Here is a 62349-nt window from a genome sequence, read left to right on the forward strand (position 1 = left end):
GGGTCATAAGTAGAAACAAAGAAAATTTTGGGGACTTCTAGCAACTTGTGTAATCAATTATTATGCACCCAACAAATTGGTGGAAGAAGACGTTTCCTCATTTTTCATATCTCTGGCCTACTTCCTTTTTAATTTTTCTTTTCTTCTTTATATAATTCGTTCGGTATCTGTTTGAAACATCGATAGATTTGAATTTATATTTTATAAAATTTATTAAAAGAGAAAATATTTTCAATCGATTTCTTTTTATTTACATGGTTCAAACTTAAGATCCTTTAGTTAAGGACAGAGAAATTCGATTCATATCACTCTGAATAGTTGTCATTTATTTAGTTTTAACATCCCTATACACACAAAAGATATTTTGAAAAATATCTAAATATGTTTAGACTCAATACATGGACTGTGTGGTAGCATCAAAAAATTTTATAATAGTGAAAGATTGTGTATTTTATTTTTTTTCCATCACACGTATGTACCTAACACCAAATTAGAATTATTAAACAAATAAATATCTTGAGAAGAAGAGAAGGAAGACTTCATCAAAACAAAAGAGAAAGTACAAAATTACCTTTTCAATCATCTATCCTTCACAAAAAATATTATTTTTTCTTTTGCACTATCAAGTTATTATTTACGTCATAAGTAAATTATCTTATTTTAAAATTTACAAATCTCACTTTTATAGAGGATTAATATATGTTAATATATTATTCAGATAACGTTATAATGTAAATATTTATTCATATCGTCGGTCTAAGTAAATTAGACTCACTACTTATAAGTTTCAAAATATTTACATTATTAGGTTATTTTTAATTACTTGTTATATCAGGTAAATTGTTTTATTTTTAAAATTCCAAATAAGTTAAACTTATTGCTAAAAAAAACATCCTTTTTTTTAAAAAAAAACTTGTGTATAGGGTGGGGTGGGGTGGGGTGGGGGAAGGGATAAGAGGGATATGTTGGGAGACTTGCTTTAATAAACATCTCTTTGTTCATATTTCCCTTTTTGTGTTGTGGAGTTTGCAGAAAATATCTCTCTCTCTCTATATTTCTTTCTCCCTTTATAATATAAGAACTTTCTTTCTTGTTTTTATTAAATTCTTTTTTAATTTTCAGTTTAGTCTATGGTTGAAGATATTTGATATATAGCCTTCATATATGTCACTCATTTAAGCTCAATTTTTCTCCATCTTTTCTCTCTTCTCTCTTAGTTGACACATCATAATCAAAATCAAGATTTCATATTTGATCTGTTAATTAATTAATTATATATAACTCTGCAAATGCTATTTTCTTTGGTAAAAATGCTTGCAATCTTTAGGGTATTGCATGAATTTATTATAAGTATTTTTCACCTTACTTTCTAATTTCATGTTTCATCATCAGCCAAGTGTTAGAAGTGACTTCCAAATATGGATGTCCTAAGTTTTCCTTAACAAAATTTTCTTGAAAAAATAAAATAAATTTGCTTGGTGGTGAAGAAGGGAATTGTTTTTTATTTGGTGAAAAATATGGCTATGTACTATCAAGGAGGCTCAGAAATCCAAGCTGATGGACTGCAGACACTTTATTTGATGAACCCTAACTATATAGGCTATGCTGACACACATCATCATCAACAACAACAATCAGCTAATATGTTTTTCTTGAATTCCATGCCGGGAGGGAATTTGCCCCACGCGGCCCTCTCTGCGCAACCCCATGCACAGAGGCACTTAGTGGGGGTCCCCCTCCAGGCCGGTTTTCAGGATCCAGACCGCCCTTCCATTGAGGAAATTTCAGCCTCTCATCATGGCCTTCTTTCGCGTTTTTGGAGCTCTGCTGACCAAAATAGCTCTGGTGGTGGTGGTGAAGGAGGAGGAGGAAATGGAAGCCAATCACGTATACTGTCTTCCACCGTGGTTTCTCCCAACTCAGGTACTGGCGGAGATACCACCACGGACTTTGCTTCCCAATTAGGGTTTCAAAGATCGGGGTTGGTGTCACCAACACACGCGCACCATGAAGGTCTTTCTCTAAGCCTTTCTCCACAACAACAACAGCAACAACAACAACAGATGAATTTCAGGTCTTTTCCACTAGACCACCACGAAATTTCAACAACAAATCATCAAGTCGGAGTACTATCATCATCACCATCACCAAGAACAAATTCTAATAATATCGATCAGACTCAAGGATCGGGGGCATCATCATCATTTTCACTCTCTAAAGGCACAATTTTGGGTTCTAAGTACCTAAAAGTTGCACAAGATCTTCTTGATGAAGTTGTTAATGTCGGAAAAAACATCAAATTATCAGATGGCTTAGAGGATGTTGCTAAGGAGAAACACAAATTGGACAATGAATTAATTTCTTTGGCTAGTGATTATGTTGAGAGTAGCAGACAAAAGAATAGTGTTGTTGAGCTTACTACAGCTCAAAGACAAGAACTACAAATGAAGAAAGCCAAGCTTGTTAGCATGCTTGATGAGGTATACTTCTAATTCATAATTTAATAGACTATTAATTAACTATCATATTCTATAATTTTCTTCTTTTCTTCCTCATCTCCTATCAATTATCAAATATTTCTTGATTTGAAGTTTCATTTAGACAAATTTCACTACTAAAAAATGAGAAATTCTCACGGATGTTTTATCAAAAGCACGTCAGAAATTTTAAATTTTCGACAGAGCGTATATCAAAACTACGTTTTTTTAGTAGTGAAATCAATTAAGTGATCCAAAAGATGTTCAATCTGATTTACGACAAAATATTCACTAGAATTTCGCGATTTTTAAATAGTGAAATCAACTAAATGTTCCAAAAATTTTACAAATTTGTGTAAGGGTGGCCTTTTCCCTCTTGTTAATTTCATTGATTTGTCCCTTTTTTTCTCTTTGGGAGAAGGAGGAGTCAAGTTACTATTGATTCAATCACTAGCAATAATTATTGGTGTATTTCAAAGGTACTATTTTGTTCATGTTGAATCTATAAGCTAGACAATATGTGTGGTTCTAAATTTTCTTCTATCATGGGTCCAATTAAAGTTAAAGATAATACACCTAATATGTCTTGTTGAGTTGACAAAAAAATATCAATGGCACGTGGTCTTATTCAATTACTTAGAACCTTTCAACTTTGGAAATATTCTTACTTTTCATTTTGAGAATCATCTAAATTTTTTCCCCTCTAGGCTAGGTTTTTTTCCCCTCATATAGTGTTTGGTTTCTATTTTGGGGTTCGATTCAATTTCACGGTAAAAAATTTCACTTTAGAGGTAAAGTGCTCCCTTTTTATCGAAGGTGACTCATATTCAGGACTTGAACTCAAAACTTAATTCTAATTAAAAATGGAGAAAAATTCATCGCTCAATAAGAATCTTTGATGATCTCTACAATAATATTACTTGATGATCATTTGGACACATAACTTCATCATTTGGGAGATAGTGATGAGTATGGCCAATTTATACATAACTTCATCATTTGGAAGATAGTGATGAGTATGTGCTATGGCCAATTTATCATATGTTGATTGTCTTGTAAATATATATTGTCGTCCTCCATATATGAATAGGGAATAAATAAATTAATTAAATTTTAAGATGCTTTTTGAAGTGTTTTTTTTGGAGTTTCGAATAAAAATTTTCCCATCAATTTTTTTTCAACTTGGACTTGAAATAGGGAATCTGAAACTAAAAAGCCGATTTGAGAGGTATTTCGAGTTAAAATAATAACTCTCACTCACATAACTTCAAACCGTTTTCAACTTCAACTTCAGATACGGATTATTTTGACTTCAACCTCATACTTTTCAGGTGAAAATGCTAGTCGACTTAATGTTTAATTTGTTTGAATTTTATCAGGTGGATCAAAGGTACAGACAATACCATCAGCAAATGAAAATGATTGCAACATCATTTGAACAAGCAGCAGGAATTGGGTCATCAAAATCATACACACAACTTGCTTTGCATACAATTTCAAAGCAATTTAGATGTTTAAAAGATGCAATTTCAGGGCAAATAAAGGACACAAGCAAAACTTTGGGGGAAGAAGAGAACATTGGAGGCAAAATTGAAGGATCAAAGTTGAAATTTGTGGATCATCAATTACGCCAACAACGTGCATTACAACAATTAGGGATGATGCAAACAAATGCATGGAGGCCACAGAGAGGTTTGCCAGAAAGAGCTGTTTCGGTTCTTCGCGCTTGGCTTTTCGAGCATTTTCTTCACCCGTAAGTATCTGTTGTTGAAGACGTAATTAAGTAATAAATTTACGCATTTTATATGATATATTTTTTTAAAAAAATATTTGCATTTGAAGTGGCAAACATAAGACTAATTAAGTATAAAATATTAACTTTTACATGTAGCATTTGAATGGGTTCATGTTTAAGAGAAAAATAAAGATCAGGTCGAGTTGGTTTGAAATTGAATTTGATGGATTAATTATTTGGGCTAAAAAAATTAAAACGAAAAAGGAACAAATATATTTTCAAATTAATCCCTGTTATACTTTGGATACCCATATGCCCCTGCCGTTAGTGTGAGCGACATATACGTACCATTTCATTAACGGTAGTAACATATATGTACCCAAAATATGACGGAGGATACATACATATGATAATTGAGGAATATATTTATCACTATTATCTTTTTATTTAACAGTTTAACTTTTAAAATGAGATTGACTGTTCACTTTATTAATTGAAAAGATCTCAAATTTTTAAAAAAGAATTTTCTACACCATTTAGAAACCTTTATAAGTAAATAACTAATAACATCCTTTTAAATTTTTCTAATTAATAAAAAATCTTTTTTTCTTGTATTGCAGGTACCCCAAAGATTCAGATAAAATGACGCTTGCTAAGCAAACAGGGTTAACGAGGAGCCAGGTTCTTGAAAATTTCATCATCTTCGATCTGTTACTCAATTTATGTGACACATTTTTTTTTTTAGTTTGTCTCAGATGTCACCTTTCTATATTTAGAAATAATATAACCTTAAAATCTTTATTTAATCCTATGTACAGTCACACCACTCTATATAACAATCAACATTTATAACACTTCACTATAACAATCACGTTTTCTTTGAAATCGTTTTCATATTATGTTATATAGTACTTTATGTCCTCTGTAACAACATTTCGTTGTAGCTAGTCAGAAAATATTCAGACAAACGATGTTGTTATAGAGAGGTTTGACTGTAGTCATACATACGTCTCAAGACTTTTTTAGACCACACATTTTAAAATCTTTATTACTCCTATGTACAGGCATACCTCTCAATAAGAATCAATATCTATAATACTTCACTATAACAATCATGTTTTCTTTGGAATCGATATTCATGTTATGTTAAACAGTACTCTATGTTCTCTATAACAGCATTTCGCTGTAGCTAACGGTCAAAAAATATTCAGACAAACGATGTTGTTACAGAGAGGTTTGACTGTAGTCACACAAATGTCTCAAAACTTTTTTGGACCACACATTTTAACAGTCTTATTTTCTTTTAAGCTTCGTTCCCAATCAAACAGTATCGCATAAATTGAGAAAGAACGATATGGTAATTAAATTCTTGAAATACAGGTATCCAACTGGTTCATAAATGCTCGAGTTCGACTATGGAAGCCAATGGTAGAAGAGATGTACATGGAAGAAGTGAAGAAGAACAATCAAGAACAAAATGGTTTAGATCAAGAAAATATTATGAACAAGGATATTGAACCTAACAATGAAGTTGTTGGCTCAAAATCAAATGCTCCACAAGAGAAATTAACAATTAGTAGCAATATTCATGATGCTTCTCCCACAGAAATTTCTACTTCCACCATTTCAACATCTCCCAAGGGTGGCGATGGCTTGCTTCTGGCTCAGACGGCTCCAGGTTCGTTGGAATATAGGCTTGTTTTTTCATGAAGTATTACAACATACACGATAAAGTTAATCTCCATGTGACCAACAGGTCAGGGATCCTCCGAGGGTGGAATCACTTTTTTTGTTTGTAACAAGGGAGAGATAGAATGGAATAAGAAATAAAAAAAGACGTTCTCTATGACCTCCTTGATTAGCCATTGGAATCTGTGTCAGGGAAGACTGTCTATAGTACAGCCTCTTGGGTTGTGCTCCTTTTCCAGACCCTTTGGCATTCTTGGAGGGGAGTGACGAAGTAACGTTAAAGTTAACTTCGTATAACCTATATGTTATATGTATATTCGAGCTGTGAAATCTGTTACTGATGTTTGCGTGTATACATCTCTTGAAGTATGTACGACCTTTCCTCAAACCCTACGTGTATACAAATTGCTTCATGTAGTGAATCATCCTTCTTTACTCTTAGGAAACAACACAATAGACTCAAAAGATAAATGAATCTAGCTAGACATTTATTTATTATAGCACTTAGGTGTCTCTCTCTCTATATATAGACACATTAATTGTCTAATTAATAACGTGTTTGTCTTAACAGGTTTCTCCTTCATTGGCACATTAAACATGGAGAACATTTCTGATCAAAGGAACAACAAAAAGGCAAGAAATGACATGCAAAATTCTTCAACTAGTACTCTTCTTTCAGTGGACACTGAAATCAACAAAGCTGGTGAAGACACCACGATCAAAAGTGAAAAGCTCAACGGTAACAACAACAGTACTCATCAGACAAGAGAGTGTTACCCTCTAATGACTCCCTACACAATGCATGATCAGTTTGGAACAAGGTTCAATCCAAATCATCAACAATTGACAACAACAACAAGTACTTTTCATCAAGGAAATGGTCATGTTTCTCTTACTTTAGGGCTTCCACCAAATTCTGAAAACCAACACAATTTTTTGTCTAATAACCAAAACATTGGATTGGGAAGTCATTACAATAGAATGAACAATCCTCAAGCTTCACATCATCCAAATATTAGCTATGAAACCATTGATTTCCAGAGTGGGAAGCGATACGCGGCTCAACTATTACAAGATTATGTTTCTTGATGATACATATAATTTGCAGGTATTGAGATATAGTCATATATGTATATGTATAGGTAGGAATTTAGTTTATAGGTTATACTTCTAGTTCTAAAAGAAGATGCAACTATTATTTTGTTTTTGTATTATTGAAATATAGCTTAGCCTGGATTATATAAGGTTGTTACATGCAACAAAAGAAGAAGAGAAAATAATCTATGCAAACTATAGTATGTTGTAAATTTTTGTGCTTGTTTGATCTTTGTCTCAGTTTGCATATATTTAGACAAATTTTGCAGGTGTAAAGATATTGCTACTGGATTTTAACACCATGAATCAACTCTTTTGAAGCTGAAATATGGCTCCTAGTCATTTCAAGGTGTGATGTCTATGTGCCTTGATAATGGTTCATAGGTCTCATATATGTAATAAATCATGAATATACATGAAATGACATGAGCCCTAAGAAATTATAGGTAGATTAATATGTTCAGCGTAATTTCGTAAGTAAAATTTGTGTAAGGATAAAATATGCATAAATATATGTGGATAAAAGTTGCAGGAAGAAAAGGAATGACAACAAAATATATGTGGATACATTTGTGTAAGGATAAAATATGCATAAATGGTAAGTTATTCGGAGAAAGGTTGCAGGAAGAAAAGGAATGACAACAAAATATATGTGGATACAAAGTGAAAATGAAGCAACCAATAGTAGAATAAGAAAGTATATGATTACTATATACTATTACTAATAATTAGGAGAAGATATGGGGCTGGGTAGCCCCTGCCTCTCCCACCTAATTCGACCTTCATACCTTTTTATCTAGGTCATGTCTTCAGCATGATGCAGAAGTTGTGTGACATGTCCAACCACCTCTCTAACTCCTTTTAGGATCAATCTGTCACTCCTCCTAACTAATGAACCTCTAAACATGCATATAAATGGACTATTTGGGTCACTTATATTTCATACTTATATTTAAAGAGAAGTGAAGTTAACCACAAAAACTAAAGTACAAGAACAAGTTGGTTTTGCCATGCTGAAATTGATGATTTTTTTTAAATTTATGAAATAAAACATTTGACATGATAGTTATGGAGAACTTATCATTTTTTTCTTGTTGATTATAATCATATTTTCAATAATGTAATTCATTAAGATTCTGATACCATGAGAGATTATGAATCACAATATTGAATTTTCACGAATTCTTGTACTTGTCCGAATTTGTAAAGTGAACATCTCTACTTAGTTTTTTGTCATCTGAAGCTCTCAACTTATTAAAATGTAAGATTTTAAATTCCTCTGACTGTTGACCAAGCTTATAGGGCCTTTATGCCAAAAATACTCTTTATCCAAACTATTTTGTCAAATATCCACAAGTTTTAAATCCTTTGCCAAATATCCACTTAATTCCACCTCACCACCAACTTTTTCAACTTAACAATTTCAGCCCCAACCTTTATAATAATTCACTTAACCCAATACTTCCAACTTAATAAATTCACCCACAAGTTTCTAATAATACACTTCAACCCACTTCATCATCCACCACTATATATATAAAAATAATATCTAGGTTTCCAAAAATATTTAAAAAAATAATTTCAAAAGCTAAAAATAGAAAATGATTATTTTTCCCATCAAAAATCTCCGATTCCGGCCACTTTTCCGGCATTATTTTTCGGCGATCAGCTGTAAATTAGTCCACAAACATCATAAGCTTGTCCATTGCATCCATTGTTACCCCATTTGTTTCCTATCTTCTCAAACACACTTTTCACCATTGTTAAAAAGCTTTAAATCACTCACATTACTCAAAACCACTTTAGAAAGTGCATTACAGCAGCTCAGGCGACTCCAAGTTCATTTCTTTATTCCATAAACCCAAGAATCATTGATTACAAGCAATATTTGCAATTTCAAGTATTTGTACAGAAATCTGCGCAGTTATTGACCCATCCTCGCCAGTCATCGACCGTGCATACAACACGACATAGACCATAAGCATATTCTACCATCGATCGAAACTTAATTCTAGGATGTCTATTGCAGAATTTGTTCTGGTTTCTGGTGATTTCATGGGAGAATGGGTGGAGACTTCGAAATGTTGAAAATTGAGATTATTTACCAAGGTGACAATTCCCATTCCTGTTCGCTGCAACAGTTCATACGACAAATTTGTTGCAAGCGTAATGCAGAGCGGGGATCTAGATTGTGCTCCAAGCGACATGGTGATTAGTTATGTAATGCATTCGAGGGAAAAGGTGAATCCTACGATCATAAATACCGATGTATGTGTGCTGACGTACATAATGGATGCTGATATAGATGGATTTAGGCCAATTTTGAGGATAAATATGGTTGAGAGGTTCTTTGAAGGACCGCTGAATTCATCAGCACCCCCACCGCTGCGCTCGGCAGTCGATGATGATTTGATCGACGGCGATTTGAATTATTACGAGAACGATACCGATGATAAAATTAATATGAAAGATTATTCTATTCATATGGAAGACTTTTCATCGGACTCGCAAGATGATGAAGAAGACCGTGAAACGGAATCACAAGCAGGACACTCCTTCACCGACGGAACCAATTTCTGTTGTGGTCAAACATTGGCCGATAAAAAAGAGCTAAAAATGCAACTAGACGCAGCAGTGATGAGGCAGTTTTTTGATTATTATATGGAGAAGAGCTACACGAAATTGATGAAGACGCAATGTTTATCTCGTGGTTGTTGCTGGCTGTTGCGGGAAAAAAGTACAATACCTCGGACAGATTTCGCATATACAAGTATGTCGGGATGCACACATGCGGCGTAGAAAATGCCACTTGCAGGAAAAAAAAAGTCTCATCCGAATTGATTCTTGAGTATGCGTAAATCATTTTCCGGATGGTAAGGATCCAAGCATAAGAGAAATTCAAAGAATTGTATTTAAGGAGTTGCGTAGCAACGTAAGCTATTGGATGTGTTGGAAAGGAAGTGTAATTGAGAAGAACATCATTCGCGGGACATCGGAGCACGAATATGTTTGCTTGCCGACTTTTTCTCACATGGTAGAGTTATTGAATCCCGGGTCTTCTTACTCTATCATGGTAAACTAGATGGATGGATCATTCGTTTTTACTTCTTAGCATTCGGAGCTTGCATACGAGGATATGCCCACATGAGAAATGTAATTACCGTCGATGGCACACATTTGTATGGCAAGTACGGGGGCATTCTGTTGAGCGCCGTTGCACAGGACACTGAAAATTATATATTTCTGATTGCCTTTTGTGTCGTCGATAAAGAGAGCGATGCTTCTTGGACCTTCTTCTTCCAGAAGCTGAAGTCTATCATAGAAGATGAACCAGATCTATGCGTCATCTCCGACAGGCACATTAGCATCGCCAATGACTTCTTCCGTGTATACAGTCGTGCACATCACGGACTTTGCATGAGACGTCTCACTAAAAATCTTTGCGTAAATCAACACTGTGGAGAACATCTTTATCTATTCTACGTCGTGTCAAAGGCTTCTTCCTTTGATGAGTTTAGTGATAATTTTGTGAAATTGAATAGTAAATGCCCCGAGGCAGCTCATGTCCTTGAAAATGTGCGTAGTTTTAAAAAATGGAGTAGAGCACACTTTTCGGGAAATAGGTACGACGTGATGACCACAAACATCGCCGAGTCGCTCAACTCGATTTTGATAGATGAACGGGAGTACCCCGTGTTGTACATATTCAATTCAATTGCTAAAAAATTTGGTGAAAAGTTTAGGAAGCGGTATGTATTTGTCGGTGGTAAAGAGAACATATTTGTGCCTTCTACGGAAAGGATCCTAAGGGATAATAAGAGTGCGAGATTCCTTGTATGCGGGTAATCCAAACGGGGTTCTCGACGAGTATACGGTGTTCAGCAATGACGTTACTGCCAAGGTCAATCTTTTGGAGAGGAGCTGTTCTTGTCGAAAATTTGACTTAGTGAAAATGCCGTGCGAACACGCGATAGCAACTTTGCAAGAAAAGTACGGCGATGGTGAAGATTATGGTAACTCCATCTACGACTACTCTTCGCCAATTTATAAAGATGAAAGTTACCTCCTCGCATACTCAGAAGTAATTAATGTGGTCCCTCTGGAGGCTGAATGGACTGTGCCACAGGAATTGGTAGACACCAAAATTTCTCCACCCCCGTATGATCCCAAACTCGGAAGGAAGAAAGTCAAATGCACTAAGGGCATCGGTGAGACATTCAAGTCCAAAAGGAGGAATAGGTATTCAATATGCAAGAAATCTGGACACAAAAGAACCACGTGTAGAATGGGCATCAAATCATAAATAGGCTTTTTTTAGCTTCAGTTGTAAAGCTACTATTTTGGGGGATGAATGTGCATTTCTGTAGATTTTAACGTTCAGTTGTTATCGACCTAAAGCTTTGTCTACGATAGACAATCTATAGTCTACGGTATATATATAATCTATGGTCTATAAAATATTATGTATTGATTATATTATTGCTGATCTAACACGTTATGTTGGTCATTTTCCCGGCTTATCTTTCCAATCGATGCAATGAATCATTATTTTCCTTGTTTCCCGTTCCCATTTATTAAAAAGCTGCACAAAATGTCTCTTCACGAGGAAAAACAGCTGGTATATGCATACAAAACGTTTTCTCTTGTCAGACACGTCGACCTACCATTGGGTGGATATATGAACGAATGCAATCTATAGTTCTATAAGTACAAACCCTCTTTCTACACAACCCTTCAGTTTTCTCTAAACCGAAAATATCATAAATCGTCTCTTCTTCTTCTTCTTCTTCTTCTTCTTCTTCTTCTTCTTCTTCTTCTTCACCCAAATCAAAAAAATGCCTCCAAGAAGGATACCCCTGTTCCCCATCATACATGTTCCTCCGAGGAACTACGATCTCCTCCTCCTAAGAAATGATTTTGACCCACTTTTCTATGGGTTGGGTCAAGACCGCATCTACTTGGAGCGGGAGCTCCATCGAATTGCTCGTTTCTTGAGGGCAATTCCGGAAAGGCTCAGAATGGAAGACCCTGACTACATCAACCCCCCGCCCCCATCCCCATAATTTAGTTTAAATGTTTTATTTTAGTATATATTTTTAATTTTTTTCATTTTTTTATTGCTGAAGAAGCTTTCTTTGTAGGATCGTGTTAGAAGAAAGCTTCTTCCATTTTCTCTTTTTTGATGTAAATTTTATTATGTAATGCAATGAACAATTTTAATACAACTATGTTTCAGTTTCTTTTCACATTATGTGTTTGCCATCTTTGTTCTGATCCCTTGTTTGAAAACTCGAATAAAATATGTCTGCCTTTTCAAGTTACAGTATTGTGGCTTGACTAATTTCCTGAAGATTAAAATCTAATGTTTAGATTTTATACAAAGTATTTCATCGACTGTACATATTAGTCAATCGTAGACTACATAAATCGATGAATCATCGGGTAAATTAAAATAAATAATAACAAATTTTCAAAAAATAATTTAATTTTAAAAGATTTAAACAGATTATCACATGTTATGTGGCTGGTGGAAGAAAATAATTAAATTAAAAATGATTTAAATAGATAATCACACGTTTTGGGAATTACGAAAGACAATTATTAAATTAAAAAAAATTAAATAAATAATAGTAACATGTATTTTGGGCTGGTGGAAGAAAATAATTAAATATAATATCATTTAAATGGATAATCACATGTTTTGTGGCTAGTGGAAGAAAATAATTTAATTATAAAGGATTTAAATAGATGATGTTGGACTGGTGGTGACACTTAATAGACCGTCGTATATTATGCACTATGTCCTCCATCGATTAGTCTGGCATATCGTAGACTTTCACGTTTATTATCGCATCGACTGATATCATTATTATGCGTAGACCATGGTGATCTATGTACACAGTTATAGACCATCACTTGGATGTAGTTAAAAAATAATTAAATAAATTATAAATAAATGTGATGTGGATTTCTACACATGTTAAGGAGTGTAAATAAATCACATAATCATATTAGAGCTTAGACAAATTAGGGAGGGTGAATTAAGAAGTGTGTGGATGGGTAATGGTTGAATGCTCAATATCGTAAGAGTAATGTTTCTCAAAGCATAAGTATGTATTGAGGATGATAAATATTTTGCCACTATCAATTGCACACACTCTTTTGATTTAGGGGTGGTGATGAAAGAAATATGTGGAATGTGTAGGCATCAAATACAATACATATCCTATATACATACTTATGCTTTGTTTAAACATTACTCTTACAATATTGAGCATTCAACCACTACCCATTCACATAGTTCTTAATTCACCCTTCCTAATTTGTCTAAGCTCTAATATGATTATGTGACTTGTTTACAGTCCTTCACATGTGTAGAAATTCATAACACATTTATTTATAATTTATTTAATCATTTTTTAACAACATCCAAGTGATGGTCTATAACCTTGTACATAGATCATCGTTGTCTACGCCTAATCATGATATCAGTCGATGCGATAATAAACGTGTAAGTCTACGATAGACTTTACTGATCGATGGATGACATAGTTCATGATCTACGGCGGTCTATTAAGTGTCATCACCAGTCCAAGATCATCTATTTAAATCATTTTTAATGTAATTGTTTTCTTCCACCGGCCCCAAAACATGTGATTATCCATTTAAATCATATTATATTTAATTAGTTTCTTCCACCAGCCCCAAAACATGTTACTATTATCTATATATTTTTTTTAATTTAATTATTCTTTTTTTAGCTACCTCCACGTGATGGTCTATAGATGTGTACATAGATTACGGTAGTCTACGCATAATCAGGATATCAGTTGATGCACTAATAAATGTGTAAGTCTATGGTAAACCATACAAATCGATGGCTGACATAGGCCATAATCTACGACAATCTATTTAGTGTCACCACCAGTTCAAAAGAGAAAAATTACTTTTCCAACGGTAAAAAACGGCTACTTTTGTAAGCCATCAGTGTGAACACTTTTTTTTTACTTCATAAATAAGGTGTACATCCCTCCTTATTTTATTTCATCAACTTTATTTTGTTTTTAAAAATTCCACAATGTCGCAAGCATCTCAATCATCCAATTCTAAAAATACTCTAATTTTTCATTGTGGGAATGTGGCTGTCTTGAGGACGTCACGCACGGATTCAAATCCAGATCGCAAATTTTATAATTGTGCAATTGCAAAGGTGAGGTGTGCGTGTTTTTTTTAAAAAAAGTTAAGTTAATGGTTATGTAATTATTTTTTTTCCTAGGATAATGAAGCATGCTCGTTTTTCAAATGGATTGATGAGCTATAACCTCCATCCAGTCCATCAACATTTATTCCAGGACTCAAGACATCAAATTTTCAAGGCTTGGGAAAATTTAATCTACTACAAAGGCTCCAAAAATGCGAAGAAAATAAAGATTTTCTCATGACTTTGTTCAAAGAAGCCGAAGAACAGAGGGATCACTTTAAACTATTGCTACATGACACCCAAATAGAGAGGGATCGAGAGAATGTCTTAAAAATGATGTTATGTGCTATAATGCTAGTATTCGTTCTTTGGAAAAGTGTAACATGGATGTAGTGATATTGAATTAATAATAATAGTTCTACTTTTGTATAATGTTAAATACTATTTTTGATAGAACCATAGTCGATTAAACAACACGTCAACTTAAATTCGATCAGCAGGGTAATGATAGACTATGCATACGGTATATGGAATATTAAGTATGCATTCTATGATATCAAGCATACAATATACCAACTATGATCATACCCTGCATATTCAAATTCCATGCCACAAATCAGTTTGATAGAAACAGATTCAGCTCAGAATCATAACAAGTTTCATAAAATAAACGAATAATTGTCATATCCTACCACCAGATCCTTCAAACTTCATATTTTTGAAACAAAAAAAATTGTCATATCCTAACAACTCATCATTTAACAACAAATTAAATATCTTAGCATTTAAATGTCTCTTTCCCTAAGTTCCTCATCAACACAAGTGTTACTGTTGATTTCATCAACAATGTCCATGCCCGTATCTGTTTGGACAACTTCAACTTCTTTTTTCTCAACAATTGCAGCTGCTTCTTCATTCTCACCTTCTTCTCCTTCTTTTTCAGCATGTGCATCAACTGCTGCTTCTTCAGTTTCCTTTTCTTCCACACCTTCTTTTCTTACTTCACCCGCAACAACTGTTTCTTCCTCAGCTTCAGCAGTTGTTTCTTTCTCATCTTATTCTTTTCATTCACCTGTTGCTTCTTGCTCAACTTCTTCTTTGTCAGCTTTGTCAGCTTTTTCTTCAACCGTTTTTCTTTTTTCTGCGCCTCCTTGTTCATCTGCTACCGCTTCTTCTTCTTCTTCTTCTGCTGCTGCTGCTACTGCTACTTTTTCACCTTCTTCTTGGCTCTTATCTTCTTTACCATCCTTCTTTTATTCTTTTTTTTCCTCTTTTGCCACAACAACGACCAACTCATCCATTTTGCTTTTTTTTTTCTTCTTTTTCATTCCTCTCCGATTCATGCACATGCACTATTTCATAATATTACAAAGTGTTATTGATATTTAAAGCTGAATATTCATTAACAACATCAATTAATGAATGAAGTTACCTCGCTCATGTTGTCGCTCATCATTTTCCTTTTTCTTCATTCTTTTCTCTTTGATATAGGCAGCAATATCCAACTTCACTTCCTCGAGCGTAGCCACACTCTTATGAATATCCCCAGGGATGAGGTTCCCGCTGCATCTTTAGAGGTGCTCGAAGAATCGGTATCACCAACGCGTACTCCAATGGGGTTACCTCCCAAATCTCTATCATCATCATTGTCCTTATTTGAAGTGAGAACAATCACCCCTTCTAACTCTTTCTTCAAGCCATCGAGGACGTTATTCTTTACCTCGTCCATATATGGCTCAAACATAATCATGTAATCCATCTTCATCTCGCGAACAGTAGGGATGATGTACGGGTGCACGTTCTACCAAAGCAAGCACTGTCCAGATACCAATGTCTTTTGCTTCCTCTCACCCTCTCCTCAGAAGCATCATCTTCTTCCTCTAGGTCTGAATCTACAATAGCCATTAGTGTTATTTCATCAACATCATCATCATCTAAATTAGATCCCCATGCTGTTATCATTGCATGTTCTTCCTTCTGTTTCTTTTTGTTTTTTCCTTTTAGTTCTCTTTCAGCCTTTTCCTTTCTCCATTCTATTTCCCAGACAGGACAATCCCTGATCTGATGATCAGTCTTACCACATTTGTAACATCCATTTGGATTGTCATTGGAATATTTCTTGCTACCTATTCCCTTTTTCTTTTTAAAGAATTTGCTGAAGTTCTTAGTTACGAAGGAAACTTGTTCCTTGTTAAGTTCAATTTCTTTATCACTATCTGAAGCTTTCCAAGCCAAGATTTTATCAGGTGCTCCTTATTCTTTAGTTCCATCAATTTCCATTTCATAAGTCCTCAGGTTCCCTACCAGTTCATCCAGTGTCATACCTGTGAGATCCTTTGCCTCCCTAATTGCAGTTGCCTTAACATTCTATTTTGATTTTGGTAGTACCTTCAGCACTTTTTCAACTTGTTCTTCCTCAGTGATGACTTTTCCCAAGGAAGTCAGCTCTTTTGTTAAGGCAGTAAGCCTTGTCATCATCTCATGCAAGGATTCATTTTCCTTCATCTTAAATGCCTCTTACTCAGTAAAAAGAAGATAGATCCTGAATTTTCTTACCTGGGAAGTACCCTCATGTGCATTTACCAGTGCATCCCAAATTTGCTTAGCAGTGGTGCAGGTTGACACTCTGTTGTATTCATCTGGTCCTAGTCCACAGACTAAGATGTTCTTAGCCTTAGCATATTTTTTTAATGCCACTAAGTCATTAGCAGTAAATTCACTCCTTACTTTTTTGACTTGTTCACCATCAACCAACTTCATTGGAATAGTAGGACCATCAGCAATCCTATCCCATAATTCGTAATCTTCACCTTGGATGAACATTTTCATCCTGGATTTCCACCAGATAAAGTGAGAGCCATCAAAGAGTGGAGGTCTAGTAGTTGACTGACCTTCACTATGACCAGTAGAAGGTGTGGAATTTATCATAGTGATATTTTCTTAGATGCTAGCCCTATTTAAGAAAACCTCTCTCTGATACCACTTGTTAGAGTATATATCCTACTGATTTTAGTATTTTACTCTAATAGTTGCCTATCAGCGGAATAAGTCAACTAACATGGTTCACGTAAGTAAAAATGAAGACAATTATTTTTACATGGAAAACACCCAACTCAAGAAAGGTGTAAAAAACCACGACCTGTACCTCTATAGGATTTAATCCCAACTTCACTAAATACTCTTGAGCCTCAACAATCAACAAATTACAAGACTTTTTGTAAACTAGGAATTAAAACTTCTAACTCCTATTTCTACAATAACACAAACCTTCCCAAGATAAGTGTAACCAAGTCTTTGAGTTCCCTAACTTGAAGACACAACTCCTAACTCAGTTTATATTCCACTGAGACTAGAAATAAAACACATTACAACTAAAAGAACCAACCTACTACAAAGTCTACAACTTGCTAAGTAAAGGACCAGGTTCTTCTTCAAGTTTGGTGATCTGATTTGCTGAATGATGCTTTTCTTTATCAGTTCTTGAGTGAGTCACTTTGAACGTTGTTTTCTTGTATTTAAGACAACTCCTGATCGAGTCCTTTAGATGATGTGCTCTTCTTTCTTGAATAGGACTCTCAGGTAGTTTCACTCCTTATTGTCGTCTCTCTCTCTCCTTGGCTGAATAAAACTCTTCCACTTTATCTCCTAGTCTGGCAGGACTCCTTGATCATCTCAATCACTAAGTGTTGCATTTATCTTCTCCTCAATCTTTTTGCTGTATGTGATAAGCATTGGTAGCATGTTTGAGTTTCCTTGCATATCCACTTCTGTGTTAATGCCTTGTCAGCCTTAGCTTGCATCAACTTCATATGCAATACATGTGAGGACCAGTTACTTCTCTTTCTTCACTTGTATGGACCAGCTTGCACAACATGTTTCATCCATATGTCCATCATCAAAACTTCAAATTCCCTAACAGTGTCTATAGTGGAGATTGTCGGTAGTGATTGATGATCGTTGTGGTAATACATGGTTGGTGGTGATGATTGTAAATAATGGTTAGCGATCGTGATTGTGAGTAATGGAAGGTGGTAGTTGATAATGTTAGTAGCGATAACGATTAGCAGTGAAAGTATCTTTCTGAGTTTTTACTCATGTGTATTTTAGTTAGTCCTCTCACATTGTTTTCTATGCTGTAACAGTTGATCTGGCGAAATGGAGAGACCGGCAATTTTATGTAGTCTCTTTGTCATTGTGTTGGTCGTACTTCTACCGGATACATCAGTGGCTGAACCAAGAGCTCATATAACCCTGTTCACATGTGGAAACGAATCGACGAGGATTACCATCCCAAATTATGTTGGCACATTGGAAATCTTAAGTGAACAAATGAGAACTAGTGGATATAGGATAGGAGTTACTGGGACTGAACCAAATGCTACCTATGGACTTGGACAATGCTATGGTGATCTTTCTTTACTGGACTGTGTCTTATGCTACATTGCCGCACGTGACGTCTTTGCCAACTGCTACCCTATTAACGGGGCGCGACTTTATCTTGATGGTTGCTTTATGAGAGCAGATAATTACAAGATCTATGACGAGTATTTAGGTCCAGAGGACAGGCATATATGCGGAAACAGGACCACAAAGGGTACATTGTTCCAAGAGAACGCTAGGCGAGCTGTTCAGCAAGCAGTTGCAAATGCACCGAGTAATAATGGGCTCCGCGCGTGCTCAAGTGTCGGTGCCTGGTTCTTCCAGTGAGACAGCTTACGTCACTGACTGCTGGAAGACGTTGAACGCAAACTCCTGTGCAGCATGTTTGCGAAATGCATCTGCCTCTATGTTGGGATGCTTACCTTGGTCAGAAGGTAGAGCTCTCTACACTGGATGCTTCATGAGGTATTCTGATACAAATTTTCTCAATGCTATCTCGACCAGTGGAGGCTCGTCATCAAGAGGTACTTCCTGCCTTCTTTTAGTCCTTGTTTGCCTGTGATTTATGGACTGAACCCGTAATTTCAAATCACCATATTGCAGGAAAAGTTGTAGTCATTGTCATTGTTGTTAGTTCCATTATCGTTCTGGGAGTAGGTGCTTTCATTGGTATTGGTGTCTGGAAGAGCAAACAAATCCATAAGAAGAGGAAAGGTAAATACTTTTGTGCCAAAATCGATTGTAAAAGTCATTAAGATATCGACAATTAACACATATACCTTACGATATGCACATACAACTGTACCGAAGGCAAGTTTAGAGTATTAACTGGCGTTATGGCTTACTCGTGCTTTTTTTCCTGGGAAATTTGATCTTGTTAGGTGCAAATGATGCTGAGAAACTAGTGGAGATCCTTCATGACATCAGCTTGAACTTCAAGTATTCAACACTTGACAAAGCTACGAGGTCATTTGATGAGGCCAACAAGCTCGGGCAAGGTGGATTTGGCACAGTTTATAAGGTATGCAATGGCAGAATGTAGTGCAATCATGTGCTTGAATTCATCGATTGGCCATAACGAGGCATGATTTGTTGCAGGGTGTTTTGGTAGATGGCAGAGAGATCGCTCTCAAAAGGCTTTTCTTCAACAACACACACAGAGCGGCATATTTTTATAACGTGGTTAACATAGTCAGTAGCGTTGAGCACAAAAACTTGACAAGGTCATTAGGATGCAGCTGCTCAGGACCGGAAAGCCTTATTGTATACGAGTTCCTCCCTAACCAAAGTCTTGATCGCTTCATCTTTGGTAAGTAACCGGATTTTGCAACAATAACAGCTACGCCTCAGTCCAACCAAGTTAAGACTAAATGATTTTTTTTCACTTAACACTGATTCTTACCTTTAAACCTGACAGACCCTATCAAAGGTAAAGTTCCAAACTGGGAGAGAAGATTCGAGATAATTATAGGAATGGCAGAAGGATTGATATACCTTCACGAGAACACACAGACTCGAATAATTCATAGAGATATAAAAGCAAGCAATATCCTGTTGGACTCGAGGTTCCGTGCAAAGATTGCTGATTTCAGGTTGGCCAGGTCATTCCAAGACGACAAGAGTCACATAAGCACTGCTCTTTCTGGCACATTGTTAGTATTTCTTCATCTCATCTTCTAATTTTATTGTGTAAATGTACACAAAAAGACTAATATGGTCCAATAATGGATCGTTTACACTTTTTATGCGGAGGATATATGGCTCCAGAATACTTAGCACACGGTCAATTAACAGAAAAGGCAGACGTTTACAGCTTCAGAGTTTTTGTACTAGAGATTGTTACTGGAAGACAAAATAGCCAGCGAGAAAATGCCGAATATACAGTCAGCTTACTTTCCACTGTAATTTCTGATCAATCACTTCTCTTGAACCATATTTTGGAAAGCATTTTTGTTTCTTGATCGTAACTTTATTGGATGAAATTAACATGCGTGGGAGCACTTTCAACGCGGGACAGTGGAGGAAATATTCGATCCGAACTTAATGTTGCAGAACAACCACACCATTAATGTGAAAAATGAGGTTATGAGATTCTTACACGTCGGACTTTTGTGCGCTCAAGAGATTCCAACATTACGGCCATCGATGTCTAAGGCATTACAGATATTTGTCAAGAAAGACGAAGAGTTGCCTCCTCCTACTAAGCCGCCATTCGTGGATGAGAAAACCATGCAACTTCATGTCCTCTCGTTTGAACAAGGCGATTCTGCTACAACTGCTAACTTATCTCACAGTTCTTTTTACCCCAGATGATTATAAATTATAGGCATAATACATAGATAGACGCTTTAAATAGGCCTCCGTTACAACTAAACACTCCAGCATTGAGCGTGCACATCTAGACACCTAACTTGTCTCCACGAAACACATTGGGGATGAGCTGGAGTATATCTAGACGTGCATTCTTAAAGTTAGAGTGCTTACGTTTTAGCCGAGGTTGGATCAATACTCAATGTTTTTCCAAGGCTAGTAGAAAATATAAGATGCTAGTTCAAACACATGGTGGTGATTTAATAGAATCTAAGGTTACATCTGCAATTTTGATGTGTGTCTAAAACTGTAAATACTTACAATGAAAGAAATTTGCAATCAATGCACAATATTTTTCCAAGCTACTAGCAAATAACTCATGCAGCAATCGAGCTGTGTTTTCAAAGGCATTTTCAGGGCGAGTCTTGAAGCGGGGCATACCAAAAATGCTCCGGCCACAAATGAAAGGCGTAGATTCATAGGACGTAACCCTTAAAATTTGGGACGTAAAACTTTGGCGTAAAAACGTAGGTCCCTGATGTAACAATACTTGTCCAGTTTAAAAAACCAATGGATGATTTACTATTTTGTGTCTGTTTTACATTTGTCATTAAATACTATTCATTACCCAATGCATTTCTCGAAACATTAAATCGATTATATTCAAAAGGTCATATAGTAAGATTATCCTTATTATTTATTATTTTTTAAGGTGTACGTCAAGTCAATAGTGGACAAATAAAGATGGACGAAGAGACTAGAATACAAAAATGACCTCACCAATACGTAAAGTAGGGAAAGTTTTTTCTACTTTCAAAGTCTCTTTCACACTTGCTGCTGTGTTAAGTCATCATGTCGACTTCTCTCACAACAAAACAAATAACAAGAATTGTCGCCGCGTAGTGATAAGTATTCTTTCATCCTTAATTAGAACAAAAAGAAGTTTCTTTCTTTTTTGTTTTCCCTTCATTTTATTGTATTTTCTCTCTGTATCTTCATCAATTTGTTTCTACAACTTTGACAGTAGCTGATCAGTTTGCATTGGCAATCTTTGTTGGTAGTGAGTGTTCTTTTTCTTGTTTCTTTTTTCCTTTGTCTGTTTTCACTATGATGCAAAATATTTCTTAGTTTTCGAATCGAGGTTCTATGGAAATAGTCTTTTTATCTTCGCAAAGTAGGGGTAAGATTGCGCACACTCTACCTTCCCGGGACCCTACTTTCTTTGGTGAACAAAATTGGAATCAATAAGAAAAATGACTTTCTGAGTAATCATCCTGTTGTTGTTGTTGTTATCGTTATTGTTGTTTCAATGCAGAAAGGTTATACATTTCTCTATAATGCTGCATACAATAGACCTTTGTGGTCGGTCCTTCCGAGAACCTCATGCATAGCAGGAGCTTCAGCGCACCAGATTGTCCTTATTAAAAATTTACTTGAAATTTTGGTCAGGAGTAATGAACAGAAGAAGAAACCATGTTTCCGGTGGGTAGTAAGTAGTCTGTACTCCCGCTATCTTTAACCAGAGGTCTCGATATTTGAACCTTAGAAATAAAGTCCCTTTGATAGTGAACTCTTTACCCTTAAAGTGGGACTTATAACTATGTGAATTCGAATTAGTCTGGCTCCAAAGTAGGTACCTCACATCAAGTCACTTAGAAAACCAAAATAGAAAGTTGTTCAGCTGTGTGAATAATGATTGCTCAGTTCATTGCTATTGAAATTTCTTGTATAAAACCTGCAAAAATAAAGGTTAACTATGATATGGCTGACTTCAAGGAAAGAGAACCAATTTTTCCAGTAGATACTCAAATATTTAGTACTGTTTTTTGGGATCAACAACTGAATATATAAAACTTGTCTTTATTTAAAATGAATAGAATATAATTTTAAGAAATTATATAGAGGTCGGTGGTAGTTGCTGGTGCGACGGAGAGTAATGGTTGGTGGGAGTAGCTAGTGATTATAGTGGCTGACAGTAATCGTTAAAGGTGACAATTGATAGGGGTAGTTGGTGGTGTCTAGTGATAATTGTAGTTGATGGTAATGATGGTGGTGACTGATAATCCTGATTGGTGATATATCTCAGTGACTGATGGTAGTGATTGTCGTGTAGTGATTTGTAGCTATTGTGGTTTGGTTGCTTAGTCCTGTCACATTGTTTTCTATGTTGTATAGTTCATCAAGCAAAATGGAAATACAGGCCTCTTCAATTTTATGTACTCTCTTTGTTATTGTGTTGGTACTACTTCTACCAAATACATCAGTGGCTGAACCAAGATCTCAGACAGTCAAGATCACATGTGGAACTCAACTTGAGCATAATATGACGACTTTCTGTCCCAAATTTTGTTGGAGTTACGGAAACAATAAGCCAATAAATGAGAACCAGAGGAAATGGAGTTGCAGTTACGGGTACTGGACCGGACGCTAACTATGGACTTGCCCAATGCTATGGTGATCTTTCCTTACTCGACTGTACCTTGTGCTACGCTGAAGCGCGAATGATTCTGCCCCAGTGCTTCGCTTATAACTGAGCACGACTTTATCTTGATGGTTGCTTTATGAGAGCAGATAATTACAAGTTTTATGACGAGTATTTAGGTCCAGAGGACAGGAGTATATGCGGAAACAGGACCACAAAGGATACATTGTTCCAAGAGAACGCTAGGCGAGCTGTTCAGCAAGCAGTTGCAAATGCACCGAGTAATAATGGGCTCCGCGCGTGCTCAAGTGTCGGTGCCTGGTTCTTCCAGTGAGACAGCTTACGTCACTGACTGCTGGAAGACGTTGAACGCAAACTCCTGTGCAGCATGTTTGCGAAATGCATCTGCCTCTATGTTGGGATGCTTACCTTGGTCAGAAGGTAGAGCTCTCTACACTGGATGCTTCATGAGGTATTCTGATACAAATTTTCTCAATGCTATCTCGACCAGTGGAGGCTCATCATCAAGAGGTACTTCCTGCCTTCGTTTAGTCCTTGTTTGCCGGTGATTTATGTACTGAACCCGTAATTTCAAATCACCATATTGCAGGAAAAGTTGTAGTCATTGTCATTGTTGTTAGTTCCGTTATCGTTCTGGGAGTAGGTGCTTTCATTGGTATTGGTGTCTGGAAGAGCAAACAAATCCAGAAGAAGAGGAAAGGTAAATACTTTTGTGCCAAAATCAGTTGACGATGAACATATGTTGTATCTTTATTCTAAAACTTAACAGAGTAAAAAAAGTTAGCTAAGCATATATGTTGCGATATGCACACAACTGTACCGAAGGCAAGTTAAAGTATTAACTTGAGGCATTATGGCCTACTCGTGCTTTTCCTGGGAAATTGGTGTCAATTTTCTGCTGAATTCTCTCAATAATGAGAGTCTTGCCATTAAATAGAAAGGGAAAAGGACAAAAATAACACCTAAAATTAAAATAATTTTATAAAACTAACACCTAAATTCTAAACCCCTGGTAAATAGCCACTCGGCGAAACTAATCCAGCCGAATGGCCATTTGGCGTGTTTACCTTACTTTAGTAAGAGCAACTCATTCACGTGGAGATAATGAGCATTAAACCACGGGATTTCAGGGTGAAACTCCAATTTAAGATGACAAATTTGTATCTTATTATAACTCTGGTGCTTCATTCCATCTGCTATTGTTTTTGGGTCCCCGATTTGACTTTGGATGTGGGGAGTGACATATGGGGAGTGGGCATCATTAGTAATGCTAATTGTAATAGATACTCATATTATTTGAATAAAAAGTCATTACACCACAAACTTAATAAATAACAAGAAGACAAGTCAATTACTATTTAAATTTTTTCTAGATTATTTTGCATTCACCAATATTATTAAAATAACGTACTAATTATTTTATTTAGTTTTACTTATTTATACAATAAAATACAATATCATATACTTTTAATATTATACAATTGTTAAAGATATATATTTATATATAATAATGATACAGTTTCTATACATATACATATTCTATATAATAATGACAGCATTTATATACATATTCTATACAATTTTTAACTACAATTATTATTTAGATACATATTTTATACGACTCTCTATGGTTTCTACATGCATTCTAAAAATGTATCAATCTAGTATAAGAGAGTATCAATTAAGTATATGGACACTGTAAGTGTATCAACGTAGTATAAAAGTATATTAATGTGGTATAAAAGAGTATCAATTGGGTATAGGGACTGCATGTGCTTGTATAGAATTTCCTTTCCCTTTTTTAAAAAGTGTATCAATATAATATAAAAGTGTATCAATTTGTTATTAAAGTGTATCAATTGAGTATACAAACTGCATGTGCCCAATTGAACTAAATGGCTAAAAAAGGGTATTAAATTGGGCCGACTGACCAAGGTTGTCCATCTTTTCAATTATGGGCCATTTTTTTAAAAAATGGCCAACCCATGTCCTTTTCCCAAATAAAAAATATTCAATGATTACATCCCTAAAGATCCGTCTTCCTATCCCTAAAGATCAACTTTTCTATCCCTCTAAATCCGCTATTCTATCCCACAAAATCTGCTCTACCAAAGCCACTATTATTCTCTTTAATTACTAAATCAAATCTATGTAATTACACTAATATACAACAATATATGATTACATTAATATATACAATATTTACATCATGCTAACATCCCCCGTCAAATTGATGCTGGTAGATCAAGAAGCATCAATTTGCCAACTAGAAACTGTTGTCGTCGTCGTGCCATTGATTTTGTAAATGTATCAGCTATTTGAAGATCACTGGACACGTGCGGAAGATTAATGACACCTTTATCTACAGCTTCTCGTATATAATGATAATCTACTTCAATGTGTTTGGTTCGCTCATGATAAACCGAACTATAGCAATCTGAATAGCACTTGTATTGTCAGCATGGAGAGGAGTAGGATTAGATTGAGGAAATCCAATCTCAACAAGTAATCCACGAAGCCACATAATCTCGGAGCAAGCAGTAGACATTGCTCAATATTCAGCCTCTGTTGAAGATTTTGACACACGGTCTTGCTTCTTACTCTTCCAAGATATCAAAGACTCTCCAAGAAACATGCACCAACCAGTAACCGAATGACGAGTGTCAGAATATCCTGCCCAATCATAATCACTAAAAGCATTAAGATGAATAGGCGAACCACTAGGAAAGAATAATCCACGAGTAGATGTTCATAGGATATATCGAATTATGCGACGGACAGCTACCAAATGAAGATGACGGGGAGCTTGCATGAATTGACTAACTTGTTAAACTGTAAAAGAGATATCAGGCTTGGTAATAGTAAGGTAATTTAAGCTCCCAACTAATTGCCGAAATATAGTTGGATCAGGAAGAAGATCACCTTCCTCTCGGCGATACCTTACATTTAATTCTAATGGATTATTACATATGAGGAATCCTGAAGACCTGCCAAAGAAATCACATCTTGGGTATATTTGTGTTGATTTAGAAACACACCTGATGAATCACGATGAACTTTCAAACTCAAGAAATATGTAAGAGTACCAAGATCTTTTATATGAAAAGAATCCTTAAGTTGCTATTGCAAGCTAGTCATTAGTGAAGAATCAGTTCCTGTAATAATAATGTCATCTACATATACCAAAAGAAGAACATAACTTGTGGATGTTTTTCGAAGAAACAAAGATGAGTCATATTTGTTATGCTCAAAAGAGAATTGTAGCAAAGTAGATCAAAATTTGCCAAACCAAGCTCTGGGAGCTTGTTTTAATCCATACAAAGACCGCTTCAACTTGCATACATCTGATGTAGACAATGAGAACAAACCTGGTAGAGGTTTCATATAAATATCCTCTTTGAGATCACTATGAAGAAAAGCATTTTTGACATCCATTTAATGAAGAGTCCAATTTTGTGAAGCAACAATGGCAATAATAGTTTGCACCGTCATCATTTTTGCAACCGGTGTAAAAGTCTCTTCATAGTTCACACCATACTCCTGTTTGTTACCAAGAATAACCAACCGAGCTTTGTACTAATCAAGAGTTCCATCAGAATGAATTTTAATTGAATAAACCCATTTACATCCAATTGGTTGGACATTTGAAAGACATGAAACAATATCCCATGTGTCATTTTCTTTAAGAACCAAACGTTCTTCCTCTATTGTTTTCTGCCAACATTCATGCTTGGAAGCTTATAAGTAACAAGTTGGAATAGAAATAGTAGATAAAGTAGATGAAAAGCCATACCAATTAGGAGTACAAGATACTCTCGTAGATCGCCGAGTAGGCTCAAGAGGAGCAGGCCTTGAAGAATTCTCAGATTCTAGTTATGGAGCAGTTTCAGGTGGTAGATCAATATCGGAAGAGGATAAAGTTGGCTGCCAACATTCGTACACAAATCCAGGTTTGAACCTCTTAGAAGATGATGACAAATCCTCAAAAGTTGGAAGAAGAGGGGAAGCAGGACATGACTCAACATGAGTAAGGAAAAAATACTAATTCTCAAAGAGAACAACATTTCTAAAAACATGAAATTTATTAGAACATGGATCGTAACAGAGAAAACCTTTTTGTGAAGTACTATAACCAATAAAAACACATTTAGTAGACTGGGCAGAAAGTTTATTGCGCTGAGAAGGAGGAAGATGCACAAAACAAATACAACCAAATGTATGAAAATTATCATAGCTTGAATTTTTGTGATAAAGACGAAAATATAGAGATTCAAGATTTAAGACTTTAGATGGTAGTCTATTAATTAAGTAAACAGCATTAAACAAAGCTTCCACCCTATACTTAGATGGAATAGAGGACTCAATCAATAAAGTACGAGTGACATCTAAAAGATGACGATTTTTACGTTCAGCAACCTCATTTTGTTGTGGTGTATATGGACAAGAGCATTGTGAGACAATTCCTTTTTCAAGCAAAAAGTTTTTGAACTTATAATACATATATTCTCCACCAGAATTAGATCTTAATAATTTGATGCAAGTAGAAAATTGAGTCTCAATATAGGCCAAAAATGTCTTGAATATGGAAAATACCTCAGATTTGGAATGAAGAAAATATACCCACGTAAATTGACTATAATCATCTATAAATGTCACAAAGCACTTGAAATGAGCATGAAAAACAATTGGTGAAATACCCCAAACATCACTATGAATGACATCAAAACACTTTGTAGCACGACTACCAAAATTAGGAAAAGGAAGAATTTTACTCTTGCCTAATTTAGTAGAAGAACAATCAAAGGAAGCAGTGAAAAATTGATTTTTGTTCCCCAGTAAACCCGAATTTGATAAATGAGACAACACAATAGAATTTGGATGTCTTAAGCACTTATGCCATACCTCAGTCTTACTAGTTGTGGAAGTATAAGCAAATGATAGAACACGGGGAATGAAAAAGTGTATAGGAAACAGTTGTCCAACTTTAGTCCCCTAAGCAATTACCATCCCCGATACCTGATCCTGCACAAGACAACCATTATAAGAAAAATTCACATCACAATTGTTATCTACCAATTGTCCAACTGAAATAAGACTAGTGGCGAGCTTTGTGACACAAAAACATTGTTGAAAGTTTTAGTAATATCCCCAATCTTGGTAATGGGTAAATTACTACCACTGGTAACTTGAATTTGTGATGGACTATGATACTTACGAACATTTTTTAGCATACTAGATGAGTTGGTCATATGATTGGAAGCGCCAGAATCGACAAGCCAAAAATTAGATGCAAGATCATTACCTTGTATTCCTAAAGCTGAAAAGGCTGAAATGATCATTTGTCTTACCATTTCAAGAGTAAGAACTTGTCCCGAAGATGAGTGCTCAGTAGTGAAACCATTTGTCCCAGCTTGAAAAGCATTGACCTTACGGTTTTGAGGGTGTGTGAGACACTCTTTGATAATGTGTCCTTGTTGTTTGCAATAATTACAAAACTTTCTACCACAATTGCTAGCAATATGACCATATTCCTCGCAACTATAGCATTGAGTTCTAGTCATATCCCTACTCTTTCCTTTACCTTGGGCAGTAAATGCAACAACAATATCATCAACTTGCTTGAAATCTAAGGAGGGGGACGGATTGCAATTCATCAAGTGGGACAAACACTCTCAAACTCAGAGCGTAACTTCATCAAAAATTGATCTCACTTGCTTTGCTCATGAACTTGCTGAATTACAGAGAGGGATTCGGCAGGTATTTTGGTATAAACAATATCTGTAAATTCATCCCATAAGTTCTGAAATTCAGAAAAATAATCCTGAACAGAAAGACCTCCTTGAGAGTAATTAGCAATTTCATACTCTAAGTAAAAGCGTCAGGCACTATTATCTTGGTTTTAAACCTTTTGTAAATAATTCCACATGGCTTTAGTTGTCTTGTAAGGCCTGATAAAGAACAATAAGAGGGTCAATTGACCCTAAAAGCCATGTCATCACCCGAGTATCTTTAATCTTCCATTCACCTAACTTTGTAGGATCAATAGGAGCAGGAACGACTCCATCTATATTGTCCCATAGTTCTTTTCTGGTGACAAATAACTGAAACTGAAACTCCCATGAAGAAAAAAAATTTCCAGTGAAATGAACACTGAATGATTCAAACTGATATGAAGTCATATTTATTAAAACTAGAAACACTGACTCAAAAAACAATCAAAATGACCAAGATCAAAATCCAAGTTGTTAGTTGTCGAGGAACAATCAACAAAAATCGAAATTTTCAAAAAAGATTGAAAGGAACCACAAATAAACTCTATGAAACAAGACAGCCAAGAGAAGGCTTTGATACGATGTCAATTTTCTGCTGCCTCTTAATATTGAGAGTCTTACCATTAAATAGAAAAGATTCAATGATTACTTCCCTAAAGATCCGTCTTCCTATCCCTAAAGATCAGCTTTTCTATCCCGCTAAATCCGCTATTCTATCCCACAAAGTCTGCTTTACTAAAGCCACTATTATTCTCTTTAATTACTAAATCAAATCTATGTAATTACACTAATATACAACAATATATGGTTACACTAATATATACAATATTTACATCATGCTAACAATTTGAACTTGTTAGGTGCAAATGATGTTGAGAAACTAGTGGAGATCCTTTATGGCTTCAGCTTGAACTTCAAGTATTCGACACTTGACAAAGCCACGGGGTCATTTGATGAGGCCAACAGGCTCGGACAAGGTGGATTTGGCACGGTTTATAAGGTACACGGTGGCTGAATGTAGTGCAATAATGTGTTTGAATTCATCGATTGACCATAACAGCAATGCAAAACTAGTCTGAGGCATGATTTACTGCAAGGTGTTTTGGCAGATGGCAGAGAGATTGCTGTCAAAAGGCTGTTCTTCAACAACACACACAGATCGGAAGATTTTTATAGCGAGGTTAACATAGTCAACAGCGTTGAGCACAAAAATTTGATAAGGTTATTAGGATGCAGCTGCTCAGGACCGAAAGCCTTCTTGTATACGAGTTCCTCCCTAACCAAAGTCTTGATCGCTTCATCTTTGGTAAGTAACCGGACTTTGCAACAATAACAGCTACGCTTCAGACAAACAAGTTAAGACTAAATGGTTTGTTTTCACATAATATTGATTCTGACCTTTAAACCTGACAGACCCTATCAAAGGTAGAGATCTGAACAGGGAGAAAAGATTTGAGATAATTATAGGGACAGCAGAAGGATTGATATACCTTCACGAGAACTCAAAGACTCGAAAAATTCACAGAGATATAAAAGCCAGCAATATCCTGTTGGACTCGAGGTTCCGTGCAAAGATTGCTGATTTTGGGTTGGCCAGGTCATTCCACGATGACAAAAGTCACATAAGCACTGCTCTTGCTGGAACATTGTTAGTGTTTCTTCATCTCATCTTCTAATTTTATCACGTAAAAGTACACAAAAAGACTAATATGGTCCAATAATGGATTGTTTATGCTTTATATGCAGAGGATATATGGCACCAGAATACTTAGCACGAGGTCAGTTAACGGAAAAGGCAGACGTTTACAGATTTGGAGTTCTTCTACTTGAGATTGTTACTGGAAGACAAAGTAACCAGAGAAATAACGCCGTACATACAGTCAGCTTGCTTTACAATAATTTCTGATCAATCACTTCTCGTGAATCACATTTCGAAAAACATTTCTGTTCGTTGATCTTAACTTTATTGGATGATATTAACAGGAGTGGGAGCACTTTCAACGCGGGGCAGTGGAGGAAATATTCGATCCAAATTTAGTGTTGCAGAACAACCACACCCATCAATGTGAAAAATGAGGTTACAAGATTCTTACATGTCGGACTTTTGTGCACTCAAGAGATTCCAACATTACGTCCATCCATGTCTAAGGCATTACAGATGTTTTTCAAGAAAGACGAAGAGTTGCCTCCTCCTACTAAGCCGCCATTCGTTGATGAGAAAACCATGCAACTTCATTACCGCTCGCTTGAACAAGGCGATTCTGCTACAACTGCTAACTTATCTCACAGTTCTTTTTACCCCAGATGATTATAAGGTATAGGCATAATACATAGATAGACACTTTAAATTGGCCTCAGTTGCAACTAAATACTCCAACATCGAGCGCGCACATCTAGACACCTCAACTTGTCTCTGCGAGACACACTCGGGATGAGTTGAAGTATATCTAGACGTGCATTCTCAAAGTTAGAATGCTTACTTTTTAGCTGAGGCCAAGTTTGGGCGTCTCTTTATGTATTATGCCTAAATTATAAGCATCAGTTCTCCTCGTCTTCTTGAGGAAGCTGTTAGATACAACAACAACACCCATGCCTCGGTCCCAAACAAGTTGAGATCGGCTATATGCATCCTCACTATTCCATTCAGCTCAACTCATGATTGATGTGTGTGTAAAACTGTAAATACTTGCATGGAAAGAAATCTGCAATCAATGCACAATGTTTTTCCAATGCTAATAGTAAATAACTCATGTTGGCAGATAACTAGCAGTTTCCTGGAAAGCATTGTAACAACTTTATAAAGAAGTCGAGCAATCAATCTGTGTTTTCATAGGCATTTCTGGGGTGAGTCTCAAGGCGGGGAGTACCAAAAATGCTCGGGGCCAAAATGAAAGGCGTAGATTCATAGGGCATAACCCTTAAAATTTGGGACGTAAGCCTTTGGCGTAAAAATGTAGGTCCCTGGCGTAAAAATACTTGTTCAGTTTGAAAAACCATATTCTAACACATCTATTTCCTGTTGACTTCTGCCTCGGAGTGATAATTACTCTTTCATTCTTAATTAGATGTTTCGACTTTAAGCCTCATTGACTATAAAATCGTCTTCATTGGGAAATGTTTTACGCTCAGCGTAGAACTTCTCAATATAAATTCGAATTTAGTCGGACTTTAATGCAGATACCGCCACACTGGACACTGGATTAGGAACACCAAACATGACTTTTCTGTCAATATGACTCATTGACAAAGCCATTCATATCATTTTCAGTTTGATAGTATTCATCAATAAAATAGTTCATTTCTTAATTGTTCCTTCATTTTCTCTATGCCTCATCATCACTGTGTTTCAACAACTTTGACAGCAGGTTCTGATCAGTTTGTGTTGGCCATCTCTCTCTTTCAGACCTTTCAGTGGTCCTCAGGACTTTGTGAGTGTTTCTTGTTTTGTTCTTGGTTTGTTTTCACTAAGATTATTATACTGTTTGGTCAAAGTTCTAAAAATCAGCTTATTTTGAGAAGTATTTTTCAAGAAAGTACTTTTACGAGAAGCAGTTTGTGTTTGACCGATATGTATAAGTAAGTTTTTGTTATAGAATCAAGAATTCATAAACTCAAAATCCTAACTTTATCTGTGCTAACAGTAGTGGTTAATTATGATGGTAGTTGGTGGTAGTTAATGGTGATGATGACTGATCGCAGTGGTTGGCGTCATATAGTGGTGATTGATGATGGTGATTGTCGGTAGTGATTGGTTATTGTTGTGGTAATACATGATTAGTGGTGATGATCGTAAATGATGGTTAGCGATCGTGACTGTGAGTGATGGATGGTGGTAGATAATGGTTGATGATGACTGATCACAGTGGTTGGCGTCATATAGTGGTTATTGATGATGGTGATTGTCGGTAGTGATTGGTGGTTGTTGCGGTAATACATGGTTGGTGGTGATGATCGTAAATGATGGTTAGCGATCGTGATTGTGAGTGATTGATGGTGGTGGTTGATAATGTTAGCAGCGACAACGATTAGCAGTGATGAAAAGTTGTATTCATAATTCTCAAATTAGTATCTTTCCGAGTTTTTAATTAGTCCGGTCACATTGTTTTCTATGTTGTACCATCCCCTTCGATTTTATGTAGTCTCATTGTTATCGTGTTGGTTCTACTTCTACCCGATATGTCGGTGGCTGAACCAAGATCTCAGATACTCCAGATCATATGTGGAAATGAAACAACAGTTCCCATCCAAAATTTTATCGGTACAATGGAACTTTTAAGTGAACAAATGAGAACTAGAGGATATGGAGTAGCAATTACTGGCACAAGCCCAGATAGTACCTATGGGCTTGGACAATGCTATGGCGATCTTTCTTTACTCGACTTTGTCTTATGCTACGCTGAAGCGCGAACCCTGCTTCCTCAGTGCTTCCCTTATAACGGAGCGCGAATTTATATGGATGGCTGCTTTATGCGAGCGGAAAATTACACATTTTATGATCAGTATTTAGGTCCAACGGACAGGCATGTATGCGGAAACAGAACCACAAAGGGTACGTTGTTCCAACAGAATGCTAGGCAAGCCGTTCAACAAGCAGTTGCAAATGCACCGAGTAATAATGGTTATGCTTGTGCTCAAGTGTCCATGCCAGGGCCTTCAAATGAGACAGCTTATGTACTAGCTGATTGTTGGAAGACGCTGAGTGCTAACTCCTGCGCAGCGTGTTTGCAGAATGCGTCTGCCTCTATGTTGGGATGCTTACCTTGGTCAGAAGGTAGAGCCCTGTACACTGGATGTTTCATGAGGTATTCTGATATAAATTTTCTCAACGTTATTTCGACCAGTGAAGGCTCATCCTCAAGGGGTACTCTTTATTAGAGCATGTACCACATGTTAAGATATCTCATGCTTGATTTAGCATCTCATAGTGATTTAGTTTCTATTTAGGAGAAGATCACGATTCTTTATTTGTAGATTATTTCCTTATTTAGTTTGTGTTCTCTTGTATATATACACATACATATCAATGAAATCAAACAACTTCATCTTCATTCTCTATATTTACATGAGATCAAAGCCAAAATACTCTTAACATAGTCCAAGATCCATTTTTTTTCTTCTCTTTGCAGCGATGGCCACTTCTTCCCCCGCCGTTAATGCCGATGCAGCCCCTGTCCTCAAATACTTGCTTCAATTCAATCCATCATCCCAGCTGCCTATTAAATTGACTGGTAGTACTAATTTCATCATCTGGAAAGCCCAGATTGCCGTGTTGCTTCATGGTCATGACCTCTACGGTCATCTTGACGGCACCATGTTGTCCCCTGCTGAAACAATCACAACTAACGGCCTTGAGATAGCCAACCCTGCGTACAAGGATTGGTTTCGCCAGGATAAATTGATCCAAAATGCTCTCATGGCCTTTGTAGATGCCACAATCGCACCCACGGTAGCTTCTGCTATCAACTCCAAAGCTGCGTGGGATCTACTTCACACTTCATTTGCAAACAAATCGCAAACCCGCGCCTTCAGCCTTCGTCATCATCTGATACAAGAATAATCACAGAGATGTACTTATGAGTGTGCGTCGAACCCGAGACTCGAAGCGTGCAAGTGAAGTGCAAAGGAACACCATAGCACACACCAAGAACGGGTCATACACTACACTCCATAGGCACCTTTTGTCTTCCCTTCATTAAGGGCTTTTGGGATATTTCACTTATGTTTGTAATAAGTCTATAAATAGACTAGTTTTAGGTCTTTAGTTCTTTAGTTGTTAAATGATATTGAAAGGCTATTCTCTAGAGAGAGAGTGAGTTGTAACCGAAACTAGGGCAAGAACAAGTGTGGTATTCACTTATGTTGCAAAATTGGCTAGAAACGTTGGTGCTTGAGTGGTGGATTCCCTCTTGTGTCTTCGTAGGAGTGTGGTTTTACTATTGCAAGTCTTAGGGGTCCTTGGATTTGAGATATCCTTGGGTTCTTTGGTCTTGTAATAGTGTATGTCTCACTATCTATCTTTACTTTCATGTACTAGTTTGTTCTTGTTTTAGTGAAAACCATTGGTTCTTGTTATCTTGTGTTGTTATTCTTCTTGTTATCTTGTGTTGTCCTTGAGTTTGGGGGTTGTTCTTGTATCACCATCTCAATCGAGTCAGTAAGGACAACAAATCCATTGCCAAATATATGCGAGAGATTCGCTCTCTCTCTGATGAACTCGCCATAGCAGGGTCACCCGTCAATAATGAAGAACTAGTGGTGAAAATACTGAGTGGACTCGGGTCATAATTCCGCGAGATCTCTGCAGCCATACGGGCAAGGGACTCTCCTATTAGCTATAAAGAGCTTTTTGACAAACTTCTTGATCATGAAATTTTCCTCAAACATGAAGACCTCAAGAAGACTTCACCCAGATCACAGCAGTTATTGCTCAGCGAGTGCCAAATCCTCCATCAGCTCCATCAGTCCCACACAACAATAGACGCCCATCCAATAACAATAACTGGCGTTCCCAATACAGGCAGCCTAATAAAGCACTCATTCTCAGTACTCAATGGATAATTCCCAGTGGCGCAATCCAATGGATAATTCTCAGTGGCGTAACTTCCCACACCAATCATCACGAGTACACTGTCAACTTTGTGACAAATTTGGGCATACAACAAATGTTTACCACTCTCGATCCCATAACCACTTTGAAGCAAAAGCAAATTTTGTTGCGCACACAACACCGAGTGACCCCTGGATTCTTGATTCAGGTGCATCTCACCACATCACCTCGGATACCAATTCACTTCACAATGTTCAATAATTCAAAGGTCTGGACGCAGTGACAATGGGCAATGGTAATGTTATTTCGATTACTCAAACTAGTAATACTTACTTAACTGCATCAAATATTGCCTTCAAACACTCTAGTATTTTGTGTGCTCCATCTATCAAACGCAAACTCATTTCAGTTCACCAATTTTGCAAAGAAAATTTAACCTCCATAGAATTTTTTTCCTTTTCTTTTCTTGTGAAGGATCTGACTATGGGAGCACCTCTTCTGCGTGGCCCGAATAAAGCAAGTCTCTATGAATGGCCGTCCCTGACTCGACCAAACATCAATATTTCCATTGCTAGACCTTTCTTACATCTATGGCATCGAAGATTGGGTCACCCTCACTCTCGAGTTTTTCTTTCTATTTTAAACAGTTTCCGTCTTTCATATTCTTCAAAAGACAAGTTTACTTATTGTAATTCTTGTTGCTGCAATAAAGCTCATGGATTTCCTTTTTATTTAAACACTTTGTCTAGCAAACATCCATTAGAAATAATTTACAATGATTTATGGGGTCCATCCCCTATTCTCTTTATTGATAAAAAATGCTACTATTGTCTATTTGTTGGTCAGTATACCAAATACATTTAGTTGTACACAATAAAAAACAAACATGAAGTGCAAAAACACTTTCAAAGAGTACATCCTGTGCTTGAAAAATATTTTGGTCACAAAATACTCACACTTTACACTGATGGAGGCGGAGAATATAAAGTCATGGAACCATACCTTAATTCTAATGGCATACAACATCTTGTCCCCCCCCCCCCCCCCCCCCCACCATACTCCTCAAAGGGTTTCCCTGGCTGAAAGACGTTATCGACACCTTATTGAGACTATTAAAACGTTGCTTTATCAAGCAAGTCTGCCCTCCAATTTTTGGACATTTGCTTGCCAATCATGCTGCCTTTCTCATTAGTCGCTTGCCCACTACCACTCTTGATAACAAGTTCCCATTTGAAGTTTTTTTCAATGAAACACTTGTTTATGACTCTTCGTACATTTGGATGTCTATGCTACCCATGGTTACGACCATACACCCAAAATAAATTAGAACCATATTTCAAACCTTGTATTTATCTCGACTTCTCCGTCACTCATCATTGCCATCAGTGTTTTGACCCCACCATCTCTAAATTTTTTCTCTCATGGAATGTAAAATTTTTAAAAGAAATTTTTCCATTTGATAACATTTTTTCTCACTTAAAACAAAACTTTTCATATTTAAATTGGGAAAACACTTTACAACATCAAAATCCAGATATGAAAATTAGTTCCACCACTATTAATCCAGATCTCACCTTGCTTCCTCCCACCATTCCGTTCAGGCCAGGTGTACGCCAAGATACCTGCTCAGTTTACGCCACACAGGGAAATTTCCTAGAGTCGGATCATTTCACCACTCTGGAATCAGGTAATCCTCAAACTACTTCCCCATCCCACTTCATATTTCAATGCCAACCCCCTTCCCTCTCTGTGCATCCTCGCTCTCTACATCGCCGACCACCAGTTACTCATGTTTATTAGCATTTCCCAAAGTCATCATAGTCCCTCCATGCTAACAAGGTGCAAGCAGTTGCTCTCTTGACTCGCCTCCACCTACTGCACCCATAGTTTAAGTTCCACAAATAGTGCAAAATCGTGTAGTAACAAGGTCGCAAAATAACATTGTCAAGCGATGGAAAATTGTTGACTACACTGCCCAAATAACCCAACCTGTACCCATTTTATCTGTAACCCACAAACTAGATATAAGGAACTGACAGTTGATCAACTTTTGCCAGACCATTACAAGAGGTTGCGATAAATATGGGTTCGGAGGAATAAGCTACTTGCAGATGGAACCACTTCATATGTGGGAGGTATGTATTACTGATAATGTTATCATGGAAACACACATAGAGTGCACTGATTTTATGAATGATGCTTTTACTGATTAGTCATAGATAGTTAAAACAAGATGTCTGCAATTTTACAGTTAAGTTTGGTAACTCCGAATTGATAAGGTTGAGGGACCATGAATATGGTTCTGATACCCTATTAAGATATAAGGTCGGTTGTTTCTCATGTTTATTTGTCAAGCGTTGTGAAGGAATCTAGTTTTGGTGTCATTGTAAAGAGATTCAATAGCGATTGGACTAACTTTTAGGGTGCATTAGACCCTTAGAGGACCTTTGAAGCTTAGCATTGTATCTAATAAGACCGAAAAACTAATATAGTTATTGCCCTAGCCCAAATTTATATGGTTGGGTTGCTCGCTCGGGGTGATGATTATACACCATAAGGTGCGGAAGGAGAATGCCTTCGAGGGAAAATGGGAGGTTAATGAAAGACTATATCATCTGAGAGCTAACTAAAGAAGAGACATAGGGTAGAAAGTAACTTCTAGCGAATCTGGCCGATAGAATTATCTTAACAGATGCAAAATTTGAATCAAGTGCAAATTTGAAAGTGTATCCGTTAATGTAATTTCGTCGTCTCTTTGAAAGAAAAATAATGTATATGGACACTTTGCTAGGGATCTGCATGGTCGGGATTATCACCTAGATAAAAAATAGGAGAAGACCAACAAAGCAGCCTCACGAGTATCGAGGGTTGAAATGATGTACAACAAGTCTAGAAAACTTACGCCAACAATAACTGTAGTTAAAATAAGGAATATAAGCGAAGGCCACAATTTTTGAATTTTAAATTTCATCCTATGCCTTCTTGTTTGTGTTTCCAATCAGGTCCACTGTCGTTGACCTGATCGAAACCACAAACGAGATTGAAAGAAAAATTGAGTATCATTGCTTCCTTAGCAATATGGTTATAATTGATTGTGTTTTCTTGCCTTAGCATGCTTTCAACATTTCTTAGAGAAGATCAGATGTTTGCTATAGTATGTGAATCCCGATAATTTACAAGCTTGACTCCAGCTTGCTGATTCTGTATTCAAGATGGTCGTTGTCATCTTCAAAGTTGGTAAGGAGTTCCTCATCTATTGTGAGCTCGATCAGGAACACTACTTTCAAAGTTGTGGCATTCTAGAAGCCCTTCAGAACACTTTTTTTAGAAGTCTTAAAGGATACATGGAGGGTTGTTGTGTTTGTTTTAGGTTAAAATGTGTTGATGCACGTTGAAGATGTGGTCCCAACAGTTGAACAATAAATTTCTATCGAGCGTTACTCAATGTATCTTGCTCAACCAATTTGATAACTTAGTAAGCATGAAGTTATGTAGCGTGTGATCTAAATCGGCTCTACCTAACCTATCAAACGTTACGTAACTCCAAGCTCAGTACCCTATCAAAAAATATGACCGAGTTAGTGCACAAATCGAACGAGCTCAATCTCTCAGCCTTTCTACTGATCGCTCTTCTCGAATATAGATGACAAGATATCTGCTATGAAAAAGTCCACATCGTCTCCATACATGCTTGCCTGACAGCAATTAATCTAAAGATATTTGTTTATTGCTCTCAGGCAAGCATGTCTGGTGACGGTGTAGACTTTTGCATAGTAGATATCTTGTCATCTATATTGGAGAAAAGTGATCAGCAAAAAGGCTGACAGATTAAGCTTATTTGATATGTGCACTAACTCGGGCATATTTTTTTGATAAGGTAATGAGCTCGGAGTTACGTAACGTTTGATAGGCTTGGTAGAGACGGTTTAGATCACACTCTACATAACTCCATGCTTACTAATTTATCAAATTGGTTGAGCAAGATGCATGGAGAAACGCTTGATAAAAGTGTGTTATTCAACTGTTGGGACCACATCTTCAACGTGCATTAACACATTTTGACCTAAAACAAACACAGCGACCCTTCATATATTATTTAAGGCTTCTAAAGAAAGTGTTCTGAAGGTCTTCTAGAATGTCACAACTTTGCAGGTAGTGTTCCTAATCATAAGAGATTAGAAACTCCTTACCAACTTTGAAGACGGTAACGACCAGCTTGAATACAAAACTAGCAAGATGGAGGCAAGCTTGAAAATTATCGGGATTCACATACTACAGCAAGCATCTGATCTTCTCCAAGGAATGTTAAAAGCGTGCAAAGGAAAGAAAACACAATCAATTAATCCATATTGCTAAGGAAGTAATGATAATCTATTTGTCTTTCAATCTCATTTGTGGTTCTGATCAGGTCAACGGTAGTGGACCTGATCGGAAACACAAACAAGAAGGCATGGGATGAAATTTAAAATTCAGAAATTGTAGCCTTCGCTTAATTTCCCTATTTTAACTGCAGTTGTTATTGGCGTAAGTTTTCTAGAATTGCTGAACATCATTTCAATCCTCGATGCCCTTGAGGCTGCTTTGTCGGTCTTCTCCTATTTTCTACCTAGGTAATAATCCCGACCACGCAGCTCCCTAGTAAACTGTCCATCTGCATTATTTTTCTTTCAGAGAGACAACAGATGTATTACATTATTGGATACACTTTTATATTTTTACTTGATTCAGATTTCGCATCTGTTAAGATAATTCCTGTTGACACCTAATTTTTTCCCTCCACAACTACGTTTAATCTCGGGTTTCTTCGATTTTCAAATAAAATCACAACAATTATTTTTTCCAAATAAATGCATTTTAAAATAGGTATTTGGGCTAAATTTGTCATTTAAGTGATAATTATATATTTTCGTATTTGCATATACGAGATTGTATAAATGATGTCATTTAAAATCAAAATTGGACTTTAAATTAAGGATTATTTGGAAAATAAATTTAAATAATTAAATCTTGGTTTAAATACAATTTATTCTTAGAAATAATCTATTTGGAGAAATACTTGTTTGGTTTTATTAAATCAAGAAGCTCGGGATTGAACAAAGGATTAATTCGTATCTAATTTCGATAGAATTTAGTCAGTCTATTTGAATTTGGACCTTAATTGAAATTAATTCAATCATAATTTCAATGTAATTGGTCGATTGAGTTTAATTAGGCTAAATCTTAAATGAAATTGCCCAAAGTCTCTTTCTTTTTTTTGGCTATTTAATAAATAGCCAAAATAGTAATAAATAGCCAAAATAGCTTAACCTATCCATATCATAATTTAATTGAGGGGATTTTAAATTAATCCCCAATTTCCCAACGCCAACAGCATAGCCCATCATTTTCTCATTTTTTTCACAAACAGTTGTCCAAACACTTAAAACCCTAACACAGGCCCAAACCAAACCGACCCGGTCAGCCCACCATTGCCCTCTTTTCTCCTTCAACGCTTGTACAAACAAGAACCTTCAGTGAACATCAACCAAAAAGCATCAAACATCCAACAATCTCAACAACAACGACTCCAAATCGCAACAACACCAATAATTCTTTCAAAAAAGCAACCATACCCGCGAGCCATCAACAACCCATCTCCCATACCTATATCAATAACCAGTGAAATCTGAACCAGCTTCAAAATCGAAAACCCGATCCTTATCCACATGCATCTCACTTCGTCACGCGCAAATTCATGCGAGAAAACCCTCAAAAGTTCTAGAATCGAATGAGTTGTCCCTCTCCGACGGTTCAATCCCGTGATTCTTGGATGAGATAGGATGATTTCGTACTTATTTGGGCATTTTTCATTGGTTGAAAAGGGGATTCAATTTTCTCCAATCTGATTAGTCCATCAATTTCAAAATTGGTACATTTAGTGTTGAAACCCCAAGCTGGAGGGGGAGGGAATTGCAAAGTTCCAAAATATCTTATTTTCGAATTTCAAAATCACCCTCATTTGGCCTTCTATATAAATACCCTTGGGGACTCACTGTTAGGGGACGAGAATTCTGGAGGTGTTTTTTGGGGTCCAAAAAGAAGAGGTTCAAGAGGGGATGGGTTTGAAAATCTCGGAGGAAATCTTGGAGATCGAAGTTGGGGGATTTTTCTTTTGGGGGTTACTGTTTCAGAATCTAGAAGTTCCATTTTTCCGTCCGTTCATCAGCCAAAACTTGAATTTTGATTTGAGTACATTTTTCGGTGGTGACGACTCCGGTGATTGCTCGAGTCCCGTTTGCTTCTCCGAAAGATGTAAATATCAACTCATTTAATTTTATCGGCATATTTCTTCTTCATCCCTTTCTCTGTAGTAATAGCTGTTTGTTTGAATAAATGAAAGTGAGGTCTGTGTGGTGGTTGTGTAGTTTCTTTGATGATGAAAGTAAAGTTTATTGTATGGTTATGATGGTTTTCTTGAATGTTTAACTCCTTATTCATGGCTTTGTCTCCGTTTGTTCTATCTCTGCTTTACTTTGGTTCTTTACTAAATTGACAACCTCATGTTGGTTCTTTGTTAGCTCACGTGCTTAAGAATCGAAGTCTTGTGAGGGAACAGTCAAGAAATAGTTTTCCGTTCTTTATTCGTATGTTCAGTAACACAAAAGTCTATCAATGCTAATGCTTGTTCTCAATTATTTTTGGTCTCTTTTTTTCTCAATGCATATGTAAGTTTCTCGGCTATAGTACGATTTCCTCCCATTTCTAGTTACTGTTGTGAATATGAAAGCCTTATGAATCTTCAATCATTAGCTTGTTGTTTAAAGGAATTAGCTAAAAGAAGATAAGAGTGTCCAAGGGACTTTTGTTCGGATTTTCCTTTAAGTTTGTTATCGATAACCTGATTTCGTTAAGGAATGCATTTTATTACACTGTTATGATCTAACATCAGTAAACTATTTTTTTGCATGATCCGTGTCTAGCTTTTTCTTTCTTCTATTTTGATCCTACCCCTTAATAAATGCCTTTGGTTGAAACCTGGGACAATTGATCTTTCGCTGGTTAGGAGTGCTAAAATTTGGATCATCGATACTAGAAATTACATGGTGGAACCCTGTTTGTTGGTATAAAATCTCCCTTTAAGAACTTATGCAGGGCACTTTTCCCTTTTAATATACTTTCGTGACCTTTCTTTGTTGTATTCACTGCTTGTTGTGTCCAAGAATGTATCTCTACCTCTGATTAAGTTAACTAGGTATGTCCGAACTAGGCACAATAAGATTGATTAAATTGTGTGTCATTTTAGAGAGGTTACCTTTATTCTAGTTGTTTCATTCTGTTGAATTATTAGATATGCCCATCCATGCTTTGCATTGTATCTACTGACTCTCATTTTTTTATATGCGTAAGTATGTGCATCGTTATCATTCAAAATTTGGTCCTTGATATTTCTTTATGTTGGGGTATGTTATGTCTCAAATGGGTATTAATTCCTTCATACCTTTCTTTGCATGTAAATCCGTTTTGGGGTCCCAATGGGCCTTTTCCCCTTTGCATCTAAATGGGCCATTGAGGCCCACTATGTCCATCGGATCAAACCCAAAAGGAAGATCAAAGCCGGTTCCATAGCATTGGATACAAGAAATTGAAGGAAGAATCAGGGATTAAAGTCCCGTATTTGAAGCGGCCAAGAGACTTAAAAGTCTTGGTTTCCATTCCATTCATTTATTTAGTCATTTATTATTGTTGTCTTTATTTATTTAGTTTTTATTTTTATTCGTTCATTTGGGCCACGAAGCCAAGGTTGCACTTGATACAAGTGGAGTGGATTTTGGGGCAACGGGCCTAAAAGAATAGATTAGGACGGGTGAAATGGGGCGAAAGCCCAATTAGACTAGGACAGGTCTCATTGATTTGGGCTAATGGCCTAAATCCCTTACTTCCTCCCCTTTCCCCTGTTCTTTATATTTGTTTTATTTATGTGCTTTTCGAACCTAGTTAAAACCTTAGTCAAGTAGCTAAAAAAACTGGTTTTGCATAAACACCAAAATATTCCTAAAATCATTTTTCTTTTCAACAATCAACTTTTTCAAGGTTAAACAAAGACGATTTTAAAATAGTCCGGATAACCGCAAGTTAACGAACATTTTAGGTGCCTAACACCTTCCTAAAACGGTAATAAGAACCACTTACTCGGAATATCTAACTTAAAATGATTTTCCTGTTTTGAGTCGTTTTAAGTAACTCTCTAAAGGTTTATTAATTCCTTTTCAAACTTAAGTGGTGACTCTCTTCTAAAAATTCAAAATTTCCGCAAAATAGAAATGGCGACTCTGCTCGGATTTTTTGAACTAGGTTCTAACCAAATGTTTGATTTCGTCGTTTTATTAACTGTTTATGTGTTTATATGTTTTGATTCTGTAAATATTAACTATCGCATCTCATGGCATATCCCTGCATTAGTTAAACTGTTTTGGGGTTTCGTGGATGTCCCGGCCCCTGTTATTCAATTCCAAAATGTGTTGGAAATAGGAATGGCTTATTAGCACGTGCGTCATCTGACGCTATTCATAATTTCAAACTCAAGTTGTCCGCTTGAGAACCAGTGTTCAAACTCACTCTAGACACCGAGGATAGAACGAAACCAAAACCCTATTTTAGGCATGAGCCTAGGACGACCCAATACCCGAGCGGGGTATTGGGCCCATTAGAAAACCTGCCCTACGTCTATTGACCCCGAGTCAATTATAGACGAACCATATTTATGTGTTGAAGAAAATGTAGGCTTGTCTAATTCAATCCATTATCCTTTGGGGGTAGGGACAAAACTTGATTTGCTTACTTTCGTAAGAAGTAGTGAACCAAGTTAAGCAAGAATTTGATCGATTTGGGAGATTGCATCTAAGGCACAGTTTGAACGTCAGCGGATGTCACCAATATAAGAATTGGATGAAGCTAAGAAGGCGAAGGCTGATAGAAGAAGCACTCAGGAATTAGTATTTTCTATCCCCTATGTGGGAACGTGTCTTTTTCATGTTATTTCCCTTTCCCTAAAGATTGTATCCTTTTTTAATTATTATCTTTTGTAGGCATTTATGCCTTTTTAGTGTCTATAAAAGTTGGGGGATAATGGATTGACTTTAAGCAAGCATATATTTTTCTTCAAAAATCGTTAGGCCCAAACCCTTGGCTCAAAAGGGTCACCCCAGTTAGGATACGCATTATTAATGTTCTTATGTGATATAAGTGTCTTATGTGTTTATGTGCGTTTGTTCAGATCAAAGGCAGGTTTATCTGATATGCTCTTATGGATGAATTTGGCTATGACTCAAACAACTCTACGTGGTTATTTCTTGTCAAATATTTTGCTTTACTTATCATATACAGAAACTAACACATCTGCCTTTGAGTTGTTTTACTTTACAGATAATAGAAACTACTCCGTGTTGATATAAGCTGGCAGAACATCCCTACTTCACCCGGTCAAAAGCATATAAAATCCCATCCTTTGACCATCATTCAATAATAACTGGAAATGATGAAGAAAAACACATTGACTATCGGGACAATGTAATGGCGGAACAGAGTGAGATGATTGCGGAACTCGCAAGAAAGTTAGAAATGCTTCAGGAGGAAATAAATCGCACTCGAGATTTGGCTAACCTGGCCATCACCGTCAATGCCCCCACTCCAGGAGGATGCGGGACTCCACTCCAAATTTCTCCCCTCAGTACGCCTATTCTCGAGGATCATCCAAATAACATATCGTCCATCTCTGCCCCTCCACTTGTCCAAAATACCAATCACAAAAATAACCCAGATGCCTACCATCCACAAAACCCATCTCCGAATCCATTCCTAAATCCCCAGAGCACATTTTCAAATCAAGAAAATTCATTCCCAAATCCACAAGATTCACTACCAAATCCATCAAATCTATCCCCGAATCCATCAAATTCAAATCCGTAAAATCCTTCTCAGAATCCACCAAACTACTCTCGAATTCCACAAAACCTTTCTAATTTTCATAACGTCCACCCCACCTACCAACCCATTTTGTTTCATCCGCAAAATCAAGCCTTCCTTCCAAGTCCTCTCCATGCCATTATATCATCTGATAGCTATAATCCCCTTTCTAATCTCGAGATGGACCATTACGAGGAGAAGGAGAAAGAGTGGAGGACCGAGCATGAAATAAAGTTTCTAGCTATGAATGAAGAGATCATGAGGATCAAAGAATCTCATAGAATGAGGTACCACGGCAGTTTAGGGTATGATGATTTATGTGTTCACCCTGGAATAGATCTACCAGAAGGGTATAAGGTCCCTAAATTTGAAGTATTCGATGGCACCGAAAATCCAATGGCCCATCTGAGAAGGTATTGTGATCAAATGGTGGGGGTAGGGTAAAATGAAGCATTATTGATGCGTTTGTTCAGCTGGAGTTTAAGTGGCAAAGCCTTAGAATGGTTCATGTCTCAGGAACTGAAAAGATGGACAGGTTGGAAAGCATTGACCAAGGATTTCCTTGATAGGTTTGCATTTAACATTGAGATAGTCCCTGATCAATACTCAATAGATCGGATCAAATAGAAAAATAATGAGCATTTTCAAGACTACGCCTTTCGTTGGAGAAAAGAGGCTACTAAAGTACAACCTCCCATGTCAGAGGAAGAAATGGTATCAGTTTTCTCTCGCGCACAGGAAGGAGAATTTTATACCAGGATGGTATCCGCGGTCCGAACAACTTTCACAGATTTAGTAAGGATTGGGGAATTATTGGAGGAAGGCATCTGAACAGGAAAAATTGCCAAAACCCCAGCATCATCTGAATCTTCTTCATTCCCAAAGAAGAAAAGAGAGGATGCAACTGCAGTCTCTACTAATTTTGTTGATAAGTTAAAGAGGAAATTCAAGCCTAGGAATATTCTTTCCTCATCATCATCATCAAGTTTTCAGCCTGCATTCTACGCTCAACCCCAATATCAAGATCCAATTCCAAATATTTTACTCCAGTGCCAAGTTTCACAGCCAAATTATCAGCCTCATACTCAAGCTACTTTTCCAAATAACCAAATAAACGTCCAAACATCTCCAAATTATCATCAAGTACCTCCTCCTATAAATCAGAACCATTATAACCCTCCATGTTCAAACCTCGAAAATAAACCTCCCCGAAACTTCACGCCGCTAGCTGAAAGTCGTACCTAACTCTTTGGAAGAATGATAAAAGTTGGTTATTTGCAATAGATCCAGCCAAAGCCTATCAATCCCAACTCCCAGTTTTATCATCACGATCAAAATTGTGCCTACTATTCAGGAGCTGCGGGGCACAGTACCGAGGATTGTATTAACTTGAAACATAAGATCCAAGATTTGATCGATCGGAAGGTCATCACGCTTTAGTCGCCGACACCAAATGTTACAGTAATCCATTGCCTAACCATGGGGGACCTACGGTTAACATGATTGAAATAGAGGGTGAATGGGCATCTAGTAAGGCCATCACTAAGGTAAATTCAGAAGGACTCAAAAGAGCAGAAGATATGGAGAAGATAGAGAAAGTTATGGCCTCCTTAAGTAAGGATTTGGAAGGAATTATTGAGCCTGTTATGGTCCTAGAAAAAACATTTAAGCATGGAATAAAGTACCAACCAAGAAAAGAAGATGAGATCGAAGATAATTCAAAGGAGAGTCCGTCTAAACCATCACCACTCCTGCACCAATCATTTCCCGTACATGAGATGTCAAATAATGATGGTCTTGGGGATGGGATAGGAAATTTATTCGAGGGATGCAATGTTGTACCAGAAGATTTTTCAAAACACAGTGGGGTAAAAAAGGTTGCACCAGGAGAGACTTTACAAAATTGGTCTTCAACTCTGCTCCTAATTCGTCGCTCGTCGTGGTAGATGGAAGGGCAATTACTAATAGTTTTTAAAATCGGTCATGATCCAGAGAAGGCCCCGTGATCCACCCTTTTATGTCTCAAATTTTTGTTTCGTGTTTTACAACTTTCAAAAAGGTATGGGCCCACATTTGTGTGGGTCATAAGCCATAGTTTTTATTTTCCAAAAGGCCTCCCTTTATTTAAGAAGTTATTTTTAAATATGATTATCTAGCATGGTTTATTTTGGTAGCAATTATTTAAAAATCTGCCAATGTCATGACATATCAAGTGTTAAATGAACAAGGCGAAGGAAATAATGATGAACAGAAAAGGTGATGAGGAGCAGTTAGTAGTAGATATAGAGGAATGTGAAAATCAAAAGAAGCCCAACCTGGAGGATCCCTAATCCTACCTGAGATGGATGGTCAAGAGTGGACCAAACCAATTAATTTTGATGCAGTAAAGATATATCATAATTGAAAGATGTTATAGTTTTTGTTTCTTGGCTTATTTGTAATCGCCTTTATAATAGTATCAATTTTATGATGTGTAATTTCCTAGAATCCTTTCCTTTATTAGAAACTATGTTTGACCTGAATTCCCAAGAAAGGGATACGTAGGCGGCCTTTGTCGGCTTCGGTCAACCCCTTAGGAAAATTTATCCTTTCCCTCTATGTATGAACTATGTGATGACCTGAATTCTCAAGATTGAGATACGTAGGAGGCCTATGTCAGCTTCGGTCAACCCATTAGATTTTTTATATATATCCCTAGCATAATCTTGAACTACATTTGACCTGATTCCTGCTTCAACGGGATACGTAGGCGCCCCAACGACTCAGTCATATAACCCCAGAAAATGGAAAATGGGGCAGAATTTTTGAGAAAGAATCTTGAAAATTCACAAGAGAAGATTAACATCCAACAAAGAGGATGAAGATCAGCAAAGACTTCAGATCCACTCAAGATAATATCATCTAAGACTACTCTAAACTGGGGTAGAAATTTTAAGGGAGGCCTCAAAATTTCCACCAAATACTGGAATATATTTCAAATTCCCCAGCACCAGAGGTTTAATCCAAGCTCTCAAAGCCACCAATTGTGACAAAATCTAGGTAGACTCAACTTATGGCTATGACATAACTATTTGAAGAACTCCCTAACAATTATGATGAGTTTTGGAAATCCTCCGTCAGATATAGTCAAAATCAAGAGGCAGATGTTCGTTGAGCTATTACATGACATGACTGGCAGAGATCTTCTAAAGTTTCATATAATCTTTCGAAACTATCTTCTAAAAATTAAGACTACTTTCAAAAATCTATATATATCTTTTACTTAGTGATTGCCTAGACATCAATTGGGATGGGGTGTCATGAGTGGAAGTCCTAACATGACAAAATACCTGAAAGATGGCGAGGGACAAATCAAGGATCGAAGAAGGTCAACACGGAGTAGTTTCACTCGAACTAATCATTTTTTGTGGATGCAAGGATCGATACACAAAAATGAGCATTTCTTTCAAAAAATCCCCAAGCAAGCCCTGTTCCATAACAGAGCATATAATAAGAACGGTACTTTTTGGTTAGCCCTAAAAATGGGTCTAATACCCATTTATTGAAAACCTTTTTGAATTGTCCATCTTATTTCTTGAGATCATGGAGGACAAACAAAAGTGTCTTGTCTACTTTACAAATATTGTATTTAGAATTTTTCTAAAAAATGGTCTCTAGGAAAAGCGACTTTGTGTCTACTAATCGTCTACCTTGAGTACAGGTACATGTAGACAGAAAGACGCAGACAAACAAACTCAGGTGAAATTGTTTTAAATTGCCAAGAAGGTCATTGCATATCATTGCCAAGAAGGCCATTGCATATCATTGCCAAGAGGGCCATTGCATATCATCATCATACAATATCTGTTGACGCGCTAGACAAAAACGCTGGCGTCGAGGGTATCATCATCATTCAATATCTGTTGACATGCAAGACACAATACTGGCATCAAGGATATCATCATCATTCAATATCTGTTGACGCGTTAGACACAATGCTGGCGTCGAGGATATCATCAGCATTTAATATATCTATTGACACGCAAGACACAATGCTGGTGTTGAGGATATCATCATCATTCAATATCTATTGACGCACTAGACACAACGCTGACGTCGAGGATATCATCAGCATTCAATATATTTGTTGACACGCAATACATAATGCTGGCATCAAGGATATCATCATCATTTCATGAATCAGCATCTGAATGCATCGAGAGCACATGATTAGAAGGGACGCCTTTAAGTCGCTATCTAAGGATGATTGATATATGAGATTTCCTAGAAATTGACAATTTGAGGATCATTTATAAGTCATATTATTTGAAATAGGATAGTGTGCAAGATCACCTATGATTTGATAGCCTGTAGGTCATCTGTAAGCCACAACAACATCCTAACCGAATAGTGTGCGAGATCGCTCAAAACCGATAGCTCAAAGGTTATCCATAAGTCGCAACTTTACCAAAGAATATGCAAGATTATCAAATTGATACGTCCGAGGGTTCTCTATAAGCCGCGTCATATTCAAGATCAATTATGTTCAGATTACCCAAAGACTAACAAATTGAGGGATTATCTATAAGTCACATTGTATCCAAGGTCGGATGATGTGCAGGAACACCTGAAAGCTAGAGATTGGAGGGATATGTGTAAGCCATCTCTTATCCAAAGTCGGATAATGTGTAGGATTACCAAAAAGCTAGAAATTCAAAGGATATCTGCAAGTCGCCTCGAATCCAACATTAAATAATGCGCAAGATTATCCAAAGATTGACAATTTAAGGAAAATTTATAAATCGATCATCGACTATAACCAGGAAGGTTATCATTCCACATACAACAAGTGATATAGGTAACCAAAAGGGTTGCCACTCTAGCACGAGATTACACGGTTGTAGGGACTGTTCTGCATAAAGTATTGCCAGTATCTAAAAGGGCCACCCACTTTGAAGACATATTCAACTGATAAATATCATAATTATACAAAAACCAAGAGGGTTTTTGTGTTTGGTATTGCCGGTTATTTCATTCCAAATAGGTACATGAAGAGATGACTCCGCTTTTCAGGCCACAACTCACGTGGAGATATGGTAAAAGACTACATACCTCTTTCGTGAATTATGTTTAGCACTAACACTTTTTTCTTGAAGCATTGTCGAGAGCATCTGAGAGTATGAAAATCTCAAATCAAAACCACAAGTACGGATGACTTCAAATAGGACGCAGCACAACGTGGAACCCTTTCTTAGCAGCAAAATGGGACATAGTCTAAATAGGGACATCAAACTCTTTGGACGCGAGCTAAAGGATGATCATCACCACCATCTAACCACACCCCTATTTAAAGGCATGTGGGTATTTTTGGGATGTTCTAAGCCTCATCTTTAACTCCGGAATATTTCATAACTCATGCCGAGGGTAACCTTCTCTTTCTTCCAAATTTGAGTGATAGGACTCCTAGAGTTTTGGAAATTACGCCCAGGTAAATTCTTACCTATGGATGTGAAGAGATCCACGTTCATGGTTAAGAGGTTACAAGCTTCTTTTCTGCAACTCATTAACTTGTCACTCATCCTGAATTAAAGATCGTCTGAAATAAAAGACTATTTTTTCTACCGATCGAGTCGAACTACAAACAGTCTGATTTCCTACAATCTTAGGGATATGTAGGCTGGGATCTATGTATAAAACTCGACTGTATTCCAATCTCCCCCTAAATCTCTTCATTCCCCAACTTTTCAGTTTTATCAAAAACTTCAAAATCGAGATGGTCGGTGAATATTTTCTTGAAAATTGTGCTTAAAATCAAGATTTATGAACTACAAGTGGCCTGAATTCTCATGTAACCTGAAATATGTAGGAAACCTGATACCGAGGTTTGGCCATAACTCTATGAAACTCATGCAAAAAACAAACTTCTTTCAGATTCGAATTTGTGGTCGGACAAAAATTAGGAACGCCAACCTCCCTTTGCCCAGGGTAACTTGTATCCACCCTACCCAAAGGGAGGGGCAGTTGTTGACACCTAATTTTTGCCCTCCACAACTACGTTCAATCTCGGGTTTCTTCGATTTTTAAATAAAATCACAACAATTATTTTTTCCAAATAAATGCATTTTAAAATAGGTTTTTGGGCTAAATTTGTCATTTAAGTAATAATTATATATTTTCGTATTTGCATATACGAGATTGTATAAATGATGTCATTTAAAATCAAAATTGAACTTTAAATTAAGGATTATTTGAAAAATAAATTTCAATAATTAAATCTTGATTTAAATACAATTTATTCTTACAAATAATCTATTTGGAGAAATACTTGTTTGGTCTTATTAAATCAAGAAGATCGGAATTGAACAAAGGATTAATTTGTATCTAATTTCAATTGAATTTAGTCAATCTATTTGAATTTGGACCATAATTGAAATTAATTCGGCCATAATTTCAATGTAATTGGTCGATTGAGTTTAATTAGGCTAAATTTTAAATGAAATTGCCCAAAGTCTCTTTCTTTTTTTTGGCTATTTAATAAATAGCCAAAATAGCCTAACTTATCCATATCATAATTTAATTGAGGGGATTTTAAATTAATCCCCAATTTCCCAACGCCAACAGCATAGCCCATCCTTTTTCTCCTTTTTTCACAAACAGTGACCTAAACACTTAAACCCCAACACAGGCCCAAACCAAACCAACCCGGTCAGCCTACCATTACCCCCTTTTCTCCTTCAACGCCCATACAAACAAGAACCTTCAGTGAACATCAACCAAAAAGCATCAAACAGCCAACAATCTCAACAACAACAACTCCAAATCGCAACAACACCAATAATTCCTTCAAAAAATCAACCATACCCGCAAGCCATCAACAACCCATCTCCCATACCCAGATCAACAACCAGTGAAATCCAAACCAGCTTCAAAATCGAAAACCCGATCCTTCTCCACACGCGTCTCACTCCGTTACGCACAAATTCGTGCGAGAAAGCCCTCAAAGGTTCTAGAATTGGATGATTTGTCCCTCTCTAATGGTTCAATCCAATGATTCTCGGATGAGACGAGATGATTTCATACTTATTTGGGCGTTTTTCATTGGTTGAAAAGGGGATTCAATTTTCTCCTATCTGATTGGTCCACCAATTTTAAAATTGGTACATTTATTGTTGAAACCCCAAGCTGGAGGGGGAGGGAATTGCAAAGTTCCAAAATATCTTATTTTCGAATTTCAAAATCACCCCCATTTGGCCTTCTATATAAAGACCCTTGGGGACTCACTGTTAGGGGTCGAAAATTCTGGAGGTATTTTCTGGGGTCCAAAAAGAAGAGGTTCGAGAGGGGCTAGGTTTGAAAATCTCGGAGGAAATCTTGGAGATCGAAGTTGGGGGATTTTTATTTTGGGGGTTACTGTTTCAGAATCTAGAAGTTCCATTTTTCGTCCGTTCATCAGCCAAAACTTGAATTTCGAGTTGAAGACATTTTCCGGTGGTGACGACTTTGGCGATTGCTCGAGTCCCGTTTGCTTCTCCAAAAGAGGTAAATATCCTTCTACTCATTTAATTTTATCGACATATTTTTTCTTCATCCCTTTCTCTGTAGTAATAGTTGTTTGTTTGAATGAATAAAAGTGAGGTCTGTGTGGTGGTTGTGTGGTTTCTTTGATGATGAAAGTAAAGTTTATTGTATGGTTATGATGGTTTTCTTGAATGTTTAACTCCTTATCCATGGCTTTGTCTCCGTTTGTTCTATCTCTGCTTTACTTTGGTTCTTTACTAAATTGACAACCTTATGCTGGTTCTTTGTTAGCTCACGTGCTTAAGAATCGAAGTATTGTGAGGGAACAGTCAAGAAATAGTTTTCCATTCTTTATTCATATGTTCAGTAAAGCAAAAGTCTATCAATGCTAATGCTTGTTCTCAATTATTTTTGTTTTTTTTTTTCTCAATGCATATGTAAGTTTCTCGGCTATAGTACGATTTCCTCCCATTTCTAGTTACTGTTGTGATATGGAAGCCTTATGAATCTTCAATCATTAGCTTGTTGTTTAAAGGAATTAGCTAAAAGAAGATAAGAGTGTCCAAGGGACTTTTGTTCGGATTTTCCTTTAAGTTTGTTATCGATAACCTGATTTCGTTAGGGAATGCCATCAGTAAACTATTTTTTTGCATGATCCGTGTCTAGATTTTTCTTTCTTCTATTTTGATCCTATCTTTTAATAAATGCCTTTGGTTGAAACCTGGGACAATTGATCTTTCCCTGGTTAGGAGTGTTAAAATTTGAATCATCGATACTAGAAATTACATGGTGGAACCCTGTTTGTTGGTATAAAATCTCCCTTTAAGAACTTATGCAGGGAACTCTTCCCTTTTAATATACTTCTGTGACCTTTGTTTGTTTTATTCACTGCTTGTTGGGTCCAGGAATGTATCTCTATCTCTAATTAGGTTAACCAGGTATGTCCAAACCAGGCGCAATAAGATTGATTAAATTGTGCGTCATTTTAGAGAGGTTACCTTTATTCTAGTGGTTTCATTTTGTTGAATTATTAGTTATGCCCATCCATGCTTTGCATTGTATCGACTAACTCTCATTTTTATTATATGCGTAAGTATGTGCATCATTATCATTCAAAATTTGGTCCTTAATATTTCTTTATGTTGGGGTATGTTATGTCTCAAATGGGTATTAATTCCGTCATACCTTTCTTTGCATGTAAATCCGTTTTGGGGCCCCAATGGGCCTTTTCCCCTTTGCATCTAAATGGGCCATTGAGGCCCACTATGTCCATCGGATCAACCCCAAAAGGAAGATCAAAGACGGTTACATAGCATTGGATACAAGAAATTGAAGGAAGAAGCACGGATTAAAGTCCCGTATCTAAAGCGGCCAAGAGACTTGAAAGTATCGATTTCCATTCCATTCATTTATTTAGTCATTTATTATTGTTGTCTTTATTTATTTAGTTATTATTTTTATTCATTCATTTAGGCCATGAAGCCAAGGTTGTACTTAATACAGGTGGAGCGAATTTTGAGCCAATGGGCCTAAAAGAATAGATTAGGACGGGTGAAATGGGGCGAAAGCCCACTTAGACAAGGACAGGTCTCATTAATTTGGGCTAATGGCTTAAATTCCTTACTTCTTCCCCTTTCCCCTGTTCTTTATATTTGTTTTCTTTATGTGCTTTTTGAACCTAGTTAAAACCTTAGTCAAGTCGCTAAAAAACTGGTTTTGCATAAACACCAAAATATTCCTAAAATCGTTTTTCTTTTCAACAATCAACTTTTTCAAGTTTAATCAAAGACGATTTTAAAACAGTCCGGATAACCGCAAGTTAACGAACATTTTAGGTGCCTAATACCTTCCTAAAACGTTAATAATAACCACTTACTCGGAATCTCTAACGTAAAATGATTTTCCTATTTTGAGTCATTTTAAGTAACTCTTTAAAGGTTTCTTAATTCCTTTTCAAAATTAAGTGGCGACTCTCTTCTAAAAAGTCAAAATTTCCGCAAAATATTTCTATTGGCCAGATTCGTTAGAAGTTACTTTCTACCCTATGTCTCTTCTTCAATTAGCTCTCAAATGATATAGTCTTCCATCAACCACCCATTTTCCTTCGAAGGCATTCTCCTACCGAACCTTCTGGCATATAATCATCACCCCGAGCAAGCAACCCAACCATATAGATTTTGACCAGGAAAATTTCTATTGGTTTTCCATTCTTGTTTGATGCAGTGTGAGGCTTCGAGGGCCCTCTAAGGGTCCAATGCACACTTAAAGTTACATCCAATCGCTATTGGTTATCTGCAGTGACAATAAATATTGATCCCTTCTCAAAACTTGACACGCATAAACACGATCAACAACCGTCAGTAATTTGTAACAGGGTATCTGCACCATCTTCATGAGGTCCTCAGCCTTATCAATTTTGATCCCATCAAACTTAACGGTACAATGCAAGATCTTGTTTGAATGATCAATGCCTAATCGGTTAAAAATTACATTCATAAAAATATTGTACTTTGTGTGTGTTGTCCCGGTGACCTTATTAGTAATACATACTTAACTCTCCCACATATGATAGTGGATCCATCTGCACGCACCTTATTCTTCCTAGCCCATCTATGGCTTAAATTAAATAAACAGATGACTAACTAGTTGCAACAGATGACCCATCTATTTATATTGTCAAACAATTGGAAAAATTATTTCGACAGTTGATCAACATGTTGCAGAAATAAAAAAGATATATACATCTGTTGCAAAATATTGCCAGTATGTTGTTTGTAAGTTATCTAACAGAAAGAATATATTTTGCAACAGATTACCCATCTGTTAGATTTATTTTAAAGTAATTTTCTTTTCTTTTCGAGATACAATAATTTATAAATAGGTCCCCCCTTACAAATATGGATGATCCAGATTCGTACAAAAATATTCATATTGAGTCCCTTGCGTGAACTTCAAAGGCAGTTTGATGAACTCCAGAAAGATTTGGCTGATTTCGGAGCAAGGCTGCCGGATGAAAAATGTTCGATTGACAATAATAATAATAGTAGTAATAATAATTAGGTAATGTTTTTTTATTTTAGCTCATGTATTTTCCTCTTTTTGTATATCGAATCTACTCAAGGAATTCAAAAATCTATGAACATTCATTTCATTTTGTTGTCGACTTTGAATTTTTAATTCTTATTTAGTATTTAAATAATCATTCTGTTTATTCATTATTCTCAACATGTCGACGGTTGGTGGTAGGGATTGAGCAATTTGTGTCAACGGAGGTTAATCTGCAACGACAGATCGATCATATGTTGCACCTGGCGGTTATTAATAAAAAAGTGCTATTGTTGTTATTAAGAGGGTGAAAAAAAAAACATGACCTTCCAATTATTCAATATGAAAAATGTTTCATAAATAAATTATAAGGAAATAAATAATAAACACAATTTATAACTGTAAAAGAACGGTTATTTAATTTTAATAACTGATCGTGACTTTTCACCATTTTTGTTTTTGAATTTATTTTTTAAAATTATTTATTATATAATAAAATGGTTATTATTTTATTAAGGAATTTGAAAAGGCATTTTTTTTATTTATAAATAAAAAAGTAAGCAAATTTGGATTAATGATATGATGATAATTTTTTTTTAAAAAAAAAAAAGTAGATTATATGTTGCAACAAATATATTATCTGATGCAACAGGTTCACTATTATTGCAACAGATGATATATCTGTTGTCACAGATGATTTATCTAATGCAAACGATATCGAATCTGTCATTACAACTCAATAAAAATAGTTCTTGAAATGAACTAATTAATAATAATAATCTGAAAAGTCATGACTTATCACAATATTTCTTAATTTAATTAAGTCATTACTTTTCACATTAATCAAAAATGTAATTAATAAATGGAGGTGAACAGTTAGATTATATGTTGCAACAGAAAGGTTATCTAATGCAATATATTTTATATTTGTTGCAACAGATAATATATCTGTTGTCACAGATGTGTTACCTGATGCAACAGATATAGAATCTGTTGCCACAACTCAATAAAAATGGTTCTTCGAAAGAACTAATTAATAATAATAATCTGAAAAATTATGACTTATATCACAAAATTTATTTTCTTAATTTAATCAAAAAATATAATTAATGAATGGAAGTGAATAGTCGCGCCTTTTTTCCTCTCATTCAAATTCAATCCTCTATAAATAGCTCCCTCCTTACTCAATCGTTCATTCAACTACACTCTATTTATTTATTGCATCTCGTCTTTCATATTACACTCTAGAAGATTATGGTTGACCTAGTGTGGGACGTTGCTTTTCTGCAAGACGCCGTGAATGAACTTCGGAATCAAGTTCGTGACCTGCAATGGAAACTGGGAGGAGTTAGAGCAAGAATGCTCCATGAGATATGCAGGCTGAGGAGGGCCTTGCTATTTTCGATTGAAGATTGGCCGGCTGGCAATGATGATGATGATAATAATAATGATAATAATAGTAATTAGTTATTATTTTTCTTTTAGTCTATTATATGTATGTTTATTTATTTTTGTTTAATAAAAAAATTATGTTTGATCTTTGACGTTTTAATCCATATTTAATTTTCATTCTGTCTATTATCTTCTCAACAAACATATCGATGATTCGACATAAAAATGAATAATTTAGAATCCAATAGAAATAGCAAGATTTATCTGTTGGGTTTGTGGTAGGGGCTGATGTGTTGTTCAAAATAGATTACTCATGTTGCAACAGATAAGAAGTCTGATGCAACAGATAAATAGTCTGTTTCAATGGATGACTAGTTTGTTGCTTGGCTCTGATGTTTTAATTCGTACTCCCTCTGTCTCAAATTGAGATGCCATATTGATTAAGAAAAATAATTAATAACATGTCTAGTTTACCATAACCCACTGATCAGTTGGTGAGACAGTAGACGTGTTTGAAATAACCATTGTTTGCTATTCAATCAAAATTTCATAAGAGAAGAAAGATTTTAATGTCGTTCGGCGTATAGTCCCCCTATTAAATGATGTTTCCATTTTAATTTGAAGAAAAAGTGATTAATGCAGAGGGTAAAACATGGATTTTTTTTAATCTTTTCTTGACTAATGAAAAAGACAAGTAAAATAAAAAATCGAATTAGGAAATTTGGGACGGGTAATTGGACGTAAGGAATAATGTTGAATCCAGTAGCAATAGCAAGAGTTGAAACATATTAGTTATCTGTTGGGTTTGTGGCAGGGGTTGATATGTGTTGTTTCAAACAGATTAATCATTCGTTGCAACAGATAATTAGTCTGGGGCAACAGATAAACATCCTGATACGACAGATAATATTTCTGATGCAATAGATAAGTCTGATGCGGCAGATAAATATTCTGATGAAACAGATAAACAGTCTGATGCAATAGATAAATCTTCTGATGCAACGGATTACTCATCTGATGTACCAGATGATTGATCTGTTTAAATTGTGGGCACTTATGCTGGATTCATGATCGGGGTTCTATCCATTGTTGGAAAAATGGAAGTGTACCCAGATGACAAATACGAATAAAAATCATAATTTTACTTACCAAAGTCACCTATGAAGTAATGTCAAAGGGGAAAGTGATGTAGTAAACAAAATTTGACCTAAGAAATTAGTCAGGTCGCAGAGTAGCGTTGTACCAACAACAACAACAACAATAAATGGTAGACAAGAAGAAGATGAAGATGATAATGAAGTAGAAGATGATGATAATGAAGCAGAAGATAGTGAATAAAGCAGCAGAAACAATGAACAACAAAAATCGCTAAGAGAGAGAAAACAACAATGGATGAGAAAAGAGAGAAAGGCACCTTTTTTTTCCTCCGTTTTCAGTTATTTTAGGTAAACATTAGGATAAATTTAAAAACTTGTGGGTTATTTTCAAACTTTCTCAACTTTCTTAATCCATAATAAAGTAATTGTCACCTCCAACTAATAATTAAGACTTGTGTCACCTACAACTCATTTTAAAACTCTTTTGTCACCTGTGGCCCAAACCCCCTAGTAACAAGAACAGTATAAAAACAATAGCAACAACAACAACTACTATTACTACTACTACATTATTATTATCATTATCACTTATCTTAAATATTTATCTCAATTCAATTATATAACTTATAAGGTAAATATACACATTTTTATGAAAAATAAGAATAAAGAGAAAAATAAATTAATCTTCTTAGCATTTGAATTTAAAAGATTAGAAATAATTAAATTTAAATTTAACAGTTTAAAAAAGAATAGAAAATATTTGATTTTAATTTATTTTTGGTGGGTTTTCAGCGTCATGGTGGTGGTGATGTGGGGGTGGGGGGGGGGATATGAGGAGAGGGAGGCAAATAGTTTTTTATTTTATTTTATTTATTTATCAAATATGTAAATAAATTTTTTGTATTATTAATACTATTATCAAAATTACTTATATGAGGAAATCATTCCAACTAAAATATTATTGTTCACTTATTTTATCTTTCTAACATTTAATATGTTTTAAAAACTATCTATGTCATATTTATTTAATAAGCAAAATTTATTTATTCTATAAATATATATAAGTCCATAATATATATTAAAAGAGAAGAACATTATATAATATTAAAAATAATCAAAAACAAAATTGATAAGTAGAAAAAAAAAATCTAAAATATTCAATTGAGATGAGTAGGGGAGGAGAGGAAGTAGAATATTCAAGTTAAGAGAGTTATTTGGTTTAAAAATAGATTAAAGATAAATTAAAAGTATATGAAATTACATATTAAAAAGTAGTTAGCTATCATACTAAAGAGTCCTAATTGAATTCTTATTGTTGTCTATTCCTTTTTTTAATTTGAATTGGAGATACAATATCTTCTCAAAGATAAACTTACAATTTTTTTAAAAAGAATTATAGGTACATTTAATTATTAAATATATTAAAAAATACATCTAAATGTAATCTATTCAAATATTAAATGAAGTATAAGAATCTAATACTACTACTAATAATAAATAGTAGCAGTAGTTGTAGCACATAGTATATATGTGTATTAGTAGTAGTAATTAGTATGTGTAGTAGTAGTATAGTACAATTACTTTAACCAAAAAAAAAAAGTATAATACAATTAATATGCTAAATGAGAAAGTATTTTTTAAATAAAAAACAAGTAAAAATTTAAATTTCATATGTCATGTATAGCATCAATAAACAACGAATTAAATGAATATTAGAATATAATAATTTAAGTGGTCTAGATTTAAATTTAATATCTTATATTTTAAAATGTAAGAGAAAAAAGCTCAGCTGCCAATGAAATGTAACCAAAAAAAATAATTCATCGTATTTTAAAGAAAATAATTAAAATATAGTATTTTTTAAAAAATATTGGGGGTTGGGGTGAGGGATAAGAATTTTGAATTAACTTTGAGAATATAATGAATAAATTAAATAAAAGAATTTTAGCAAAGAAATTAACTGAAATTAGATAATAGACAAATTACTATCCACACATTTTATTAAAAAAAAACACATGATTAAATAAAATAAATATATAATTTTATATTAACAAAAAAAGCACTTGATAATTATATTAAGCAATTCGATAAGTTAATAAAAGTTAAATGTTAACAGTCAAATAATATTAGATAGCGAACAATGCAATAAAGAAAATTATTGATCAGTACTTTTCTTTTGATACTTACATGATTCATTTTTTTCTTTCATATGATTTGATTATGGGATTGTCTAGAGTAGGTTGAGAGAGTTGAAGACGGGTGGGGTGACGCGGCGGTGTGGTGGCGTTGAAGGGAGAATACATAGTTTAACTAAATTAATTAAACTATGTAATTTTATGAATTATTTATTATAAAATATATTCAACATGTTAATATGATACAATAAAAGTTAATTTATTATTTCAAACTAATAAGATAACATTTCTTATGATTTTTTTTTAAATATTCCGCGCATCGTGCGGGTACCTATACTAATATTTATTAAATTTAAAAAGTTCTAAATGTAATGTTTTTTAATTTAAAAAATGTCACATGAATTTAATTTAAAATATTGCATCAGCCATTTTTCTTAGTTGGATCAAGTCTGGGTTGAGTCCAAGTCGGGTTTGGAGGAGTAAAAAATGAGTGAGGTAATTTTGTATAAGTTACGTGTCCTTTTTGAAATTAAAACAAAATAATATGAGTTTGTTAATAAAGAGGAGAAATATGCTTTATTTGTTAAACAACAAGTGTATATAAGCCATGTTTTAACGAAGAATATATCAATTTTAAATCGCAATATTGAGGAGTGTATTTGTCCCTTCTCCTTATAGATAGGATTTATTTGTGTGATATGTTAAAAGTCATTATAATAACTTTTTAAAATCCCTACATTGTTGCACCGGTTCACACTTTATTATTGGAGAATAATGGTTGCTTTACAAGTTTAAAAGTATAATTAATAAGGAAATTTGAAGTTGCATCAATTCATGCTCATAAAAAATCTACATATTAATTTGGAAGTTTAAAAGGTCACATGTGTTTTGTTTTATCGTTGGATAAAAATAATAACATAAATAAAATAACAACAAGGGAGTTGCTCAGATGGCCGGTAAATATTCTTTACCTCCAATCTCAGAATGCAGTTTCAAATCATCAACGGAGCAAAAAGATGGATGCTTATAGAGAGCAGGGTAGTACGAAGAGATCATAGGAACTCTAAGGACAAAATCTATATCTGATATAGGACACCTCGAACGGGGTAGTACGAAGAGACCACAGGAACTCTAAGGACAAAATCTATATCTGATACAGGACACCTCCAACTCGCTGAGGTTTCTTCGGACTAACTTCATTCAAGAAGCTTCCATTTTGTTACTTCCTTAATGACTTAAATCCTCAACTTTGAGGTTGAAGCGGTGAATGATTTACTCTTTTCTTCGTAACTCCATAATCATTGGCAACTCTCATACTTAGAGCTAGGAGTGTACAGATCAAACCGTCAAGTCAAACCGAACCGACGAACCAAATCAACCCGAGAAAAAAAAATCAACTTATGGTTTGGTTTGATTGGTTTGGCGTTAGAAAAAAAACCCGACCATTCTTGATTTGGTTTGTTGTTGACCTAAAAAAAGTCAAACCGAACCCGAATCAAACCGATATAATATCTCAATATCTCTCTCTCTCTCTCTCTCTCTCTATCTATCTATCTATATATATATATATATATATATATATAGATAGATAGA

The 62349-nt window shown here is 35.7% G+C and overlaps 1 protein-coding gene and 2 pseudogenes across 1 annotated transcript; all 3 read left to right on the plus strand.

The window, feature by feature from the left end:
* The first annotated feature begins 979 nt into the window (after nucleotides 1-979).
* On the plus strand, nucleotides 980-7208 carry LOC107847651 (BEL1-like homeodomain protein 7). Its single transcript, XM_016692041.2, has 5 exons — nucleotides 980-2480; nucleotides 3857-4230; nucleotides 4833-4893; nucleotides 5593-5890; nucleotides 6473-7208. The coding sequence occupies exons 1-5, from the start codon at nucleotides 1518-1520 to the stop codon at nucleotides 6988-6990; spliced, it is 2214 nt and encodes a 737-aa protein (XP_016547527.2). The 5' UTR covers nucleotides 980-1517; the 3' UTR covers nucleotides 6991-7208.
* Nucleotides 7209-18352: 11144 nt separating this feature from the next.
* Nucleotides 18353-20890, plus strand: LOC107846183 (annotated as a pseudogene).
* Nucleotides 20891-22933: 2043 nt separating this feature from the next.
* Nucleotides 22934-31778, plus strand: LOC107848273 (annotated as a pseudogene).
* Nucleotides 31779-62349: the final 30571 nt, after the last annotated feature.

This window comes from Capsicum annuum, chromosome 11 (genome assembly GCF_002878395.1).
Source record: "Capsicum annuum cultivar UCD-10X-F1 chromosome 11, UCD10Xv1.1, whole genome shotgun sequence".
In the NCBI taxonomy this organism is placed as follows: Eukaryota; Viridiplantae; Streptophyta; class Magnoliopsida; order Solanales; family Solanaceae; genus Capsicum; species Capsicum annuum.

Bases quoted from the DNA above. Each gene is read 5' to 3' on its own strand.
- LOC107847651 (XM_016692041.2), top strand. From the start codon at position 1,518: ATGGCTATGTACTATCAAGGAGGCTCAGAAATCCAAGCTGATGGACTG. The intron at 2,481-3,856 runs GTATACTTCTAA...GAATTTTATCAG, and splicing joins TTGTTAGCATGCTTGATGAG to GTGGATCAAAGGTACAGACA. The intron at 4,894-5,592 runs GTTCTTGAAAAT...CTTGAAATACAG, and splicing joins CAGGGTTAACGAGGAGCCAG to GTATCCAACTGGTTCATAAA.